Here is a 63,320-nt window from a genome sequence, read left to right as displayed (position 1 = left end):
GTTGATGTACACGTAATTCGGTTCATGTAATTTAATAATGGATTTTTTTTTCCCAATTAAACCATTTAATAGTTAATAAATTTTGACAATGGTAATATCCACTTACGACAATCTAAAAAATCCCAATTTACCCATTTAGATAACCAATGTTAATAGAGTGAATCAAATCCAAACAAAATCTAAGTAATATAAAAAAAGTACTATGTGATGTGACATTTTTCTATTAAAAAGAATAGTACGTACGGTTTTTTGATTTAAATAATAATTTCAGATTTGAAGTAAAAAAATGTCACATCACCATCTTGAAATAATAAGTACATGGTTTAAATGGTGAAATAAAAAATGTGATATGACATCCACTCATTTCAGTAGTCAATAATTTATTAACATTTCACTTGTCCAAATTTTAATAACAAAAATGTGATATTAGTATATTACAGCCCAACAAATATTAAATCTCCTTAAGTAATATACCTAGGTTTCGTGTTTGCATATAGTATCTTAATTAACTCAAATCAGGGAATCCCATGAGATCTCGCATGTCTTGAATTTGATTTGACGTTACACTGTGACATCTCTGACGTACGTTATTTAAAGCATATGAAATATTCCATTTAACGTCAGTGAGTACACTGTAGGACGTAGACAGAAAATTAAATATTGATAAGACAGCAATTGGTTTTTTTAGTGAGTATGCAGAAATTAAAATTAGAGGAAATTAATAGTCCATACTTGGGTAAGAAGATTACAATATTTGGACAATTTTGAAATAATTCCCAACAATATAAGAATGTGGACTATTAAGAATGGGTAGTAGTCCAAATTTAGTACAACTCGTAAATAGGAAATGGTTGAAAGCTTGTATTAAAATAAGTATTTTACGAATAAATATGTACGAAATTATAGTTTACATTTGACAACAACTTCTAATTATCTCATTAAATTCAAATATTGAGTAAACATAATTGCACCATACTGTATTTACGGTGTGACGTACTGTGCACAGATATTGATGTACTTTATTTTCAAACTTGAACTTATTGAGATATGGGAGATCCATCTTCTGCCGTACATTGAAATACGTCACAAATATATTTGCTAATTAATTTTTGGGAACCACATTACAATTTTTCACATATTTATTTAAACATTACAAATTTCCAATATTAAAAGTGAACACCCAACTACCATTACCATTAAGATGTTATGAATCCGTGTTGGTAAAATTAATATTAAATATTTTCATTTAAAACCTGATTTGACTAGACTGTACACCCTATCAATCAAGATGACTTTGTCAATGCATTGGAAAAAGACATTTGGAAAATCCAACCCAAATTGTGAAGTTGAGTTCAAATTTCAAATTAAATAATATTTAAAAATAATAATTAATAATTTCAAAGGTATTACTAATTACTTGATAGTAATTATATGTCATTATTTCACTAATTTTGTACCATTAATCCGTATAAGGTCACAACATTAGGGTGTACCATCTACTTTGAAAACCCTAGCTCATCCACTTATTTTATTTTGGAATTATTTTTTAAAATCTGACATTGCAAGTGTTGTTCGTAACTTATTGGAAATAGTGAAACTCAATGGCACATATTGAGTGAACATATTTCCATTCCAAATAAAATTTAAGTTTACGATTACAAAGACATACACAATAGAACAGAATTTGTACATAACTTAGTTGTATCCCAAAATAAATTAATTAGGATGTTTTTTACACTGAAAAATGTAGGTTGTATTGAGATATACTATAATATCAGTACTATTATCACATGATGCTTTATCTGACTCAAGACTTTAGTTTTCCACCCCGCGTGTCGATTTTCGTCCAGTGTTTGGCGCACCGACTGCTGTGTCAAATATGATTACACTCATCCGCCGATGGCCTTGTGGACTACGGGAGGTTGGGTAGGTTCGGTTGGGTGGGAGATTTGGCGGCGTCTCAAGTAGTTCCCTCCGCCTAATCCACCGGTCCGAACACTTCGTCAACATTACCCGAATATACATGTAGCGCGTACATAAAATTTCTAAGAATCAATTTGTAATAATATAATATTGAAAAAGTAGACAAAAATAGTTGAGTTATTACCCAGTTTATTATGAGATGATTGATTGAATTGTCTGAAATTTCCTTAATGCATATACAACACACGGTTGTATTGCATACCAATCCTTCGTTTACACATCTTCACTTCGGTGCAACAACAATACATAATTTATTTTTTTCATATATTATCCCTACACATATGTGTACAGGAAGGGAGTGAGTTCTCTAGGAAAGAGAACAATACTAAATTGAGGTGTGAAGGAGTAAGGACAGGTAGAGGGGTATATATAGTACTTGTGGATGTGATTGTGTTGTGTAGTCTTTTCAAAAATTAAAAAATAATAATTAATAGAAACTAGTACGGCTAAAGATGGGGTGATATGACACCAATACAAACCTGATTTTGTCAATGCATTGAAAACCGTTACTTCAACATACCCAACCAACTAATAAATTTTCCTTAGAAGACGTAATTTGAACCAACCTATTGACCGGTTTTGTTATGGTTTGGTTCAGTTTGTACGTGTAAGAAATTAGTACAATTTGTGAGAGAAAAAGTTGTTATTAGTTTGTATTTGAATTCTAATGTCCAATAATCAGTTGACATGTGTAGGATGTATTACCTTCTTTAATAAAATAAAAAATAGTTATTTAAATATACAAACCTTTGAAGTCAATATGAATGAAAATAATGTGTGTCATTTAAATATACATTTTGAATTTTCACTAGGTTAATATCAAAGAAACTTAATGTTAATAGAATCTCAAACAGTACATACGATGTGACATATAACTATGTAAAACTCAGCTAAGTACGTTTTTACAATAAAATAATAATTTCAACACTTAAAGTAAACAACAAATCCTTCAAAACCCTAAAAAACAATTTTAAATAAATGAGGAAGACCTTTTTTGTATTTTAAAATAATAAACATTTTAATAATATTTTCCCATCAATCCATATACGGTCAAATCAGTAGGTTGTACATGAGGAAGCAATTTGACCTAAGACTGTAAAAAACGCTGACATTCGCCTCCCGCATATCTTTTCTTCAAGAGTCTGGCGCACCGTTGTGTCAAATATAATAACACTCATTCCTCGGTCGCCTTGTGCACTCGGGAGGTTAAGGTTCGGTAGGATGACATATTTGGGTGGCCGTTTTGGAAGTAGTTCCCGCCACCCTAGTCCACCCATCCCAAACCTTCGTCAACATTTCCTGAATACACATGTACCACATACATAAAATTTTTAAGAAACAATTTGTAATAATATAATATTGAAATAAATAGACATAAAGAGTTGAGTTATTACCAAAATTTGTTATGAGATGATTTATTGAATTTTGAAATTCCCTTGATGCACCTACAACACACGGTTGCGGTGCATACCAATCCTTCGTTTGCACATCTTCACTTTGGTGCAACAACAATACATAATTTATTTTTTTAATATATTATACACACGTCTACATATAGGGAGTGAGTTCGTAGGGTAGAAAACACTACGAAATTGTGAAGGAGTAAGGAGAGGGAGAGGGGTATATATAGTACTTGTGGATGTGATTGTTGAGTGTAGTCTTCACAAAAATTTAAAAATAATAATTAATAATATAACCCTAGGTACGGCTACAAATAACCTAAAGCTATTTATTTGACTTTTTCAATCCCTTGAAAAACGTAGTATCAACAAACCCAACCCCCTACTAACTTTTCCTTGGAAGACGTAATTGGAACCAATATGCATGCTCGGTGACAACATTGAATTGGTTCACTGTGCTAAACAAAAATTATGTATTTAAATAAGGTAAATGTTGCTCCCATTGTTATCACATGTAGCAACAAATATCCTAATATTATGTCCAATTAAACATGTGTGGCCAAATGAATAAGAAATTAAATTAGGATGTTTACTAATAATGAAAACTCAATATTTATTTAAATACGATTTTAATATTTCATTAAAATATTATTCGTTGGAGTAAATATTGCAATATTTTTTGTAAGATTACATTAACGTATCAATCGTTGGAATCAAGATTACAATCAGTGGCGGAACCGATACCCTTAGTCTTAGGAGGGGCCTAAGTATGTTGATTTTTTTTAGCATAAGGATAAAGATTTTTTGTTCTTTTGTAGGACAAATATGAAGAATTTAGTACATTGAGAGCATAGGGTAAATTTATAGTATACCCCTTAAGGGGTTGTATTTGTTTTAGCATTCAGGACAACTTTTAGTGAACTATTTTTCCATAATTGCGTACATTACAATTATTGAAAATTTTTAGAAAATTTCGAATAGTATATAGTGTAAAAAATAAGGTTTAAATATTTAGTTGAATATACGACTGTTTTTTCTTATACGTGTGGTAAATAACTATTTGAGCTTTATTTTCGTATCGTAAACTATTAAAAATTTTTTGAAAATTTTATATATGGTCCTAAATAAGTACATCGTATGCGATTATGAAAAAAAAAAAAGACCAAAAATTTTTGGGTGATTCTACAATGCACCCCCTTAAAAGGGGTGCAGTAATGCACCCTTACCTATTTCGACATTGAGAATAAATTTGAAGTGTAATTTTTTTTCATATTCATATTCGTTTACGTTATAGTTAATTAAGATATTCTATAAAATTGTGACAAATTCGGAATAATTTACAATATAGAAAGTAGTGTTCAAACAATCTATTTCACACGCTTATAAAATAAAATAGTCACGTGTGCAACACACTTTTTGAATCCTATTTTTCGGCGTGTTAAAATTTTTCAAATTTCTTAAAATTTTACAGGATATCTTAAATAGAAATAACGTACACGACCATAAGAAAAAATTTGACTAGAAAATTATTTAGATTCTAAAACAAATATGGTGCATCAATATATTCATTTAAAAAGGAGTGGTGTATTGTAAAATTTTCCAAAACTTTTTTAGATGCCGAAATAGATAGCACGTCTACCAGAACGATATTGATACAATTCTAAACAAAATTGTTTTAGTATAAAAGCATAAATAATCATTGGCCCATTTATGAGCTTTTGAGTTTTGAAATAGTCAATTTTCTATCAAGAAATATATATTTAAAAAAAAAGCAATTAATATAGATATACATTTAAAAATCAAAATGTGAGGAGGGGCCATGGTCCCAGCAACATAGTACCGCCATTGATTACAATAATTTTTTGAATACTATATAAATATAGATATTTAATAACAAAGCTCGTATAATGTTATGAATACAATAGTACTTTAAGACAAGAAGTGACTCTAGTTGTTGACCGAGGTTTTCGGCAACTAATAAAATATGAATATAATAATGAGCTATAAGAAAGCGAGATGAAGACTTTTTACGTGGTTGGGGCGTTAATGAGCCTTAGTCCACGAGCCACTGATATTTATGGATGTTTTAATACAGCTCTTACACTTGGGAGAATGTTTCTCTCTTTAATACAAAGAATGTTCTTGGTGAGTTTTTTCTCCGTTTGCTCTTAAGCGACCAAGATTCTCCGACCCCATTAAATGAGCTTTGAGGGGGTATTTATAGTGTTTGAGTGGGGCAATCCCTAGAGTTGTACTTACACATGTGTCTGTAAGTATCCATAAAGTTGGGCATTTCCGATGAATATACCATGGGTGATGCATGGTGAAATCCCTAGGTGCTGTAGGGTTTTTATGGAGAATGTCCTTTTTTTCTTATGATTGACGTGACTCTTCGCAGAGTAGCCGTCGCTAGACTTAAATGATCATTACTGTAGAATAGTGAATCCGGTACGCTTCATGATGAACTGAGTACACACCCCAGTAACAGTGTGAGTGCTACGAAAGGTTGACTGCCGCTCATTACAACCCTAGCCCGAGAGGACGTTCAGTGAGTTGATCCTGAGGATAGTGACTCTGCTACGCAAATGCTAACCTGAGTACTTACTGTGACTCGCATTAACCAGAAAACACCGCCCGTAACAAAGGTGAGTGATGTGAAAGGTTGACTGCCGCTCGTTAGAACCCTAGCCCGAGAGGACGTTCAGTGAGTTGATCCTGAGGATAGTGACTCTGCTACACCAATGCTAACCTGAGTACTTACTGTGACTCGCATTAACCAGAAAACACCCCAGTAACAGTGTGAGTGCTACGAAAGGTTGACTGCCGCTCGTTAGAACCCTAGCCCGAGAGGACGTTCAGTGAGTTGATCCTGAGGATAGTGACTCTGCTACACCAATGCTAACCTGAGTACTTACTGTGACTCGCATTAACCGTAAAACACCCCAAGAATGTGTGAGTGCTACGAAAGGTTGACTGCCGCTCGTTAGAACCCTAGCCCGAGAGGACGTTCAGTGAGTTGATCCTGAGGATAGTGACTCTGCTACACCAATGCTAACCTGAGTACTTACTGTGACTCGCATTAACCGTAAAACACCCCGGAATAAAGGTGTGAGTGCTACGAAAGGTTGATCGCCGCTCGTTAGAACCCTAGCCCGAGAGGACGTTCAGTGAGTTGATCCTGAGGATAGTGACTCTGCTACACCAATGCTAACCTGAGTACTTACTGTGACTCGCATTAACCAAAAACACCGCCCGTAGCAAAGGTGAGTGCCGTGAAAGGTTGACTGCCGCTCATTAGAACCCTAGCCCGAGAGGACGTTCAGTGAGTTGATCCTGAGGATAGTGACTCTGCTACACCAATGCTAACCTGAGTACTTACTGTGACTCGCATTAACCTGTGTGTCAGAGATACTGATAGTAACAGGATGTTCATTGTTACCATAACGAACCCCCCGTGAAGAATTGTAAATTTGTAAAAAATATTCCAACATGTAATTTTCGGCTTCATGACAGAGATACTGATAGTAACAGGATGTTCACTGTAGACAACATTATTTTTTTATATATAATATTAAAAAAAACTACATAATTATAAAGAAATATTAATCAAGACTTTTATAAATGTATTTGTTTGTATTTTTATATCATTAAGTGTGGTAATAATATATTCGGGTGTTTGCAGTGTCGGTAGTGTAGTTTTTGACCCTTTTTTTTTTAACCAATCCATACATGCGGTTTTTCCAATTTCTCAAACCGCAGTCGCACCGCGAAACTAAAAATCGCGTAACTCGCACCGCGGAAAATGGTGCGATGCGGCATCGTTTTTTCCATTTGGACTATTACCAATAATTAAACTATCACAAATACAACAAAACTTGAGTAACAATTGTGAAAAATTAAATTTCAATCAACGTAAATTAAAATATTTAATGTTTACTAATATTGGCATCCCTACTAATATTATTTAATGGATTTAACAAATATTTAGTAATGTAATATGGGACGTACACTGTTCAATTGATGGACCTTGTCAATTCACACAACACTAAAATATTATTTTAAAAGAAAGGGAGGTTGAGACATGACATGATACGCTTCCCAACGAAACAATCAGCCATGCCCTATTATGTTGTACGAATTAGGTTTTGAAATTGGGGTTTATTTTGGCACCAAGATTGATAATGTTAGAAAACTTTTTAAAAAAATTCATTTTCCCACCACTAACTCATTTGGAACAGCCTATATATAAACAGGTGCCCCCTTTACTTGTGAGTGACACACATTATCTCCACCATAGTTAGAAAAAAAAAAAAAAATTTGTACACCTCACTCAGAAATTATAGTACATCGCACATGGTGGCTGGTGGTGGAGAAGACTCATGCGGGTTCGATGGGGGTGGTCCGCCTTGGAGAAATTCACTTCAGGGACACCCCCATTGCTACGGTGGTGATCTAGCTTATGTTTGGACTTCTAGTAGTAGAGCAAATCTGGTCGTCGCTTCTTCGGATCTCCACACTATGTAAGCGTTTTGTCTTTTTAGATTCAATAGTACTTCTCATTTATGTTTTCTGTACTTAGGCAGCCATGATAAACTAATAGTGGTTATTTTCAACTCAGGAGAACGATGAAAGTCGAGGATGTGATTACTTTTGTTGGATCGATAAATCACATGGTAAGAGAAGTACAGATGCTACACCTGGATTGCGAAACCAAATCAAGATTTTCGAAGAAGATAAGAAACGCAATGAGAATGTTATTAGAAAATTAATTTTTATCATTTTTATTTGCCTTCTCATCATTGTCCAACTTATATTGCGTTGAAGATATGGGTTGTCCCAAAATGCAAATGTTTTGTATGTCTTATGTTCTCAAAACTTGTTTAACTTAATTGTGTAGATCTTAATAGAACCGTGTGGATGATGACGAAAATTTCATTTGGTATGAAGTACCCACAACGTTCTCAAAATTTTATGTTTTCTACATTTCTAATTTCTGTAGCAAATTTCGTCAATGGGTTCAATGTGAAGTTGCAAAATTGTATATTATTCACATCTTCGTATTTGTTATGTGAAGTAGCGCAATGAGAATGTTCTATATTCCATATTTTTCCTCATTACTATGTTATGAAAAACCATATTTAAGGGGGCTATTGTTTATTTACATTTGGTTAGAGTAATGGTACATTTGGTTAGAGTAATGGGAGTTGATATGGTATGGTTTCAATCTTTTTTTTTTTAAATGTTCTCAAAACTCAGTTTAAAGTTGAATGACTACAAAGATTTGGTAACTAACATCAAACAATTAACAAGTGACCTTTGTCGTTATTTGTAATGTCATAGTACATGTGTTTTGAAAATACGGTTTAAGGAAAAATCGGTTTAAAGTTTAATGACTACAAAGATTTGGTAAGATTAGGCAAGTAACATGATTTCCTTCAAATAATTAAGAAGAAGTCACCTCTTCACCAAAAAAACAAATAAAGAAAATTAAGAAGTCACCTTTGTTTTCTGGTTAAATAATTTCTGTGAAGTACAGTCAACTACTTTCAAGTATGGGTACATTGTAAGAGTTGTTATGGTATGAGTACAAAGATTTGCTAAGTATGGTTTAATATATTGTCAAAACTAAAATAAACACAAGTCTGTCAACATAATAACCAGTTCCAAACGTGAACTAATAAAAACAGATGTCTAAATCCAAATGCTCCGAAATCCAAACTAAACAACACACAAATAACACAACCTATGCTCCCAAATCCAAACTACACAACACACTAATCACACGACCTATTAATAACACAACCTATTAATAACACAAGTGTTTTTCACACACTATTCACCATATGAAATCTTAGTCTTGGTAGACCGAAGCCTGGGGAGGCTCTTGACGGGGGAAACATGTTTGCATTGCGAGACTTCGCTGTACTGAACCGAGGATCGCGTGGAGACTTTGACGGACTACGCAAAGGGGCCGAGGACGATGCAAATGAGCTGCCTTGTGCAGCCCTACGATCTTCAACCACTTTGGTACGAATTTCATTTTGTTCATCAGTTATGATCCTCGCAGCGATTTCCAAACGTGCCTCAACCGGGTGAAACTGTGCCACAATACAGAAACAAAAACAAAAACTTAGAAAATGTAATTAACTCTAATCAACTTCACAGTAAAACACCGAATAAAATTTAAATTACACAACGTTAATCTCAATCAAACTTGCGTAGTACATTCTGAAATATTTAAAAAGTGGTATACCTCATCAACTACTTCTTCCTCATTGGCCACAGCGTCCATGTACTTCATGACGTATACTCCGCAATCTCGGTCATTGTCTTGTTGAGGAAGCCCGCGATCTTTCCTGTCAATTCTGAAATCCACGAAAGTCACATTCTTCGACCTATTCTCCTCAAACAAAAGGTCCAACGTCGACAACTGCAAAGGTATACAATTAGTTAGAGTCAAGTACACAATGAGTTATTCACATCAAACAATGAAACTTTGCAAGTTGACCATTTCTTTCGTAGCCTCCACACGATACTTCTCATTCATTGCGGTGTGTAGGGAGTCCATAAATGAGACAACCTTCGACTTCATATTTACTTCGGCACCAAACCAATGTGGTGCACCTTCTAGAGTCAACACCCCACAAACATCTACAATTGAATAGAGGAACAATAAAGTCAAAAATAAATTGAAATTACACACCATATAGATATTCGACACTACAATGACCAATATGCATCGCTAACATATCTCACTTTTCAAAATTACAATTAAGAACGACCATGTGTATATGATGAAGTACCTTGACGCATTTTTCGAAGTTGTCTTCGTAAAACAGTTTTGACCACTCCCGGTCTTTCGCAATCCTCTTCACATTAAACGAACCGAGAGTTTTTTGCTGCAAAAGCATTGTTCATCTTCTCAAGTAACATAAATTACAACCAAACTGAATTACAAAATTTAAAATAAGCTGTACAGCAAAGCAATTACCGAGATGCGAGTGGGCATGTACCAAACACGAGGTTGGTCAGGTAATCGACTATCACGTTCGTACTTGTTCATTAGTATAGAAAAACAGTCAATGATCTGCAACAAAATGAAATATGATTTACACATGTACAATAAATGATACATATTTAGTTAATACTTTGACACTTACGGATCCCTCAACTTCTCGCAATCGGCCGCAACGATGCCATGCACCTCCTATCCACTTCAAACTTTCGAAATTTCGCAAGCACATATATGATTCAATTGTAATCAATGTAACTGTTATTAAAAATTTCTACAAGTATATCATAATGAGAAATACGAAAATAACATTTACTTACCCCGGATCTAACGTGTTGCTAAAAATAAACTTGTAAAACCCATATTGGTTACGGGGATCGCTTCCTTCGTCTTGAATGGCCCGACAACAGTTCTGCCCGACTCAATGAATTGCTCGTACGCCTTATCGTTGAAGTCATCCTCAATTAAAGGCACATTCTCCGACTGTGACTTCTTTGATTTGACGGGGGCTTTGCCTTTATTCCAGAAAGATGCCACTTCGAGTATATCAAAGTCCTCATCGTCGAAGGTCTTATGTGCAGCACCTTCATCTTCAACAGATTTTGTAACAGATAGTGAAGGCGTACTTACGTAATCCACCACATTTTCGTCGGATAGACCAACAACATTAGTCTTCGAACGGACAGGGGACTTCAACGGGGACTCCTCCACGGCCTGGCTGCACTCCGCCTTCTTCCCCGTTTCCGCAGCAGCATCCTCCTCCAACTCTCGGTCAATACCACCTACACCTTCTCCTTTGTCCATAAATTTCAAAGAAAATGATCTCAACTGAGACTTTAACTCATTCGAGATGTACTCCTTCAACTCGTTGATAGAGCTGACAAAGTGGTCACTGCTCTTTCTTCCTTCCGAGTCCGAGTAGTAGTTGGGCAGTATTACGGGATTCGAAGTGAGCGTTATCTGTTAAACATAACAAATTTAATTTTTCAAACCCAAAATAATTAATATCAACTGAAATCACTTTACCACATTGTAACCAAAATTCGATGTACCTTGTCGCTGTTGGGACCCCCATTGTCTTTCACAAATTTGTAAGCGGACTTACATTGTTTACTACCCCAAAAATCAACGGGGAGCACTGTTCGGTCGACATATCCAAAGTTCCACTCCACGTGAGTCAAGTACACCAACTGTCACAAACAAACAATGTATTGGTAATACATTCGACTAATAAATGACAATATTATATTATAAACTGAATAAACACATTTACATAATTGAAAGATAACAAAATCAATGTACCTGGAGGAATAAGGTGCGGCCAGATACATTCTTCGTCGCCTTATTTCGAATCCGAAAATTGAGTTCATCGATACACGAACCCCGCAGTCGCCCAGTTCTTGTGGCGAATGTCCCTGGTAACCCTAAGGGAGTGCAAGTACCCCGAAGTGATATCGACCCCCGTTTTCGGCGCAAGGACTGTCCCTATGACCACCAAAGAAAATTTAATGAGAAATAGGCTGTCTGCCTCAACGCACTCCAACAAAGATTTCTCCAACATTGTCAAGGACACGGTGTACTCGACAACGTTCAATATCTCCTCCAGATATCGAGTGTCACTATCACCCTCGGTGACTACAGGATCCCCTCCGTCGTCCACCCCCATAACATCTCCGAACATCGCGGCAGATATGTGAATTTTCCTCCCATACAAATCCAGTATGCTAGTGGTTGGGTCAACATGTTTGATTAACCAACTCACTAGTCGGGTGTCAACGTATGGTGCATCCTCTCTGATGAATGATCCAAATCCAGCATTTTGGATCACATCTTTCTGCTCCAGGTTCAGGTTCTTGCAAATCCTCATTAAACGGTTGAAGGAGCATCGACCGTACACAGATGCTTCTTCACTATCAGGAGCACCCTCTTCCTCATCCACCTCCACTTTCTTCCCCTTCGCATCAGCTGCCTTTGGTTTCCTCCCCCTTGTTTGCCTGACCTTCTTAGCGGGATTAGGGTTAGGGTCATAGCTTCTCCACTCGTACTTCTCCTCGTCTAAGTGAAACCTTTATATTGCACATTTAATTTGTCGGTAGCCTTTAATATGAGGCAAACTTACATCAACTACAGAGTACATGGAAAGAATCGTAAAGTACGTCAAACAACCCTACGTCAATTACAGACAATTGATATAAAAAAATTAAGTAACGATCGACATCAAACCTCTTTCTCAGTTAATCCCTTCTCAGCTGCTCGAAGGGCTTTGTAGTTCGCATTGCTACATATGGACATAATTTCAATCAAATATATAATAAAATAAATGTCAACCATCAATCACACGAGTAAACAACTATCCATCATTCAAAACTTACAAGAAATTTCTCCAACCAACCGCATTATCGTTCGGCTCGGGGGTGACATCCTTCTTTACGGGTTCATTTCCCCCTTTCCTTTTGCGTTTCCCGCCCATGTATGATGAACCTAACCAAATTAAAGATAAACAAATTTAAACAATAAGGACTACATATTTCAACAAATACACTATATAAAAAAAAATTGACCAAAACACAATGAAAATCGTGCATTGTAATCACCCAAAATCACGGCAAATCAACTTAACCATTCTAAGCATTGGAAAAATTCAGATTTCAAACACACATTTCATGCTTCTTGCATGTTACACATTAAAGTACATTAAAATGATGTGAAACTCTTTTCAACTAAATGATTTCCAATACTCAAAATTTATACGACAACACTTCCACAACCAAAACAATGAACAAAACAACACTTAACTACTAACTCTCATAACCAAAAAGTGGTACAAACGAGTTGGTACAATTCGTGAGAACCAACAACATAAAGCACACACATGAATAGACAAAATTCCCCCAAACTTAACCAATCTAGGTACCTTGTACCTCTTAATTCATGATGAACAGCAGTACAAAGCCATTTGGAAAACATTTAATATCGAATTAACAAAACAATGCTTCACTACTAACTCGTCATAACCATTTCAATAACTTTTCCAATAATTGATATACACAAAAACAAAACTCGCCATAGTTTTTATCAATAGTGTATCTCATTAACTCATGAATCTTCCGTCTAAACCATCCAATTTTTCAAAATAAATTCATAACAATAGGAAAATACAAACTACAACTTCTAATTAAAGTACAAAAATCACTCACTACCCAACACATGACAGCCATCACCATTTCATTGTTTTCCTTTCTTTCAATTTTTTTTTTTGGTCAATAAAATTGATTTCCGAAAACAATTATTTTTCAGCAACCCTGTACATACCAATGTTTACATTGTTTTTCTTTCTTTCATTACATTCTTTCATTAAAATTGTTTCACTGCAAGGGTATAAATTAATCCAACACACTTTCACAATAAATCAACAAACAAAAAGGGTAAACACATGAATCGAATCAAAACTACTTCCTAGTATCGTGTAAAATTGGGGAACATAAAATGTACCTTCAATTTTACGCAACCCGTGAATCAAAACTTCTTGAATAAGCAGATTTAAGGCCTGTAAAACGGATTAAAACTACTCAATAAACCAAAAATGGAACAGAAAAAATAAATACGCAATGCAAATACACGGATTGAACACCACATCACAATTTTGACAAATACTTTACTATCCAACTTAACCCAAACTGAGAAACAAATTAAGTTTTCTTTTTCCATGAATGACAAATGCATTACTATCCAACTTAACCCAAACTGAGAAACAAATTAAGTTTTCTTGTTCTATCTGCATAACTTTGAAATTTCCACTTTTTTGACTATATATTTTACAACAAAAATTCCATTTTAATAAAAAAAATAACAATAATATGTAAAATATAACGAAGGAGAACACATACAACGTTTTACTGTAACAACAACTTTTTTTTTCTCGAAAAGCATTAACACCAACAAATTTCTATATAATTTTTTAGTACTTTATTGATTGAAAAATAAAAAATCACGAGGAATGGCAGTCAGGACCTCCTTCCTAACTAGTATCTAACATTATCTAAAGTAAATATCAAACAATATGCAAAAGAATGAGAAAATTACTTGTACAAACCCACCTCGTTCGGAGAAGGAGCCAGAGACAAACAAAACCAAGTGCACCAACTCTGAAAGTACTACAGTTTCCTCTCCCAAAGAAAATGTGAAGAACAAAAAAAAAATGGGAAGAAGAAGAAGAAAATTCGAAGAACAAGAAGAAAATGAGAAGAAGAAGAAGAAAATTTGAAGAAGAAAAAGAAAATAACAACTGCCCTAAAATAAACCTAACTCTTTATACCCACGAAGAAGAAGAAGGAAAGACTAATGTATTTTCAAAAATTGGTAACTGTCACGTACATCAAACGTCAATCGGTGTCAGTTTTTTTAAAAATTAATTAATTTAAAATACAAAAAACCAACCGGTTACCATTTTTCCCCCCCTAACTACCCCTACTTTAACCCCAGCCCTTAGATCAACCCCCAATTCAATCCAACGGCTACAGTACAATCAGGGATTGTATTCCCTATTTTGGCATAACGGGACCAAATCATGTCCCTATATATATATTATATAAAAGCTGTACTTGTATAAATATATGTCAATATATTTATTTGGGCTCCATGAATTTGTCAATATACACCAACACAGTGGTAACAGCTCTCGAAAACTGACTGGGGTCATATGTATACATATATATGTATTCTTATATAATACGTATATATAAATTTCTTATATATGATTATTACATATGTTTTATAATGTGAATATTGCATCTATACGCCATTGACTTGAAATATTTAATGGCACTAGCTGCTCATTACTCCATAATTGAGGAAGAGATTGATGTAGTTGTCCTTTTTAAGTGGATAATTATAATTTTTATTTTATGGTCTATATATATAGATTTCAAATGTTTTATAAATATATTTTCAAAATAATTTATTGAGCTGAATAAATCCAATCCGTTATAAGCTAGCTATTTTATTTTATAGAAAAAAAAAAGTGTGTGATCGTGTAAATAATGTATGATGTTTATATTAGACTTAGTTCTATAATAAAGTTCTGATAATTAGATAAATAATAGTGATTTTATATATAAAAAAAAAAACATTTGCACATACAATATTATTATAAATAACAACCCATTTGAAAAAAAAAAACTACAGTACTCATAATATACTCCTGCAAAAGGTACACCAACCATACAATTTTTCATTTTTTTTTTTTTTTAAAAAAAGGTATATGTTTACATTTATTTTCGTGTATTTTGGTAGATAAGATATTTACAATATATAATTTTGTGCTATACATATATATAAGGCAGAGACGTGGTCAAACTCTTATGTTCTTGTCTTTACTAAGACTATAATTAAGGATGCAGTGAGGAAAACCACATAACATTTTCCAGGCTTTAATGACTTATTTGTTTATATATAGAAAGAGTAATTAAATCGGATTTATCTTATATATTGTGTTCTAATGTAACATAGAATCTACGTTTACTTTTGTTTGGAATAATATGAACCACCAACTTGGTATTATTAATGTGTGAAACAAGTACTTATATTTTTAGATAGACAAATACTTATGTCCATTTTAATAATTAGACATATATAGTTTTGGAAAATGGTTAGGGAGAGTCGTAAAAAATGTCTGTACATAGAATTTTTTTTTTCTTCATTATGTGTTACTTTCATATTTAATATTAATATTTAATTAATTCCTTTTATTTTATTTTTTTTAATAATATTGTGATATCAATATAAGGAAAATTACTTGTTCTCAGAAAAAAAAAAAATTACTAATGAAATATATGATACATCCCTAATAACTCTAAAAATTTTTTTTTTTTTAAAAAAACAAAATAATAATAGTGCATTGTACGTAATTTATCCTCTCTAAAAAACTTTAAATAAAATTTTTAATAATAAATAAAAAAAATTACAATGCACGATTACATTAAATATCTTACTGCTTGCACCGAGATAGTTTATCTTCTCGTTGAAACTAATGTCTGACAAGAAAAATTTATTATAAAATTGTGTTCTTTCTAAGCTCCAATCGTTAATTATCTAATAAAAGAGAAAATATTTTAACTTCATCAGTGGAAGTCACTAAACAAACAAAGTCTGTCACCAAGTCTTTTTATTTTTTATTTTTTTGATAAAAATTCTCACACCAAAATCTCTAAAAAAAGATATCTATAATACTTCTCCTTATTAGGGTAATTTTATTTTTTTGGAAGTTATTATTATTTTGTTTTTTTTTTATTTATTTTTTTTAATGTTAATAGGGGTGTATCATATATTTAATTAATAACTTTATTTATTTATTTATTTATTGAGAACAAGTAACTTTTCTTATATGTACAGATATTTTTTTATGACTCTAGTTAAGTATTTTCTTATAGTTTTATACAATGAGAATTATATTTGTACCTTATAAAATTATGACTACACTCTAATATTGAAAAAAAAAATTAATCAAAATTAATTTTTAAACACCACTTTTTAATATTTTTTTCACATTATTTTGTCTTAAATTTAATAATTATTTTAAAATTGGTTATTATATTCAAAAAAAAATTAATAATTATTTTTATTCTATTTGAATATCTTTTAAAAAAGTTATTTGTAATTATATTTATTTTTTTGATAAATTTTCATATAATTTTTTATTTCAATTTTTTGTCTTAATTAAGTTATATCTTATTTTTATTTTATATGTATGACTTTTAAGAATATAAGAAGGTAGAAAAAATTAGGAAAAACTAGTGTAAATTAAAGATATAAACTTTTTTATATAAAATAAAGAAGATTAAATGAGGTGCTTTTATAAAAATATGGAGTGAAAATAAACTCCTTTTAATTATATAAACTTAAAATCTATGTTAATTAAATAATTAAAAAATTGTAGCGAAAGTCTTTAAAAAATTTACTTTATGTAGATTATAGTCCCTAATTTTGAGAAATAGCGGCAGTTAATAGTCTCCAATGTCACGTTTTTTGTAGTATTGTTAGTTCTAATTTTAACTGATTCGTTTACTTATTTAAAATTACCACGTGTTGAAGTATTATTGGTCTAAAATATAGTTTTAATTTTAAAAAAATAAATTATTTAAATTTACTTTTTCTTTCCTCTCTCTCTCTCTCTCTTCTTTTCTTCTTTGTTCTTCTTCATCTCCACCCCGAACCCATCTCCATCTCCACCCCGAACCTGACTCTCCACTCCCAACCTCCCCCATCTTGCTAACCAGCCACCAAACTATATAAAAAAATAGAATCTTTCTTCTTTATTGTACACATTTTCATAATATTTTATCTCCATAGAAAAATAGAGGAACCAAAAGAACCCCATGTCAGGGATTTGGTGGTTCTTCACCATAATTACCTGCATTAAGCTACTTCTGATCTTATATATCCTACCACAGCAAAGACTTTGAGGTCCATTGCCATTGACTTGCTATCACAAATTCTCCACCAATTTCAAAGCCCTCTTGCTGAAAAAATGGCCTCTGATTTACTTTTTTTAAAAGAAATATATATATGTATGGTAACTGCAGAGACATTGAGGAAGGCAGAGATATGTCTGAGCATGGATGGAGTAGAGGAAACGGGGATGAGTTGGGCTTGGGTGGCGGTGGCTGTTGATTAAAATCTTCAATATGGGCTCATATATATTGGTATAATAATATTTGAAGTTTGACCCAAATAAAGTGATCATTTTATTGAGTATTAAAGTGTCATTGACTAAATGTGTAGATATTTCTAATTTATCAAGGGGCTAAATAGAAATATTTAAAATTAATAACCTAGCTATGAGGTCATATATAGGTAGTGAGATCTCCAAGAAACAAGAATCACTCGATTCTCATCTTTCCCCATCAAGAGAGAAAACTATAGAACACTAAGTTTTGTATTCTTAGAAGATCATTACCCCAAATCACCACAAAGATCATCTCTATTAGATAGATTAAGATCATCACTATCTATAGATTAAGGTACGCTTCCACTATTTAAGTTTTTTTTTAAAATCAACAAATGTATTCTTTAGATCTATAGTTATACACTTATAATAATATGTAATATGTTTATCTATGAAATTGAATCTTGCTATTGCATATTTTATGAGTGAAGAATTCTAACGGCAGCATCTTGGGCGTGGTCGACGGAAGAAGAGAGGGCGATTTATGATATTGAGCAACTGAGAGAGACGACGGAGCTTTGGTTGCAGGCCAAAGGAGAGAGGGATGAGACGTAAGGTGGAGAGAGAATCGCTGGGCTTGGGCACAATCGAGAATGGCTGAGGTGGAATTGGTGGCTCAGGGCAGTTTTCGACGAAGCATGTGGATATGTTTAAGATTGAGATGGTGCGACTGAGAGATTGAGAGGGTGGGTGGTGAGTTTTGATGGCTGGTTGACAAGATGGGGTTGGGAGTGGGAGGTCAGGTTAGGGTGAATCAATGTTGGGGTGGAGATGAAGAAGACGAAGAAGAAGAACAAAGAAGAAAAGAAAAAAAAAAAAAGAGAAAAAAGAAAAAAAATTATTTTTAAATAAATTATTTTTATTTTTTAAATTAAAATAATAATTTGGACTAATAATGCTTCAACATGTGATAATTTTAAATAAGTAAATAGATCAATTAAAATTATGATTAAGGGATCTACAAAAAGTGTGACTTTAAGAATTATTGCTATTAGTTCTCAAAATTAGAGACTAATTTGCATTAAAATAATTTTTTTGAGGATTTTTATCACAAATTTCTCTTTAAATAAATAAAGCATATCATGATCATTCGATAGAATTAGAATCAAATTCTAGTTTTTAATCATTGTTTGTAATTACCTTTAATGTTGTAGATGTACATATATATCTATTCTATATAAAGTGTGCCTATATAACTAAATTCTTGGTTTATGAGAAATTCATGGGTGTGACTTTTTATTTATATTTAATAAAATAATAAAATATTATTTATATATAATAAAATAAAAATAAAGTTAATTATTTTAAATAAATAAAAATTCATAATAAAAATCTAATTTCTAAATTTTTTCTATTACTACATTATTTTGAATTTAATTAACAACAATAAAATATATGTACGTATATTTTTCATTTTTTAATATAAATTTTCTATATACATATATATTTATACAAAAAAAAATAGAGATAAAAAATAGTAGTGAAGAGATCCAAAAAATTTCACATAAGCTTCAAACACACTCTAAAAAAAGTATCATTTATAATTCTATGTGTAACTAATTTATTTGTTTATTTGGATGATTTTAGTCTATATATCTCAAATTATACTTTTTAATTTTTATAATTCGGTTATAGCAAGTAAGAATATTTAGGTTGATGTAATCATAACAGTATATATATAGTTTTAGTTGAGCATGAATTGTCCATTTGATTTTGTTTTAAGTTTAGATTTTACAATTGTATTTGAATACTTAGCTATATATATGTAGATCTTGAGTTTATCGGGTTAATTTGTTAAAAATATATGTTTACCGATTTGCTCAAAACAAATATACATAAATACATATATTTTGTTGAATCTATCATGGAGTGCTATGAGATTGATGAGAGGCTTCAAGAGAAGAATGTTATTAAGATAAATTTGGAGAGCATTGCTTTGTTATAATATTGTTTGGAAGCTATCATATTTCTTGTTTTTTATATTCTTTCTTTCATACGCGTCCAGTTATATGCCTGCTACCCTTATTCTTTATAATTTTATTATTACCGACTCGAGTTAAGTGTCCATAGTAAGTGTGTAGCATTATTATTTTTTAAATATATATTTCAAGCTAATCTCCATTCTCCTCTTCTCTTTCTGTAAATTTTAAATTTGACTTTTCACTATTGATTTTCAAATAACCCCACACACTAATTAAAATTAGTTTTTAAATCATTTTAAATTATATGATTATTTATTGAATCTTTCTCAATTAAATTATAGAACACCTAACATAAAACTAAATATACGTGCCTTGTACGTAACTTTCTTCTAGTATATATATATATATTTTTTATTTCTTTCAAAAAGAAAAGGAGAAAGGAAAAGACAAAAGTCTCATAAGTGAAATTTATTAATAAGTTGGTTCGAGTTTACTTAAAGAGAAAAAATAGTTAACATCTAATTATGAGTAGTATACAGGAAAATTAAAGTTTAAAGCTGTAAAACTATAAGATTCGTTAGGTAAATTGAGGTCTCGTTCTTATGACCTTTTGTTTTTGAATTAGCAAAAAGTTATTATTATTATTTTAATGGAATTGGCAAAAAGTTGAGTAGCATGGAAGTTAAACAAATAATTTATAAATGTGGTGTATATATTTATTAAATTAAATTTTAATAGTGATATATAATGCGGTTTAAATTTGACACATATTAAAAATTGTACTAATTTTGATACAAAATATAACATGAGTTATTTTTTTCTTAAACAACAAACTTCATTAAAACTAGACAAAGAAAATCAATTTATAGTAGCAACAAACTGTGCTAATTTCCTTTCCAACAGAGGACGAGCAACATTATGGGATGCAGTCCAAGCCGCCGAATTATGAGCCACCGAGTTAACAGAACGGAGCAGCCAAAAAACACTACTATTAACCGTAGACAATTAAACAGATGTAAAAAGGTAAAAGTGAGCTGCCAAACATAAATAGGAGACTTTTTATTTACTCTTTTCTATACCACAATAAATATTACTTTTTTATTTATTTTATTATGTATTTTATTATGTATATTTTTATAATTTTAAAATAAATTTTGAAAATAATTTTTAAATAATAATATTTAGTGTACCAATATAAATGTGTCATATGTATAAGAGTATGCACATAAGCAGTCTATGATGTCAGTTAATCGAATGACACCTTAAATTTGCTACTGATTCAGTAATTTGGAAGGTTTTACCGTCGAAATTTAAATTTAGAAGGTTAAATACAAGTGAAACGATAATTAAGAGGGTTTAGCTGTCAAAAACTCTTAAATTTTTATTGAAAGTATATGAAAATCATATCAATATATAAATAAAAAATAAAAAGTATATTTTTATATTTTTCAATAATAATATTAGGTGTATTAATATAAACGTGTTGCGTGTATAATAGCGTACATATAAATTATCTATGTTGGCAGTTAACTGTGAAAAATAAATAACACCTTAAATTTGTAGACAGTTAAGCAGTTTAGAGAGTTTTACTGTCAAAATTTAAGCTTAGAGGGTTAAGTACAAGTAGAGTGATGGTTGAGAGTGTTTAACCGCAAAAAACTTAAAATTTAATGTATTTGTTGAGCTAAATATAACATTGACTTATTTTTTGACCTAAATTTAGCACAAATTCAGTACAAAAATTTGCACCATTCATTGGAGATGGTCTAAGAGGCACCTTAAGGTGTCAAGCACCACAAGACATAGCATATCACTATTGGTATATATTTTGTTATATTAGGTCCTACACATTTTAATTTAATAAATGATATGAGAAACTGCTAACCAATTATAAGGTGTCATATCAATGTAGTATTGAACGTCTTAGAGAAATTCTAAAAGACACTCATGATGTTTAGTGTTCTTGGATAATATAATATTACTATTAATATAACTCAATATTAGAATCCACTTATTTTATTTTAATAAAAATTATTAAAACAGGTAACTAATATATACCATCATTGGTCACCACCTAATAGTGGTGCTATATATGTTTGACAAACGACATCAAAACAAGCATGATTTTGCCTGTTTTTTTTTTTTTTTTTTTTTTGGACCAAAATCATATCCGACTACATCTAATAATAATAATAATAATAATAATAATAATAATAATAATAATAAGCATCACAAACCTATATATTCAAATTAAATAAACTTATAAGATAATTAATATCATGTTCCGAACATGCACTCCATTCTACATTATTTATTTTTATTAAAAAAAAATAGAGAGATAAGCTTAAGTTATTAATCAGTCTAATAAAAATAATTAATTAATAATAATAGTGTTAAAGCTCGTTAATTGATTATTAATTTCCAAAGATTAGTAATGCTCGTCTTTCACGGCCATGTTTAATGCAACCAAATTGACTAGATTCTATGTTATTATCTACTACTCTCTCTCCTTTGACATTCTTTGCAAATTAATATATTTTTTTTTTTGAAAAGCAATCGATGATCTTCTTATAAATCGTTTAATATTTTTATACTTGTTTCATGTGCAGCATGATACCCTAAATATTCACTTCAACCATATATATCATTAATTTTGAATCATTTTATCACAAAGAGTTATTTTTTTTCGGATCTTAAATTTCTTTTGCATTATGCATATCAAATCTCACGCGATAAGTTTTTTTCTTACACATTGAATAGGTATCAAACAAGTACCCGTAAATAGTATGAGCATGACTTACCATGACAAAAATTATGAGGTCTATTTCAAAACCGAGTGCACAAATAAACTATCCAAAAAAAAAAAAAAAAAGAACAAATAACCTATCTCTTAAAAATAGGTACGTTTAATATTTATATGTTTCTTCCATGCATATGGGGCACCATACTTAAGGTTGGAGATCCAATCTAATTCAATATTTTTTTCTAATTCGATTCAGTCTAATTACTAATTAGATTGGAGTGATTTTTTTACTTAAATGTTTCTTACACACTTAATTTTTAATAAATATAAAGAAAAATACATAAAAACTAAATATCACCCTAAAACAATAACATTGCTAAGTAATAAAATTGAGCAAAACATCATAAAAATAAATATGCAAAATAATCAAATGTTTCAAATTCAACAAAAAAAAAAAAACAACTATACATATAATTAAAATATATATTTGTTATTTATTTTTTTTATATTTTTATTATATATAAATAAATTTCAAATAATTTTTTTAATATATATAAATATAAAGAGAAATACCTCATATATTATATTTTTTTAACTTTTTCTTTTTCGAATTTACGGTTTGGGTTTTTTCAAGTAGTTTCTCCGGTAGTTTCTATAAAAGTTGCTATATGGATTTTGGTTGCAATTTAGCTTGCTCCGTTAATTATAATAGGAGTTTCTACATAGAATTCCGTAAAAATACAAAAAAAAAAAAAAAAAAAAAAAAACACTATTTTGAAGTATCAAAATGAAAAAACTCCTAAATATAATTGATTGGATCTATTTTTAAGTATATTTTCAGATTGACATCTAATAACAATTCAATTCAATCTAATTGTAATTAAATATTTTTTAATTGGATAGAATTAGATATGTACCTTCAATTTGATTAAATTGAATATTACTAAATTGAATTAGATATGTATATTCAATTAGATTAAATTGAATATTACTCATAACCCAATAAAAGATTGTTGAGTTTAAGTTAATTTTAGAGTTAGAGAGAGAATATAGATATATTTTTTTAGGAAGAATATAGATACTTTAAATAGTTATATTAGAGTAGCTTTAAGAAGATTGCTTAGTAATTTTTCCCCCGAACTTTGACATGTACTAAATTATGCTCCCTGAACTTTTTTGGCCGTTAAAAATTCCCCCTGAACTATTAAGATTGTTAAATTTAAGGACTTTTATCTAATTTTAGTAAAAAAATTCTAACATGGATGAAAGTTCAGGGGGCATGATTTAATATATATAAAAGTTTGAGGGGCATGATTTGGTAGATACCAAAGTCGGGGGAGCATGATTTAGTACCTGAAAGAGTAAAATTGAATGAATTTAGACAAAAGTCCTTAAATTTAACAATCTCAATAGTTCAGGGGGAATTTTTAACGGCTAAAAAAATTTAGGAGGCATGATTTGGTATATGTCAAAGTTCGGGGGGAAAATTACTAATATGTAGTGCATGGGTTGTGCAACGAAGCTGCATTTCTTGCAACATTTTGAGATTTTATTTACAGTGCATGGCATATATCATATATGTACTCTAGTCACTACATATATATATTTTTTATAATTTAATTAATATTTATATATTTATATTATTGGATTTATAAAATTAAAAATTGTTTTTTGGAAAATTTTATAATGCACATTTTTAAATTTAATGTACGAATTTACTCCTATTTGTTTCGGCACCCAACAAACTTTTTTAGTCTATTTTTTTTATATAGTAGTGTATATTATAGTTATTTAAGATATCCTGTAAAATTTTGAAAAATTTAATATGTCAAAAACAATGCACTTATTTAAAAGTGGCGCATGGATATATTCCTACTTGTTTCGGCATTCGAAAGACTTGTTTAATCTTTTTTTTTATGGTCGTGTACTTTATAATTATATAAGACATCTTACAAAATTTTGAAAAATTTAAAAAAATTAACATGTCGAAATGAAAATTTAAATTTTCTGTCACGTGACTCTTATTTAGAGAGATGCATTGTAAAAGCACCTTATAATATTTTTTTGTATAAATTTAAATGTGAATACCATAAATTATTTTTATTTTCAATTATGATTTAAGTAAAAATTAATTATATTTTTTTATTTTATTAAAAATTAATATAAAAATAAAGAATATTTTTTTTAATGCAATTTTTAGTGTTGTAGTTTGAGTGAAAATATTTTTTGATGTCAAATTTAGTGATAGTATAACACTGAATTTTGTATATCCTTAGAGATACTCTTGTAGATCATTTTAAAAAAAAAATAATAAAAAAAATAATTTCAAAAATCATTGAGTAACATTATTCACCAATAATCTTTACAAGAACATTCTCCATCCTTAAAGTGATGGAATCGAACTCGATCCCTTACCACTATTTCTCGATTAAATGCTTTTGAAACAAACTTAGTAAATGAGTGGCAATCTCTACAAACTCTCAGATTCTTTGTTATTCTCAAGCATGTCCCAACTGGAGTTCTTGAGATCCCAAAAGCAATAGCTAGTTTCTCACTGTGATATGAACCATTTCCCCAACAGTACCCTTCTCCACTAAAACCTTTTAAACTCACCAAAGACATTGAATCTTCTTCCACATAACCAAGCAAGGTCACTTCTTGGATTACTTCTCTCAACTTCATGTAGATTTCATTAGTATCTGGATGTGATATGTCGTTTACAACAAATTTATGAACTTGATCATTAATTTCCATCCAGCTCCAACCAGGTGTGGTCTTTATTCCTTGGCTTTTTATCATTTTTCTCATTGTGGAAACCCCATCTGCATTGTTCACTTCACCATAGATTGTAGCTAAAAGAACACAATCCCCTGCATTTGAGGCCCTAAGCTGTACTAGATTCCTCATGGCGATTTCTCCTATTTCAACGTTTTTATGAATCTTGCAAGAACCAAGCAAAGTTCGCCAGAGGACTGGATCGTTCTGAGATGGGCAACTGTTTATTATATCCAGCGCTAGTTTGAGTTTTCCAGCTCGGCCTAGCAGATCAACCATGCAGCCATAATGCTTAATTTCGGGTTTGATGTTGTACTTTGAGAGCATCAAGTTGAAAAACTTGACACCCTCTTGAACTAAACCTTGGTGACTACATCCACATAACAAACCAAGAAATGTAATGGAGTTTGGGTTGACTCCCTCCATTACCATTTTCCTAAAGAACTCGATTGCTTCCAACCCTCGACCATGGACGCCATAGCCAACCACAATTGAGTTCCAAGTAAAAATATCTCGCTTCTTCATACCATCAAAGACAGAAAGAGCAGCTTCCAAATTTCCACATTTAGCATACATATCTATAAGAGCATTTCCCACATAAATATTTCTATTCAAAAATCCACTTTCACGAGCCAATCTGTGCATTTCGATTCCAAGATTCAAAGCACCAACATGTGCACAAGACGAAAGCAAGCCAACGAGTGTGAACCCATCAACACCCACATTCTCAATTCTCATAAGATCATAAGTTTTCAACGCCTCACAGTGAAACCCCGCTTGAGCGTAGCAAGAAATCATAGAATTCCAAGTCACCAAATCTCTCGCAGGCATTTCATCAAACACCTTCCGCGCATTCTCAATCGAACCATTCCCAGCATAAGACCTCATCAAATTCGTGCAAACAACAAAATCCCTATCGTACCCAGACCGGATTACAGTACCGTGAACCTCTTTCCGTTTGCTATCGGCCAAGGGAATGATCACTCGCTCGCAAGCTCTGAGGACGAACGAGAACGTGTACGTATCTGGACGAGACCCAGTGGGGATTGAAACCATTTGGTTGTAGAAAAATATGGATTGGATAGGAGATGAACTGCGGGAAAAACCCCTGATGATGGAATTCCAATGATCGATTTGGGGGTTGTGAATTTGATAGAAGAGAAGACGAGCATAGAGTAAGGAACCGGAGACAGAGACAGCACAGAAGTTGAGGAGCTTGGTGGAAATGGCGGGGTGATTGAGAAGGCCAGCTGTGATAACGCAAGCATGGATTTTGCGAAGCTTTTTGAGGGTGTTGCATCCTTGAAGGAGATTTAGTATGGTTTTCGTTTTGGTGTTTGAAGTTTCGGCAGGAGCCTCCAATGGTGGAGATTCCTGTGATAAAAACATGGAACAACACTATAAAATTACACAAATAAGTATATTTCTATGGACTTGTTTACGTTACTTAATCGAAATAAGAGTAATTTAAGTTACAAAAATATTTTTTATTTTTTTCTTAAATGAAAAAATATTCATTAAAGAAGAATTTCAGAGTACAAAAGAGTAAGAAGCTCCATTGGAGCAATATGTACTAGAATGGTACATAGTACGATCATAAAATAATTGAGAGCCCCTAGCAACTTAGCAGCTACTCAATTTATAGATAACTTGATAAAAAGTAATGAGAAAATAACGGCATAAGTACCAAAGTTTTATATTTATATGACTTAAGTACCTAATTTTTTTTTAGTGGCAAAAGTACACAATGTTCACTTTTGTTAGTATTTGTTAGTACCCAATTCAATTCTGTCAATTTATATACACGCGTACAACTCAGATTAATTCACTTATTTACTAAGATGTAAAATGATGAGATAAAAATAAAAGGCATATTAGTAAATGGGTAAATTAATATGAGTTGTACACGTGTACAAAAATTGACAGAATTGAATTGGGTGCTAACAAATACTAATAGAAGTGAACATTGTGTACTTTTGCCACTAAAAAAAAAGATTGGGTACTTATCATATAAATATGAAACTTTGGGTACTTATGCCGCTATTTTCCTAAAAATAATTGAACATTACAAAAGAGATAATAAACTTGACATTCTTTAACTAAAAGCCCAAAACCAGATTAGATGTGATCAACTATCAATTTCGATGACTACATGTTGCCAAATTAGAAGACATGAGAAGAGAACAAAAAGAGGAAATTACACTTTATACCTTTTTTATATTGTCCTTTTTTATTTTTACCCTGTTTTTTAAAGTCTATCATTTTTACTTCTTTTTTTAAATATTGTACCAATTTTGCCCCTGTCACTTCAAGATACTCTCCATGTGACTCTCTTATATCAGGGTATTTTGGGTACAATACATATAAAAAGAGGTATGTTTCAAATAAATATAAAATTAGAGCCAAATTTAGTTAAAGAGACATTTTTTAACTTACCCCGAACAAAAATACTTTTTACTTTATAATTTTGTTTGTAAGGGATTTACCGATATACCCATATTTATTTTGGTATTTGAAATAATTTTTTAAAGAGTATATTGTAAAAATATATAAAAGATATATATTTTTTTTAAAAAAAAATAATTTATAGCCCAATTGTTAACAAATGCAAGAGAACTTCTAAATATAAAACTAACAAAACAATAATTGAAACATGTCAGCAAGTTTAAAATTCGACAAATAAATGAAAGCTATCAATCAGTCGAGACTCTCTTGTGGTGTTTGGTTACTAAGTGAAAATAGAATGAGAATAGGAATAGGAACAAAAATAAGAATAGAATGGAATGAAATTTTTATTCTTTTGTTTGGTAAAGGCTATAGAATCAACAATGGAATAAGAATTATTATGTTTGGTATTGTATGGAATGGAATAGAACATTTATTATTTTGACCAAATTACCCTTTATTTTTCAAAAATGATATTTGTTTTATTAAATTACCATTATTTTATAAATTATAAAAATAAATAATATTTTTAGCAAACAAATATATATTTTTTTTTTTTTGAAATTAAACTCTTATTAACAAGAACCAGAGTTTAATACAAATCAATAAACAAGATGAAAAATTCTCAATCTAAACTAATTCACCATCCACCCTAAGTGCATGCACAACTAATTCATGAGAAACAGACATGAACTAGGGATGCCTTAGGAAAACTGGAAAGTAAACTAGCAAAAAAATTAAAAAACCTAGATCATTACAACATAAAGAGCGTTTTTGAACCGTAGAAACCAAAGCTAAACAATCAAACTCCACATAACTAAAAGGAAGAGCAACGAGTGAAACTAATCCACAGCACTACCACTAAGGCTAATGCTCCTGCTTGACTGACTAAGAAGTAACCAATAAGTTTAGATCTTCTGCAATGTGTGAATTTCCACCTTTGAAGTAAAGATAAACAACCTACAAAACACCAAAAAAAAAAAAAAGAGGTGAGCATTTAACTTATAAATATGCACGTCTCTTAGTATTCGTCACTGCGATAAGGTTTATTTGGATGCAAACAAATATATTTATCACGTGATAAATATGCACATTCTTAAATCTAATTATTAAAAAGTAAAATAATAAAATTACATATAAATATCTAATAATTAGTATCAACACAAATTTCATCTATTTAATTTAATCATCACACATCTATTATATATCTATATAATTATAATTATGTTCAAAGTGTTAATATAATTACATAACTTTAACATTAACAATATAATGGTAACATCCAAAAGAGTAATAAGTGGTAAAACCTCCAAAATATTTCAAAAGGTTATCAATGCACACCTTAATTATAATGATGCCTAAAAAAAATAATTACATAATAAGGCACCATTTTTTTGTAAAATATTTACATTTTTACGTTCAAAGAATGTTTTTTTACATTTTTACGGTTTTCCAAAAAATAACACGAAAACAACATGAAATCAACAAGAAAACAACATAAAAGTAACATCAAAATAACAACAAAAAATAACATACATATAACAAAAAATTAACAAATGAACAAAATTTCAATATAAAAAAACCGTATTTTATGTAACTAAAATAAAAAAAATCGTAAAAATATTTAAAATTCTGTGAAACTGTATTTTTATTGTTTTTTTTATTGTTTATGTGCATTTGTGAAATTAACCCAAAAAAAAAAAACCAAAATTCTTCCCATGTATAAAGTGAGAATAACTTAGAAAATCCTAGTATTTTTCTCATCTTTTTCATTGTTTCTTACTGAAATACGACATATGTGAGCCATTAAAGAAAAAAATAACAGAAATTATATTATTGTTCAAAACACATTCTCAAATAATTTATGTATATATATATAGATAAATATTTATATATTTATATCCTCAAACACAATCCTTATGAGAGTATAAAAAAAGTAGTAGATAACCCATCAAACATATTGTATAAAAAAGAAATTTTCTTTCTAATACAAGGAAGAACAATAAATTGCATAAAAAAAATACCTTTCAATAGTATTTGAGCTGATCCTACAGAAATATTTGGTTAGAAGCTCTCATAATCTGAAAAAAAAAAAAAATACATTATTATTAGAACAACAATCACAATCACCGGTCTAGAAACACATATATATATATATATGGAACACTTTTTAATGGGTAATACTACATACGATATTTAAGAAGAAGAAGGAAGAAGAAGAAATGCTCTGTTAAAGGAAAAAAAAAAAAAAGAAGAAAGGATGAGAAAGTACCGTTGGAACTTCTTGGAGAAGAATTGATAGGGCAAAATGGACTTTTGTTGGTAAGGAATTAGCTTTCTACTGATTTTATAATGGAAAAGGAAATCCCTAGTTTAGGTGATTTATAATTCCATTGGAATGGGCTTTCAAGCTTTAATAAAAAAACCAAACACTTATTGGGCCCTCCTAAGGAATGACAAGTCCATTCCATTGTCCATTCAAGTGAACCAAACACAACTTTAATACGAGAAAATGACAAAATCATGACAACCCAAACATCTAGCCCACTCTAGCGCCATTTCAGTAGTCACCATTTTAGCATTGAGAGGGGAAACGACCTTACTAACTTTAGCTCTCAAATACTAGGTTAGCTGCAAGTCGTCCACCACTAACATAGCGTAACCCGACCTCCCTTAAAGGTTAGGGTTGTTCATTGAATCACATGCAATATTTTTAGACCTATCCAGATCAAATACAATTATACATTGGATGTTGGATTTCTCCAATCGATCCAATCCAATACTGTAGGCTCAATCGAACCGATCCAAAAAATCATTGGATTGAATGGGTTCCATCCAATGGATGAATCCCTGTATTGGATCGAATCCAATACTTTTGATCTAATATTTTTTAGACCGAATTGGATCCATCCAATATTTTTAATCCAATATTAATTGAATTGATTGGGTCAATCTAATCCAATCCAATAATAAATATTGATTTTTTACCTAAACGGTTAATATATTAGTTCAAAATATTACAACCCAATATAAATCCAACCTAAATTTTAATATAAGTCCAACATAAAAACATAAAAACTAATTAGAATAGAAAGAAATATGATTAAAAAAAACAAGGTGATTATCATATAATTAAAGGAAACCCACTTAGAAACAAGGAATATGATACATTTACATATATCTATAATACATAAAACTAAAGAAAACACTTAACTTTGACACTAATTCATTACTTATATATATGCAATTTGACCAAAAATATGAATATTTTATTAAAAATATATATGTTTTGAAAAAAAAATAAAAATATGAAAAATCTATTAAAGATAAAGTGTTGCTATTTTCGAAAAATTACTTTATATACTAATTTTTGACCTTTTTTTTTTTTTTTAATTTACAATTTGAGTTGTTCTAATAGTTTCTCCAATAATTTTTATGTGAGTTACTAAATATATTTGGTTTATGATTTAATTTATTTTGTTAATTTAATTGTTATAAATTTTTTATGTAAAATTCTGTAAAAATATATATAAAAAAAAATTGCTTTAAAGTAAAAATAAAAAAACCCTTAAAAGATCTCATTGGTTCAGGTGCAAGAATCCGTGTGGGGAATGGCTTGCGTATTGGGATAACATCGGACCCTTGGCTACCAGATCCCCATCACCCGTATGTTACTTCTTCCCATCCTTCTTCGGCTGGTAATTTTGTGTCTAGTTTGATGCAAGTGGATCATCATAAATGGGATGAGGAGATTGTTTCAGACCTATTCAATGACAGGAATAGAGATCTTATATTAGGGATCCCGCTTTCAAATTCTGCAAGTGCTGACTGTTGGAGTTGGAGTCGTGAGTCCTCTAGGTTTTATACAGTCAAGAGTGCATATCGATGGTTGCAGCAGATGATCAAATACAGGCAGCTTTTTGGAAGACATTTTGGCAAGTCTGAGTGCCTCCTAAAGTTCTTCATTTTGGTTGGAAAGCCATCACCGATTGTTTACCAACTCGGGTTCAGCTTCACACAAAGCATATCTTTGTAAACACCGTGTATCCTGTGTGCAATGGTACAGAGGAATCAATTATGCATATCCTTGTCCATTGTCCGTTCGCACGTTTGTGCTGGAATAGGTCTGCTGTCAATTATGTTGCAGCAGCTACAGCTGGATTTAAGGACTGGTTTGCTGCTGTTGCGAGCGGCGGCACTGCTAGTTCAACTCCTGAGAATTTAATGGTCGCGTTGCAGATTTGGAATGCACGAAATGAGGTGTTGTGGCAAGGCAAGACAAGGTCAACAACGGATGTTGTTCTAACAGCAAAATCGCATCTTAATCAATGGTTGTGTGCTCAAAAAAATCGGTTGGGACCGATTCTTATTAAGAACGTGCAAGTTTTGGAAACAGAGCATTGGACTAAACATGTGCCTAGTATGGTTAAGGTAAATGTTGATGGGGCTATCTTTGAGTCGGCTAGTTTGTATGGGGCGGGGTTCATTGCTAGAGACAGTCATGGTCAGATTGTAGAAGCAGTCTCAATGAGCAGGTTCAGGCAAGTCTCTCCTGAAGTTGCTGAAGCTTATGGGATCAAAGAAGCGTTGAGTTGGATAAAAGGTAAAAATTGGAAGCAAGTTGTTCTCGAATCTGACTGTTTGGTGGCGGTTCAAGGAGTACATAGCAGTGTGCAATTATCTTCAATATTTGGTCTGCTACTATGGGAGTGTAAGCAACTCTTAAATGAGTTGGAAAATATTTCTTTAAGTTTTGTTAAACGTTCTACTAATAAAGTTGGGCATTTTCTTGTGCGCAGTTTTTGTTATTTGTCAGTTCGTGTGTTTCATGCGGATGATTCTCTTTTGAAGTTATTAAACATTGTAATGGCTGATTCTTTATTCTAATAAAAAAATGCCCAACTTTATTAGCAAAACGTTTAACACACGAACAATGTTTAATAACTTTATTCATAAAAATGCCCATTCCTTATTCATGTGTTTCATGCCATTTTTTATTCATTAAAAAAAAAAAAAAAAGAACCCTTAAAAATACACACATTTTGAAAATTTTGCCTCAAAAATCTAAAAATAAAAATTTCCCTTTTAACAATCCAAGAACACATTTTTCCTACTCAATTTTTTTTTTGGCTTAACTCTACTCAATCATCTTTTAATACATAAATAGAATACTTTTTAGATCTGATTAGTTAAGAGGCATCGAAAGAAAAACTACTTCGAATTCTTTTAGCTGTAATGTCATTTTAATATTATAATTTTCCTACTATTTTTCAGTTGAATGGTCATTTCTTCAAAAAGTCACAGAAAGGCCATTATATTAGACAACTAAAAGAAATTATCAACTTTCTTTTTACTTATTAAATTCTATTCCAATTTCTTTATATTCTTATTTTCACTCCTACGTTTTTATTACTTCCAACCAAACATACCTTAGTTCCCACTTATAACAATTAAAAAAAAGGCTATGGAATTAAATTACTGTTTCTTTAAACGAAAGCTAAGCAGAAAGTTTCATGTTAGAAGAAGAAAACCTAAATATTACATCAATCAACTTCCATTATGAGCTCAACAAAATCCAAAGCATGCATGGATCTCATAAGCTGTTACAAGATGTAATCTTCCTGCAAAAAAAGTGCAAGAGAAAATGTTGGTATTTCGAGTAAAAGCAATCGACATTCCAAAATGTTCCATGTCACACATTAGTTCCCAACATTCGTGGAAATTAAGAAAGACAACATGAACTGATTTTTAGTTGGCTCTACAATTAGTTAATACCTGATTACAATAAAGTTGGGCTCTATGTTCTGATGCCAAATAAACTATTTCTTCTTTTTACTACCACCCGCTTTTGCTTTCTTGTTACTGCCAGCTTTAGCAGCAGTGTTCACAGGTGTTTCCTGTAAGAAATTAGGCATAATAAGTTGAAAGTTAAGAATTGACAGATTCAGCAGATGCAGAGTTTGCTGCAAACAAGGAAACCCAAGGAGATACAAGAAATCAGAGACTGTTGCTGTTACGCTATAACAGAATCAAAATTATTTGACAAAAGAGGCTTATTGATGTGGTTCGCCATTAGTTTTAATATGGTGATAAAGTTATTTCTGCTAAATACTCACCACATTCTTGAGCTCGAAGGGCTAGAGTTATAAGCGAGATTTCACATCATCCCATTACTTAAAGTACGGTATGAAAATAAAGAAAAAAAAGTCAAATTGTGATAAAAATGGGACAACGACACCACCATTTTGTGCTAAATATATATTATACTGCAAGGGAATTCAGTAAAGAGTGGCTTTGAAGGTCACCAGGATTTCAACTTCAACGGACAAAGCAAACACCTTTGGATAATGGGATAGAGTGCCTGAAACCCAGATCTAATATTGGCAGGCTCAAACCGCCAATGATCTTGGTCCCGAATGAATTAGATGCTTTCAAAGAGAACACCTTATGCTTCAAGGCTGGTTTAGGAGGTCTAAGCACACATTTGCTTCCCTGTTATCCAATGTAGTGACAAATTATGGTAATCGGTCAGGGTGAGACTTCTAGAACATTTACGGAAAAAGGGACCCTTCCATAATGATTTTCACATGGAAGCTTAAAAGTTATAAGACCTTTCACCTTTTCTTAGTCCTCAAAAATAGGGTATAGAACATTCATATTTCATGAAAAACTAGGCAAAAGCTCAAACAAATGTTTTCCTTGAAAAGACTAGCAAAGAGAACAAAATACTTCATAATGAAATTAGATAGTAGCAAATTTTGCATATTAGCGATTAGAGCAAAAACAGTGAATAAAAATTCTCAATAGCTGGGCGTATCACCCCACCTAAGGAGGGGGAGGGAGAGAAAGAGAGGCAGGCAAATAATCGAGATATAAAACAAGATCAAATCTGCAGTATTTAGGTCATATCTTAAAGGTATGAGCCAGCTATGTCTAGTAGCATGATAACAACGTGAAACAGAAATGCTAATGTAAAGCATTAAAAACATAAGATTCTTAATCAGAATATACCTTCCGCTTAATTGGTACGGCTGAATTAGCAACTGGCTTGAAAAATGATTCCAATCTGTGAAAGGAAACGCAATGCATCACAATACTGTATAGAAGGACCTTATGGACATATTTTTTATATCATACGAGCATCACGTACCTGCCCTGTGATGATTTGTTCTTCGCCACTTTAATTTTTTCTATTGCCTAAAATAATTAGAAGAGAAACAGAATAAATACAAAATTAACTTTTCTAAATAAAAGTAATAATATAATATGAATAAGTAGAATGCACACCTTTGTCACCCTGTCACTGTTGAATCCATTTTCATTTACCAAAAAGGCAATCAACCCCTGTAAAAACAAGATGACAACTTAAAACTAATTTAATTACAATTAAAAAAGTTGATACACAACATTTATGTACAGCACATATAGACATGAAACCATACATACATACACTCCCAGCAGAAACACGTTAATATTTATTAACATATATGATACACACCCAAAAGAAAAGTAAAAAAAAAATGTACAAATTACTTCTTCATCTGGAGCAGTCCACTTAATCTCAGGTTCTTCTTCATTACTATAGACGTTCGGCTCTTTAAAAAGCTGCCTAGCCTCTTGATATGGCCAATTATCTGGTATTTGGTACCTGAATAAGTAATAAAATTAATTGCTGAACGGGAACAGTGATGAGACTAAATATAAAGTACACCGCTCTACAAACTAAGAAGGAATGTTCTCCATCTGCTGTTAAGTCAAAAAAATAAAAAATAAAAAAAGAAAGAACTCTCAGTAAGCTTGCAAAATTGTATATTTCTTTCACATGTATATTTTGCAATTGTCAATGATTAGCAGAATGGTAACAAACCTGCATATGCCAACTTGCTAAACCATTTCTATAGAATAATATTCTAAGATACAAGTATTGTCATTTTTATTACTAATCGCTTTGATAACAATAATTATATTCAAAAAGATAAAACAAAATAATGATTTTAAGTCCAAGCATCATAATCAAGTAAACCACCTCTCTCTGTTTAGGTTCTCCAGTATATTCTCTATGGAGCCATGTTGACGGATGAGCTTCAATGCAGTCAGTCCTCCGATACCTGTATCATATATATTTCTGGGTATTCAAAACTTGATGCATCATATAAGAAAACAAACTTCATAGTGAAGCTTCGTGCTAAAAGAAAACACAATATAAATAAATATCTAATAAACAAGAAAGCTAGCACCCGACGGTAATGTGTGTGGGAGACACATTTGTGGGACTAAATTACCTCGAATGTTCTCACAATAATCACATCCAGAAAGAATGCACAGATCAATGAACTGATCCATGGTAAGATTTAGCTCCTCCAAAATCTAGAAAAAGATCATAATCAGAATATTTTATGGTCAGAATATGCAACAACCCTTAGAATATATTATGGTGTTAAAGAAGCACCTTTGCAACTTCAAATTCCATGACTGGGATTTTTCTTGAGCTGGGATCCATCAAATGGCGTAGAAATCTAGGAGCTCCAAATGTTAGAGAATCCATATCTTCAGAAGCCACACCATAAACCTAAAATTAAACACACAAAAAAAATTAATATTGATGTATTACTCATCATTGACACATTCACGCAGAGCAAAGCATAATTAGTTTTATCAACGAAACCACATAGACACCAGTACTAATGTAAACAAGTTTTAAACAATCAAACAAAACCAGTATATCATCCCTCAAATAGGATGAATGGATTTGTCAAATTGAAATTCTTATACAATGATGTCAAAATATATAGGTTCTGCAGTTGCTATATGCCTTGATATTTTTTTTCCTTCATTACATTAAATGTAGTACAAAAAATAATTAAGAAGATAGAAGATTTTCTTGCCTTCCCTGATTTGCAAAGTGCAGCACACTGTGCTTCTGCTTCTGAAGGAGCCTATGAAAACCAAACCATTTCCCTTATAAGCAAGGCAGTATTTGTATATCCTATATACTTAAAGGTCGCATCAGCCAAATTTTACTCCAAAATGAACTAATGTTACCTCAATAACAGGAACACCCATGAGCTTTAATAGCCTTTTGCAGTCATCATTGTGCTGCTTTGTAACCTGCCAAATATAAGAGCACTTCAGATTAAATACATACACAACAGACAATACATGTACGGATCAAGTTAAATGTGTAGCAGTTGATAAATAAGCAACAGAAGTAAACAACCCACCTTCACAGTCCGTTTGCTGAATTTCTCAATGTCTTCCTTATTGCCAGACTACAAGGACAAGAAAAAATGACTGCGTTGTTTACCATAATTTTAAAGTAGAAAAGAAACCCAAGTAAAGTATTAGAACATAAAGTAAACATGGAAGTACGTACCTCCATGGCAGCCGCCAAATCCTCAGTAGCATCTGCCCTCTTTGAGTACCTGTGTCATAATCAAGTTGTAAGAAAAACACTAGGAGAGAAAGAAAAAGTTTTTCAATTCACTTTTCTTTTCTTGTTTATGCTGGGTGTTACAGTTTGATTAGTAAAAAGTGGTAAAAAAAAAAGGCGAGCTTGATGGTACTGGGAAGTAGTACCGTTTTGCCAGTTCTTGCTTTTTCATCTCTGGAGGTTTCCCGTCAAAAACATAACTGAATTAAAATATTAACAAATTAGTTCAAAACTCATCAATCAGCCAATGCATTATGACACAAACACAGCATATAGACTTACACTGGCTTGATTCCGGCCTCAAGAAGCCTAATTGTTCTCGCAAACATACCTTGCAAATGACTGCAAAACGCCAAGGAAAACAAAAACCATGTCTTTACATATTTATTCATTATGCCAAAACAACATTACACAACTCAAGAAAGTTCAATAACAAAGTATTGGCTTTTTAGCAAAATTTCATTCAAAATAGCAAAAGTTGCTTAAGTGAAGAGTTTGTCAAACCTAGTAACTTCACCAGCTTCATTGGTCAACATCTCAGCCCCACTTCTTCCCACAACAATCTACCAGAATTAAAAGAAACCCGCATCAAAATAAAGCTAAAAAGATAAAACAAAACAGAACATGCATAAATACGAAGAGAAGAATGTGCATACAAGAAATTGATATATGCTCATGCTCGCATCCACAGCGATCTTGCGGCCAAAATAGCTTTCGAATTTTTGCTCTTTCATGGACTTGGGTGCATTGTCCGCCAAAAGCTTCGTTAAACCCTAAAAGGCCCAAGAATAAAAAAGAAAGACAGAATCTAAGAATCGGAGTATGAACCAAAATGAGAAAGTGATATCAGAAATGAAGTACCTTAATACCCATTATTGATATAGGTCGGAGAAGAGGATGGTCTGTAGAATTTGGAGGTTAGGGATGAGTATGACGCTGTTTCCCGCCTTTTTGTAGAAACCCGCCCTCTCACTTAGCAGTGATGTGCCTCTTATATAGTGTTGGATCGCACGTGTATTATGTCCATAACCTCAATTAGGTTCTCTTTAGTTAAGATGCCTTTCACACATTTTCCTTTTGCTTCCAAATATTATCAACACACTTAAAAGACTTTTTGTTTTGAGATTATTTCATAAAAATATAAAAATGATAATTTTTTTTACATTTTTATGCATATGCTGTATTTTTCTTACAGATTTTATTTTTTATTTTTACAAGAAGTGTTGTTTTTTTAAGTTGTTTTCAAAAAAAATATTTTAATGTTGTTGCTACAAGAAAATAAGGTGATTTGTTTTTAAAACAATACAAAATGTTATTTTTCTATTATTTCAAAACAATATTATTTTTGAAAAAAAAATAGTAAAAACTTGTAAAAATATAAAAAAAATTATTTTTAAGTGTATTGTATAAATTTCTCTTTTCTTTATCCTTTATGTAACTTAAAAATTGTTGTCTTGTTCTAAATAGTAAATTCTAGATAATGTTGCTTGATATATGGCACTCCTACTAATGAGTAATTTTTTTTCTTTTGAAAATAATGAGTTTAATTTACACATTAGAACATTATTTTATCATATAATCTAACTATAAACGATTTTTACTAAAGTAATTTGCGGTATAAATACTTAAATTTAAATTTCGATTGTTAATAAATACCTAAGTTTAAATATACTAGCAAGAGTATATATTGACTTGGCAATTAACGGTCATGTACCTACTGAAGTTCCAAAAATATAACTTAGGTATTATTATCGTCAAATATTAAACTTAGATATTTATCTATAAACAATAGTTAAACTTAAATATTTACACTATAAATTACTCTTTTTATTAATAAATATTAATTCTTTGAAAATAAAAACAAAAATAAGAGTTATTTGTGTATACAACAAAATGATGCATGCAAAAAATTAGGTGAGAAAATAGATTTGAGAAATATTAAAAGGTACCAATAGTTTGGCCGATTACATTATTATGTGTCAATATCACTATTAATTTAACTAAGTATCAACTCTCATATAGTTTAATATAATAATTTTCGCAAAGTATCGCAAGGTAACATGTCTAGAGGTGCTAGATACCACTAATAATAGTGTCTAGCACCCAATAGTAATGCTCAATAAATTTTTGAGGCGATTGAAAATGATATGATCTTTATAAATTAGAATTGAGGAAATTAAGTATAATTGAAAAAGAATTGAATCTCATTGATACACCATTTTTTTGGTGAATGGTATATATATTTTTTGCTTTATGGTATATCATTTTTTTAGTATAATACTTCATTTCTATTTATAATATACTTTTATTGGTGTGAGATATAATGTTATTAGTATGCTATATATATTAATTGTTGTTGTTATATATATACTTTTATTATATGGTATATATTTTTTTTTGTATGGTATAAAAATTTTATTGTATATAATATATTATTTATTTTAGATTATGTTTAGTTTTTATTTTATTATATATAAAAGTGATATATATATTGTGAGTGTAGTATAATTATTTTAATGGTGATATATAATTTTGTTAGTATAGTATATACATTTTTTTAATAATATTATTTTGTTTTTAATTGTTGTAAATATATATTTTTTGTTGTATATATTATATATATAATTTACTTATGATATTTAGTTTTTATTTTCTCATGTTTAATGACTATAAATTTTTGATATAGTATACATATTTTAATGGTGGTACATATAATTTTGTTAGCATTGTATATACTTTTTAAGTATTAATATACTAATTTTATTTTAGTTTTTTTTATAAGTACTAATTTTATTTTAATTATAAATTTTTTGTGGTATGTAATTTTATTACTATAATATATTAATTTTATATACTACGATATATCAAATATTATGATATACACAATATATATATTTAACGATATAAAATATTTATACGTTATAATTATAATAAATTAATATGAAATGCTAATAAGTTTATATAATATAATTTTAGAAAATTTCATTATCCATCTATTTGTGCCATTTTCCACGCCCTTTTTAAATTGATTTCCATTTATTTAAGATCCAACACAACATTGTTTTGAATATTTTGCCAAATTCAAACCATACACATCAAAACACGAAGAGAAAAATCTAAAGTATATGTTGATCTCAATTATACTTCTTACATGTTTATTGATCTATAAATTGGTTGTTATCTCATTCTGGGATGATTGTTTGTATGCATATTACCAAATTGCAAAGAAACAACATGATGAGATATAATTTGTGAAAACATACGAGAACAGAACAAGATCTTAATTTTTGTATGTTTAAAACAGTATAGTTTGAGTTGCCAAATGGTTGTTCTTACGTAGTTTTATCTTGTAGGCACTGAAACGACACCTTAAATAATTTTGATTCTGGAATCATCAGCCCATAAATCTAGCCTAATAGACCGATAAGGATTTCACACATGTAAAAAAGCATGCTTCATTGAAAGGTCAATGTACAAATGTTAATAAGTACAAGATATGGTTGAAGTAGAACCACTTTAGTAATAGACTAATGCCCATATGGTTCACAATTCACATACATCAGAATAACTCCTTTATTACATAGACGTATAATTTGTCAATTCAATAATGCCAGACCCTTGCTTGACTTGCATTAGACTAACTATAGAGAACTCTTTTGAAATTTATGCTCAACATGATTTTACACAACATAGTTTGAAAGTATAGGTTTTCTTCAAGCATCTCAGAAATCAGTGACAGAATCAGCATACCTTTGTGTGAAGAATCCTAGTGCTCTTCTAATCACGTTTTAATCTCCTTGGACATCAGCTCAGCAGCAAATTTCTGGATCTTGTAGATGTTTTTAGGTATTAAGGAATATTCAAATATATATTTATAAATAAAAATAGAAGCCATTATCAACATTAGAAGTGAAGTGAGGCTGAAGGATATCTTCTCTTCATAGAGAGGATGGTTCAGCATGAGTAAATTATTGTTGTTTACAACTGCTCCCACTAGTATTTCTTTGGCTTCATCGTGTTTCTTTTTCAGCATATTGCAAATCTGTAGAGGATTGGGGTTATAAAAGGGACATTTGACTAGGTGCAAGAAAAGCTACAAATATTAGTGATAATATTTGTAATACAAGCAGTAATGCTCGGCAGGACTGATAATACTGAAGCTCACATTTCTAGCTGAATTTACTAACATTTTTTCCAATACCATAAATCTGAGATCTGACTCTCAGGATTAGTAGACTTTTATATTACAAACAGTTAAAACTAAAGAAACAAGAACCTAACATGTTGTGAACTTGTAATGTCCATTTATTTTTCAACAGCCAGAGTGTTTATTTGATTCCATCACAGGCATACAATTTCAAGTATTAATTTAGTTATAGTTTTAGCAGTATGTCATGGTATGATATCTAATAAAGGTCAAAAACCACATTTTCATGAAAAATTGACTGGGTAATTTACTCACTTCTTCAAGCTCCTTTGACAATGCTTCTGCCTTTTCAACAGTTCCATCATTTTCAGTAACAGATGAAATTTCAAGTTCCATCACGTTAACCTTTGGAGAACTTTCATACGCAGGGGCTGGACTATTGTAGGGACTGCCCCTAGGCTTACTCTTTACCTGGTTCTCATGAAAGTTAGCCTAGAAAAGTTGCAAAAGACACTTGTCAATAGTTTTGGTTTATCATGGATCAGGCTTCATAGTTCAAAATCTTTTCTGCATCCAATATTGTAGCATGCTAACTAGTGCATAATCTCATTAAGTTTGTTGAGCTGATACCTTATCTTCATCAACTCTTCTTACAGATTCTTTGACATCAATTCTTTTCAAAGGTTCCTTCAAATTTCTGCACATGTTTAAGCATAAAAGCATTTGTTATCTCAATGGCCAACATACTTACAAAAATTGTATTGTCAGCAGTTAAACAAAAAAAACCTGCTTCCACCAAATGACTCAGAAGGAAATTTCAGAGGCTTTAGGATCTTCCCTGAATCAGATATTGAATTCTTTTCTGCAGGAGAAAACTGTAATAGTATGCTACGTCAAGCTTTTTTTTTTTTTCTGTGCATATAAAATAAAATCATCATTACTGATCAATCATTCCGTCAAAGTTTTTGATACAATACCTTTTCTTCAACAACTCGCTTCAACGGTTCCTTAATATCTCTGCAGAATTTGGCCAAAATGTCTTGAGTGAGTCATCTAAAGACATTGCAGTTAATAATAGACATGTCTCAAGACAATGAAAGACCTGCTTTCAATCAGTGATGTGGACGGTCGTTTTAAAGCCTTCAGAGATGCTAAATCTGAATGTGATAACTGCAACATGGTTTCCGTATATAATGGATTAAGTACATTAACAATAAAGTTTTAAGAAATTAAATGTTGCCAAAGCTATAGTACAGTCATAATAAATTTTATTATGTGTAAAGGCTTAAAAAGACAAACCTCCAATGATTTCCGCTTCAAAGATAAATTCAGTGGCAATTTCTTCTCAGTGCTGATAGCAGGAGATGCAGTATCCGATGCTGTGTTGGCAGTGTTACCTTGCACTTGCACATTTTTCTCTGGATTCTGAAGAGAAATAATATCTTTCGGAGGTAGAGAATTTGATAAAACTTGGTTTGCTCCAGTCGTCCAATATCTAGATATATGTGGTCATTCAGAATTTTTTTACAAAATTTCCTCATAGGAAGGCACCGAAGAAGATGAAAAATTTCAAAGCATCATACTTGGAAACTTTCATGGTAGAGAGATCAGGCAACTTCCTGACAGCCTTCACTGGACAAAGTGTAGTTTCTTCAGCTGATTTGATCTTTCGGTTCGGGTCTCGAAGAGCCTCCATGTTTGAGAAAAATGCTTTAGAATTAAGAGGTATCTGATTACTAGATCTAATTTGCTTCTCGGATGAACTAGAAGGACAATCTCGGAGGCTGCAAGGATTCGTCACTCATAAAGTTCAAATCAAAAATTAAATTACACCATACATAGCCAAGATCATGAATAGAACAATTAAATCGAAGCAATATTCACACAATGAAAATGAATGTGTCGAAAGTTGATTTCCTGAGACATGTGGTAGAACATGTAAACAAAATTTTCCTTGCAGTGCAAACAGAGCTATAAATTTGTTTATAAAATTTCTTTTCACAAATATCATGAAAAGAAATGTTGAAGTATGATACAGACACGTCCATAGAAAAGACAGTAATGCAGCTAAAATATTACGCTCAAACTTATGGTCCTGCACAATCTTTTGAATCTAAAACGTGCCTATGGACTGAAGAAGTGAAACTATGAACTACAGCTAATGAAAAGTAAAAAGAAAATCAAAAGTCAAATACCATACCCTAAAGTATTTTGACCTTTACCCATCTTATCACTTGCCGGCAAGACGGGTTCAACTTTTGTAGCTTCATCGTCAGGCAGCTGTGATTTTCCAACTAGTTTGCTTCCATTTGGTAAACCATTAGAAATAAAGCTATCTCTGTTGAAACAATTTCAACAAGGGATAACTATTTGAGCAGAAAAGTGGTTATACTGTATCAAGTGTAAATTCACGTAGTCTTGAGGGATTCTGAGTTCAAAGTACATTAGAATAAGAGTCTATGCTAAAAAATGAAAATTGACGGTTAATTTGCCTCACCTGATATCAGTAAGATTCATATCACTCTTTGCACCCTCCTGCAATGCATCTTTGCCTTTAGTAAATTCTCTAGCACCTAACAGAGGATTTCCACAAAGCTCTTTTCCAATTCGTGCACTATTAGAATTTAAACCCTCCCTGAAAAGATTGTACAAAAATAAGTGAATATAAACACCAAATATTGGACTTATTACACAGCCCCACTTAGTTGATTATAATTTCTGAACCTATATATGATAAGGACAAAGTCTTAAAGGAAACAAATTTTAACAAACTTAAATGAATGGCAAACTATATATGCAGTTCCATTTATCTGAGAAGGTGGACAGCTTCATTTTCAGTTGTAACAGTCACTTTATCACCCACAGGTTTACTTTAGTAAACAAAGTAAAAGGACATGCTATGAGTCTGGATATTACAGGCAATGCACAGAACACAGCTTTTGAGCACACTCAGAATGTAGTGAACAGTTGTATATCACTAAAAATGACCACATTTCAAAAGAAGTTAAACATCATATTTATAAACATAAGAAGATAGTCATGGAGCAAATAAATCTGAAAATATTCCACAAGTCTCATCCTTATTGAAAACCATCCAACTAAAAGAAGATTGGAGAACATATGACTATCATAATTTAATTTTAGAGCTGAATAATCAATGACTGATTGCAACTACCAAAAGCAAGAGGATTGACCTGGAAGGAAGAGCTATAGGAAGTTCTGTTGACAAATTTTGCTTTTCCTTGTTGTCTTTGACATCAGGTTGATCCTTACTTGAGACAAAGCTGGTCAAGTTTTCCTCACATTTTTCATCAGCTTCAGATGACACAGTACAGTCCACAGTTTCTTTTGATTTCTTACTATCTGATGTATTTGTCTCACCATTATTACTTTCTAAAGTAGTGTTTTCAAGTGACAGTGAATCCTTCAAGGGTAAATTTTCATCAGAAGATAACACACCAACCGTCACTTTTTCATTTACATCCTTTTGATTTAAGGTTGTTGGTAATCCTGAGCTCTGTTCATAACTTTCATTCTGCCCTTCACAAAGAGCATACCTATTTGAATTGACGTCTTCTAAACATTGACTAGAAAAATCAATAATGGCCTTCTCAGAGTACAGTTTTGACGAAATTTCTTTCTCAGTAGCTATTACTTTTTCTGGAGAAGGTTCAGCACAATGTGATAAAATAGCAGCCTCAGAGATCACATGTTTTGCAGAGCCATCTTTTATGGAAGTAAGATGTGATGATTCAGCTAACGAACTTTCAACCTTTGAAGTGTGAACATCCTCAAATGGCTGTACTTTTGTGGCGACGGTGTCAAAAGCTTTAACGCCTTCGCTAAGTTGACTTTTGGATCCCCGACTTTCATCTCCATCTAATGAACTTCTCTTTTTTCCATCATGACTCTGGTGAGAAGCCTTTTCTTCTTTCATTAACGATGAGTCAAAATTGAAAGAATCTAGCCTACAATCAACAAAAAACAATAAGTGATGTATTTCAGTAACAGTTATATTGTTTGTACAAGTGCAATAGTGCTTATGGAATCTACACAAGAAGAAGGTCTTTACTTACTCATTAAAGTCAAATGAGAAATCAAACTGTTTTTTCTTCCCTTTCTGATTCCCATTAGAAGATTCTTGTTCAGATTTCTCCTTTGTCTTTACAGCTTTGGTGGATGGGGCTGAGAAATCAAAGTCTTCCATGTCCACTTTAAAAGATGATAATTTGTTAAAATCACCATCCAGATTGAAATCCATGTCCCTGAATAGAAGAACAAAAGAAAAATTACCTTCAAATGGTAACTAGAAAGTAGAAACTGCTCAAAGTAAGTTCGAATTGAAGGAACTAATTGATTTTGTATTTGGTCTTTCATTCTCAAAAGAATTTCTAGTTTTCCACACAGAAAACAAAACATCAACATGCACACCAAGAATAAGCATAAAAGTGACTAACATATTCAAATGCAACTGCGATTAGAAAAAACTTCCAAATGTGAGAATGAGTTATAGAAAAGAAAGAAATAAAAGCAACAATAAATTATTATGATATCCATACAGTTTATCGAAATCAAATGCCTTCTTCTTGCCATTGGAAACCGTACTAAAGTTAAAATCCATTGTATCGTCTTCAGTAACTGACATGGTCTTCCAGGAGTTGAGAAATTCATTTCCAATATCATCATCTGTATCAAGAGAAATATAGGATTCATCATAGCATACAATCAAGAGATCTTCCAGCAAAAAATCCTACTGTAAAATTCCCCTAAATCTGATCATTTAAGCTGCAAATACATTGACTAAACACATAATGATCTTATATCATTCCAATAGTAAAAATTTGAACGATGCAAAGAAAGAAACAATCGAATTATATTTCAAAAAACACTACAATAAATAGTCAAAACTGGTCGAAAGAAAGGGAAGTAAAGAGAATACCTAGCAGTGACTTTTTCTTTTCAGCATTTACAGATGAAGTTTCCTTCTGCGGTTCGGCCATCTATAAAAGTAGCTATTGCATTAAAACAGAACGAATTATTGGAAAGACCGATTAGACAAACAAAAAAACACTGGAAGACGAGACAGATTTCACGATAGAATACTTCAATCAAACGAGCTCTAATCTGTGAATTTAGCAAAATTCAAAGCTTAACACGCCAAATAATGTATGTCTGTGGTGAAGTTTGCGCAAAATGTACTAACAAAAATTGATTAAGATTAATCACAAATGCAAATGCAAACGCATGATTGATATCTACCAATTCGCCGCGAGAAATGAAGAAAATAAACGGTAAAAGAATAATATAAACCTACAGTCCAGCATTTACAAAGATATGGAGTAAAATGGAGCTTGCTTACCTATTCTGCAACTGGAGAGAATTGGAAAATAAAGGAAAAGGAGTGTTTGGCATGTAAGAAAAATGTGAGTAGAATTGAATTTTCAGCCCGTGTGAGTGTTGGAGACTAAAGTTTCATTACTTTCATCAATATTTCCCGCCAAGTGAAAATCTGAATTTACCGTATACATTCCACTCATGGCATCTTTACTAATAAGTAATGAGAATTATTAGTAAGGTAATCATTCTCTTATATTTGTTTACTTGCATTATTAAAATTAGAAAAGGGAGAAGTTGATTAAATAAGGCAGAAAAGAAAGGAAGAACTTCTCCCACTAATTTCTTAAGGAATGGCATTAAGGGTAATAGATTTTTATTATTTTTATTTTATTTTTTAATATTAAATATATAATGACAATTTTGTCCTTTAAAATATGTCTTGCAAAATAACTACCATATAATATAGTTTAACTCAAAAGGGCAATTTAGTCAATTTAAACATTCCGATTGCGTTTTCTAATAAAGTAAACAAGATAAATCACAACTATTTCATTTCTAAAAAATTTTAGTAAACAACATATTACAAATATTGATTCCGATTATATTTTATTTATTCCGTTACATTTCTCTACTAATTTATTCCGATTCTGATTACTGCATAGTAAACGTGACATCAAATCAAACAATCTTGGGTTGAAAAGAAGCTATGGTAATAATTCTCTCAACATCAATTGGCAGAAAAAATTAGTTGAGTCCGATCTTCCATTCACTCTTTTTTTTTTCAAAGATTAAAGAATGGCATGTTTACTTTGTTGGAAAGGGAATGAGGTGTAATTGAGGGAGTGTTACTTATTGAATTGTTTACTTTCACTTAGTAGGATAAAAATATGGGAGAACTTCTTCTCCCAAAGTAATGACATTAAAGGTAAAAAATATTTTTTAGTATATATTTTTTAATTTTTTATATTGAAAAATTAAAAGACATATATACCCTCCAATTATGTATGAATTTAGTTTTATATATTTATGAGTTAATTTTAAAATAAAGAAATAAAAAATAAATATTTTCTGTGAAAGGTAATTTAGTCCATCTAAATTGTTTGATTACCTTTCTTAATCATTTAAATAAAACAAAATTTATCTAATTTTATTTCTAATCAATTTAGTGAACAACATAATAAAATATTAATTCTGTTTGTTTAATATTTTATTCCTTTTCATGTCACTAATTTTGTTATTCTGATTCTAACTACAATTTAGTAAACGTGCTATTAACGAAATAAAGAGTTGTCAAGCGAAAACAAAATCGCACAGATTTTAGAAGAAATGACTGGCTATGAATTCATTGAAAAAATTCTCATCAACATTGGCAATAAATTCTGAAATTGTGATATTGGTAAGACTCATATGGAGAACTTGGTGAATCAATTGTGGAAATTGTGAGTTAAGTGAATGAAAGATTGAAATTTGGTATTTTTGGTTTGATCCGTTTTTTTACACAAAAACATATTTCAGAATTTGATATTTGGTTTTCATGATTATAATTCGAAAACTAACAGACTATTATATAAATGTAAGAAAAAATTAACAATTTTGATTTATGATTTGGTTGGTTTAAGCCGACCAAATCGAGCTTCATCATTTTTTTTTTCAAAAAATAAATCTTTAAATTTGCTATAATTATTTGGAAACTAAGAATATAAAATAATATAAAAACTTTATTAATTAAACAAATTATATAAAACAATTTTTTTAAAATTTGCTCAAATTATTTATACTACTAGTATAATAATGAGTTATATTAAGAAACTCGTATTAATGAATATGTGTATATAATACATAAATACATCAAATTATAATAAAATAAAGCAATAAAAAAGTGAGACTTTGATTAAATGAAAAAAATAAGAAGTGAGACTAGTTTAATAAAATTGTATATTAAATACGTATAAAAATAATTATATTATATATGTATAGTATATAACATTCAATCGGTTCTCAGTTTAATCGGTCGGTTTGCCATTGACACTAAAATTGACCATGCAAAGATAATTTTTTTGATTTTCAGTTTTTTCGATATTGATTTTTTCAATATTCGAACAGTCAGTTTACTCAATTTTTTCAGTTTCTTACATTTTTTGCTCAGCCCTATTTATATCATAACAAATGATACATAAGAGTGTCATTGTGTTAGTTTTATGCTTGTTCATAGAGTAAGTTAGATAGTTAAATTCTGTTATAATTTCACTATTTACTTTTTGCTAACTAATCTCAGTATATAAGAGCTAATGACTCTCCTTTTGAGTGAGTTGTAATGAGAATCACTCTTATTGTTCTTTTTCAATATCTTTTTGTTTCTCTCAACATGGTATTAGACTATTCTTTTTCCTACATATCGTTCTCTTCTTCCCTATTCTTTCTTCAATCCAAAAATATTTATTTGATTATATAATTTTTCATTAAAAAATAAAGTGACACCTTATCCTGGTCGAACAACAGGTGGTTGTCCGGTGTGTGTGTAATACCCTGGAATTAAGAAATGAATTAGCAAAACCCTAATTAGATAATTATGAATAATTGAGGAATTATATTTATTATATAGTTCAATATATGTGAATTAATATGAATTTTAATATGTTAAGACCCTGTAAGTGAGCTAGGGGCATTTTAGTAATTATGACCCGAGAAGGGTAAAATGATAAAATTAATTTAATAACATGCTTAATGGAACTATATTATTATATACTATGACTGTGTTGTCTTTTTAGGTGTGTTCTGACAGGTTGGCGCAGTATAGTCACAACCGGGAATTTCGGGCCGAACCGGGTTCGGGCCCGAATTACAAATTGGATTGATTTAATTGGCATTTTATTTGTTAAGTGATAATCTGAAATTTATTTGGAAATAATTGGGTGTGAAATGACTAGAACACCCTTATGAGGGTGGATATGTATGCTTTGGCCTTAAGGGCATTTTTGCCTTTTAACTATTAATGATATACCTTAATTTTTGATTGAGTTTCAAGAGAAAAACAAAGAAAATTTTGACCTTTCTCTCTCTCAAACCCGATCCTCTCTCCCTCTCTTACCCTTTTTGATTTGCAATCTTGAATTTTGAAGAAAAGCTTGGGAGTTTTGGGGATTTTGAGACTTGATACTTGGAATTGCTTGAGTTGGCTTTGAGTTGGAAGTGAGGTAGATTCTTTACTGAATTTAATTGATTTGCTTGCTGAAAATTCTTTTGAGAAGAGCATGAGTTAGTTAGATAATCTTGTTTATGCATGTATAAGGATGTTGTAGCTAACTTTGATGAATTTGAGTATGCTTATGCTTGAACTTGGATGTGGTGATTAATTGAGCTATAGATGGGATTCTAGGGTTCCTCTTTACCTTAAATTCAAGTTGTTTGTGTTTAGTTGTTGCTGAAATTGTTTGGATAGGTTGAAGTTAAGCTCAAGCTTGAGAGCTTGAGGTTGTGATTTTGAGCATGATTTTTGAGTAATTGTACAATCTGAATTCTTGGTTTTATTATGGAATTTTGATGCATGAAATATATTAGTTGAGCATCTATTATTTGCTAGTGATCGTATTTGTTATATTGTGAGTTTAGATGTGAATTTGGGGTAAAAAGATTGAAGTTCTTGCTGAAAATTCGTGGAAAAGCTTGCTGGTTTCTGGGTTCTGCACCCAGATGCCGCGAAGCATGCCGCAACCCGCCCCTGTTGGTGGAACCTGGGTTTCGTCCCAGGTGACGTGGCATGGCTTGGGCATGTCGCGGCTCGCCCTCGTGATTTTTGGGCAGATTTGTGTCGAACTTTGAAAATTCATATCTGTTGATTCCAAACTCCGATTTGGGAGTTCTTTATATCGTTGGAAAGCTCGTTCCGAGCTCTGTATGATTATCTGAATTTTAAATTCCATGATTGACTTTTATGAGTATGGAATCAGGGGTTAACCCTAAGTGTGAAATATCCCAGATTTGTGTGACTAGGATTACCGGCACCTGATCAGGAGCACCCGGGAATTCAGAATCTCTATCTATTGCTGGACAACAGGTAAGACAGTGATTAGCACGTAGAGTATCCGCAGTGGCGCTTATATTGAGAATGATATGCATGAATGTTTAGTAACCGGGATTAGGGTTATTACCTTAATAGGAACGGTCTAATAGTCTAGGGTTATTACCCTAGTGATATATGTGTATAAATTCTATGCCATGTTAATTGAAATGAGATTTAGGGATTATGCGCTCAAGGCATAATCAGGTTGGACTCGGTAACCATAACCGAGATGAACCAATTCTAAGGCCTTAATGTATTTAGACGTATGAGAGCAACACGTGGGTCTACGCCATGTAGATTTAAATAGATGTGTGAGCGCAACACATGGGTCTACGCCACGTAGACATAAATGGGCATGTCAGTGTGATATGCAGGTCTGTGTCATACAGACATATGTGAATGGCATATTTGTTTAAATAGTATGATGAGCATATTATATTTATTATGATTTATACTGTCTTGTTGGGCTTGGCTCATGGGTGCTCTACTGTGCAGGAAAGGGTAAGGCATTAGCTGATCAGCCATGAGTTTCAGGAGCTGAGCGAAGAATGTACATGTTCGAGCCATATCAGACCAAGCGGGTTAAGGGTCTACCAGCGATGAACTTTTAAAATTCCATTTTGCCGCTTAGGTCGGCTAGAAAAGAAAAGACTTGTAATAAAGTTTGTAAATATATTTTTGGGATCCCAACTGTTTAGAAGTTTAAATGTATTGCAAGTCTTATTTTCACTCTGTTTAATATAAAAGTTTAAATTCTGCGCTATTTTGATTAGTAATCCCAATATAGGGGATTAGGTTTCATAATCATTTTTGGGTAGCGTACCTAATTATTTAGGGTGTTACAGTGTGAGTCCTCACCAATACGCACAAAATTGTAACCCTTAAGGCATAAACCTAAGTCGCGGACTATGTTGCTCTCTTTAAGACATTTCACGACTCTACTCGAAGTGTGCACGACAGTGTAACAACTACGACATCCCGAAGATAAAACATCTTCTGTATACGATTCGTTCTCCGCCGAACAGTATCACTTGATTACACCCCAAAAATTGTTCTAAGAAAAATTGTAAAAAAAAGAAATTCTTTCCCTGTGTTTTTAAAAGATGTATTCTTCTGTTATTATGATACGATTTATATAGAGAAGTCAATTCAAAGTAAATTGGTAATGTGATGGTGCGAGGAGTTGATTCATAGCAAAAAAAAAAAAAAGTGGGGGGAGGGGGACGGGAATGTGATCTTTTAAATGGGTAGTTTGTGTAAATTTCTTTGATATGGCACTTTTGTTTTAAATTATAGATTCAAACCTTTGCATTAGTAGTTAGCATAGGAGCTACCAGCGCAAGCATATACCATGACACAACAACGTATGACAGCCAGCCTAAGCATCCCTAATAAACATGTTCTGCGCTTTATAAGATATATATGATACACTATATTGGAGAACATTAACCCACATAGAATAAATGGTAGAGAATTGAGCCATATATAAGAACATGGGCTACTCCACTCATTGCCAATTGGTTTTGAGATGGAACCCCATGATTCTCAACATGGTATCAGAGCCATATCCCTTGCGATCATATCCGATCCGCACCTATACAGATAGAGATCCAGATGGTGCACGAACAAAAATAAGCGAGCAAATGGCATGGCCTGTGATAAGGTGATTCAAGATTAGTGAGCAAAAATAGCCACCATCTTGAGGGGGGATATTGGAGAACATTAACCCACATAGAATAAATGGTAGAGAATTGAGCCATATATAAGAACATGGGCTACTCCACTCATTGCCAATTGGTTTTGAGATGGAACCCCATGATTCTCAACACACTATAAGGACGTTTCTATCAAAAAATAATAAATAATTATATATGATACTGAAATAACCAAACAAAGCTTTGTTGATTTATCCGTCCTTGTTAATAAGAATATTCAGTAATAAATAATGTTGTTAAAAGTTATTCGATTTCTCATCTTAATCAAAAGGATTTATAAATTGTTTATATTTTTGTAGTGTCATTTTCACATCTAAAATGATTAGTTGCACATGGTTTTTATCAAATCAGCATTGCTTATTACTATTAAGCAAGCATTTTAAGGTGCCTAATAAAGCATTTTTGTGAGAATTCAGATTAATAATTAATATAAATAAAATTCCAATTACAGTGACTGCGCTCGCAGCACTATAAGGACAAATTAAGTGAAGAACAAGAAGGCGATAAATCTGGAGCAGCCAGGGACGTTGAAAACTAAGTCTAGCTAGCTCATGTAATATTGTCATCTGTATATGTGTATGAGCTATATATACCCACACATTTTCATCTCTATTTTCTACTCTACAAAATCTCACCACCACACCTTTTTTTCATCTCTTTAATTTGTCCAACTTATAATTTTTAATCATGGTAAGTGAATTCACAAACCCATATTTCTCTTCAATATAAATTATAATTTAATAACATACGTTTTGTCTTACACTCAGGGGGAAGTAGAGGAGGCTAATAAGACAGGTAGTGATGATAAAAAGTACGAGTCCCAAACCCAATCCCAAGTAAAAGGAGGATTCAATGCTTGCAAATTCATCTTCGGTACAGCAAATATAATTAAACTAATTAAGAGAATTAAGCAATAAATTATTTATATATAATTTTGTGTGTATATTTATACAGTGTTGGCAGCATTTGAGAACATGGGGTTCATTGCAAACATGGTGAGTTTGGTGATTTACTTCATTGGAGTGATGCATTTCGACAACGCAGGCGCTTCCAACACTCTTACCAATTTCATGGGAACCACTTTCTTGCTCTCCTTAGTTGGTGGCTTCATTTCAGACACTTACTTAAGCAGATTAACAACTTGTCTTATCTTTGGAGCACTAGAAATTCTGGTATTAATTTCACAAAACTTAGTAGTGATGATACTTTGGGGTTAATAATTTGGTACATAAATCTTGTTTATTTACAGGCTTTGATGCTTATGACGATTCAAGCAGGCACACACCATTTGCAGCCAGAAATAGGTAGTGGTGTGAAAGGTGGTGTATCAGTGTTGCTCTACGTGTCATTATACTTGTTAGCATTAGGCTCAGGGGGCGTTAGAGGGTCACTTACGCCATTAGGTGCTGACCAATTCGATAACCATAATCCAAAAGAGGCAAAGGCTCTTGCCACCTTTTTCAATTGGCTTTTGCTTAGTATAACACTTGGAGCAAGTATAGGGGTCACAGTCATTGTGTATTTGAACACTGAAAAAGGGTGGCAATGGGGATTTATGGCATCAACTCTGGCTACCTTTTTTGGGTTTATTGTCCTTGCTTTAGGCAAGCCATATTATCGACTTCGACCCCCAGGAGATAGTCCTCTTTTGAGTATCACAAAGGTCTCTCTTCTTCTTCTTCTTTTTATCTTAATGATATATATAAATACACAAAAATACATAGCTGAAAACTCTTTGTTTTTTTGTTTTAATTAATGTTATTGAATCACAGGTCATTGTTGTGTCAATTAAAAACAGAGGCTTGTCACTACCAGAGAGCTCAACTGAACTATATGAGATTAGTGAAAAAGATTCATTATCCACAAAAGAGAAACTTCCGCATACCAACCAATTCAGGTGACCATAATAATCAGTGCTATAGGCAAATTTTTGTAATTGAACCTAAAAAAATGCATATCACTGCACTTACATTTTCTAATTAAACAAATAGTTATAATTTTATTAGTAATATTGTATATTATAGTTATTAAAAACATGTTTCAAATTTTATCGAAATTTTAAATATGTTAATGTTACTAAAGTTAGGGTTCAAACTTGCATGCAAAGAATTAAATATAGAAATTTTACGTTTATATTTCTCCAATATTTTCAAATTTTTAAGCAATATATTTTTTTCATAAAAAATTAGAGATATATTTCCGAAATATGCATGGATCTCGATATCCAGTAGCAGAGAGAAGAGAGCGCATGTGGGATCATTTGCCTTTCTTAACTTTTTCTTCATATAAATTTTTAAGTATTTTATTTTATATTTTGACCTCATAAATAATTTTTCTTTTATTTATGTTCTTACATATTTTTTTATTTGTCACTATAAAATTTATATATTTTTTATTTTTATTTTTATAAAATTTATATATTGTATTAATGCTTCAAAAAAAAAAAAAAAAATTCCCCACCAAAATATTGGGCTGACTATTTAATATCCATAAATCCATGATTATTCTTTATTTGTTATAAAAAAAAAAGTATTTACCCTTAATAAATTTATAATATAAATTATATTGATATAAATATATATGTTTTAACATAAATGAAATTCAAACCCCAGGTGTCTAGACAAAGCAGCCATACTATTAAACATGTCAGATCCACAACCATGGAGAGTTTGCACCATAACACAAGTGGAAGAAGTCAAAATCCTAACAAGAATGCTACCCATTTTAGCCAGCACCATCCTAATGAACACTTGCTTAGCTCAACTACAAACATTCTCAGTAGAACAAGGAGCCTTATTCATGGACCGCCACATCGGCTCAAAAGAAATTCCAGCCCCATCAGTACCCGTAATCCCATTACTCTTCATGTCCATTCTCCTACCCATGTACGAGCTCATCTTCGTTCCTTTTGCTCGAAAAATCACAGGCATTCCTACAGGCATAACACAGCTCCAAAGGGTAGGAGTTGGGCTTGTGCTATCTGCAGTGTCCATGGCCGTAGCTGGGCTTGTTGAGATGAAGAGACGAAACCAAGCCCATAAGGACCCATTCAACCCAATAAGCATATTTTGGTTGTCGTTTCAGTATGGCATATTTGGAATAGCTGACATGTTTACTTTAGTTGGGTTACTTGAATTTTTCTATAAAGAAGCCCCAGCTAGTATGAAATCTCTTTCCACGTCGTTTACGTGGCTCACGTTGTCGTTTGGTTACTTCTTGAGTACCATATTTGTTAATGTTATAAATGCTGTGACAAAAAGAGTTACACCTAGTAAACAACAATGGTTATGTGGTTATGATCTTAACTCCAGCAAGTTACACTTCTTTTATTGGTTCTTGGCTATACTTAGTTGCCTTAATTTCTTCCTCTACCTTTGGGCTGCCGTTTGGTACAAGTACAAGCCAGAAAAAGAAGGTAATCAAACAACAACGTTTGGGACTAAAAATGATGATGATACCACTGAGCAACACAGCAGAGTGCCTATGCTTCCTATTGCTGCATCCTCTGCTTTGGAATAAACAGAAGAAAGTGATAAAGAGAAAGAAGCCATTAATTGATGAAGTGATCATTTCATGGTTTAGAAAATTAATTAATAAAACTAAATGTCTAATACACTATTGAGTGAGAGCTATAACTACATTTATATCTTTGTTTTTTTTAATAAGTTTGATTTGGGTTTTTGGTGTAGGAGGGATGGTTTGGTTTCTATATATTCACATGTAATAACTTTTTCTTTTCTTTTCTTATTTGGAAACATATTTGTTATAGCTTCCACTTTTGATTAATTGTCTTCTTTCTTACCCTTGCATATGGCTTTTGGTTTAAAGTGATGAGTATGCATGTGCTGTTAAAAGTCATTATTAAATCTAGAATATGGTAGAATGTTTTACAATATTCTAAAAAATTTGTAAGAGAAACAAAAAACACTCTAGAAAGTTTTAAAGAAAACTTAAAATCACTAGAACTAAGATTAGATAGTTCTAGAGTTGTTTAGAAAATAGTAAGAAGTAATTAAATAGTTAGTAAATTAGAAAAATTTAGAAATATTTAGATACATCCTTTGTAGCTTATAAATAGAAGTGAGGTGTGTGCTTAAGAAGCAAGTTTGAGCAAGAGAGTTCAAGTGTGAGAAAAAGAGTTTAAAGTGTGTGAGTTCTTAATAAGTGTCCAAAGACAAAGTGTCCCAAAAATGTGAGTTATACACAAGTGTGTAGTAAAAGTGTCTAGTGATAAAATAAAAGAGTATGAGTATTTAGTGTATTGTGGTCTAGTAAAAAAGTATTCAATTCTTGGTGTAATTACTTTTATAATAATAAAGTAATTATGTTTTTACGTGTTGTGGTGTCCAACATGTGCATCCAAAAAAAGACAGATCTAAGATCAAAATTTGGCACGGGTAAAATTTTATAAATTTAAAACCTACAAAATATGTCATTTCACAAAATATATATATATATATATATATAAAATACTAAATAGTAAATACAAGATATTAAAAACACAATTTTTTTTAATAATTTTCAAAAATATCACATTTTTTTTATAATAAAGACAGTTCATTAGTTTTGGGATAATTTCAAAAAAAAAATACAAAATAATACAGTTGTACAGAATTTTAAATATTTTTATAATTTATTATATTTTATTTATATAAAATACGGTCTTTTAATATATTTTTATGTTGCACTCTTGTTATTTTGCTGTTGAGTTTTTATTATTTGTATATTACTTTTTATGTTGTTTGTTACTGTTTTGATGTTGTTTGTCTGTTACTTTCATGTAGTTTTCTTATGTAAAAGAAAAATGGGCATTTTACAATTTTGTATACATTATTTTAATTAATTACAAAATATGTGCAAAAAAACTTATTATCATTTTCTCATACACTTTTATATATAATTAAAAACTTTTTTTCAATTTTTATTATAATATATATATGGTAATAATTATTGATTAGTATATATATGGTAATATTGGTTATGTTTATTTTTATGTTTATAATTATAATAAACATACTAATAATATAAAACATTTTATATATGTGTTTATTGGCTATGTTTATTTTTATGTTTACAATTATAATAAACATACTAATAAAATAAAATATTTTATATATGTCTTTATTTTATTTTCTATTAATTAAACATACTAATTTAATAAACAAAATAATAATATTCACATAAGTTTATTATATCACTCTACGTGTGTTATGTTTATTTTTTTAGTAATTTTTTAGAAAATAAATAATATATATATACATAAAAAATTGTTTATCTTTATCTTTTTCTTTGTTTATTAATTGTGTCGTGTTTATTTTTTTTAATTAAATAATTTTTGAAATTTATAAAGTTATGTTTGTTTATTTATTTTTTGATGTAAGAATTATACTTCAATAAAAAACTTGTTCACTAACTCATTAGAAAATAATCAATATATAAAAACAATAGAAAGAAAATATACTTATTTTAGTATAGTATAAATTGACTATGTATATTTTTATGTTTACAATTATAATAAACATACTAATAATATAAAATACTTTGTATATATATGTTTATTTTGTTTTCTATTTATTAAACATACTACTTTAATAAACAAAATAATAATATTCACATATGTTTATTATATCACTCTACGTGTCATGTTTATTTTTAGTAATTTTAAGTATTGATTTATATTTATATACATTAATGTTTATAATTTTAATATTGTATTTTATTAAAAAAAAATCTTATTAAATTATAATAATTCATACTAAAATAGATAATAAACATTTATCTTTTAATAAAAAAATATTTAACTTGTTTATTTTTATAAAACCGTTTAATTAATTTTACGAAATTGTTTATTTTGAGGTTTAATAAACATATTAAAAATGTATGGTTTCATGTAATAAGTTTTCAAAATGTATAAATTTTTAAAATAATTTTTTTTTGCACATTTTTTGTAATTATTTTATTTTTGTTGTACATTTATGAAAAAAGCCCAAGAAAAATTAACATAAAAAAGTGTACTTTTTTTTTATTTATAAAAATAACAGTTTATGTAATTTTCCTATTAGTTTTTTAGGAAATTATAAATTTTATGAGTTTTTATACTTTTGTGCAAAAATATGATATTTTTCAAAAAGATTATTTTTTGAGAAAATGGAAGAAAAGATTAAAAAAAATATAGAAAAATTAAGTAAGGTAACCATGTACCCATATAGTAACCAAAGAGGTAACCACTTATCATAAAAAGGATAACCAGTTACCTTATACTGTTTAATCTATATTTTTTTTAAAAAAAAATTCAATAAAATAACTTTTTTTGTTTTGAGAAAAATTATGGTGGCTTTTAGTAACACTTTTGTTTTTTAATTTTAAAAACAGAAAAATAAAAGTAGATTTTTTGTTTTTAAAATTCACATAAATTTGATTTTAAATTAAAAAAACAAAAAACAAAAAGTTTTACCGAACGTACGCTTTAATTTAAATTGCTAAATTTTTGATTAAAAAAACAAAAAACTACTTTTAAAATTATTACTGAACAGCCCCTGTATTTTTACAAACTTATACTTTAAAAAAAGGTAAGTTGAAAAATACCTCTTTTATTAATCAATTAATCAAATTTACCTCTAGTTTTATATTTATTTGAAACATACCTCTTTTTATATGTATTGTACCTAAAATACCGACATAAGAGAGTCATATGGAAAGTATCTTGAAGTGACAGGGGTAAAATTGGTACAATGTTTGAAAAAAGACGTAAAAATGATAGACTTTAAAAAAAAGGATAAAAATAAAGGAGAATAATATAAAAAGGGTATAGAGTGTAAGTTCTTCTTAAAAAACTATATAAAAACGAAAATTTTTAGACCCAAAACACTCTCAGTTCCGGTCTTGCCTTAAAAGCAGTTGGTTATATACACCCTCACGTCTAAGAACAAAGACTTTTGATGATGAACAAAATGCAAGAGGCTTAATTTGTCATTGTATTTAGAGCAAAGAAAGAATGCAACACCCACAATCAATCTTATTGGTCAACTACATAATAAAACGAAATTGTTTATACAATTTCACGACATATCTACGTAATTGGTTACTCGATTTGAAAAATAATTTGTATAAAAATTGGTTAACTACCTCTTTAAACTTTTGGTCAGAAAAAAAAATCTCTTCAAAGAGAAATTTATGAAATAATATGACCTTAATACACTGAAGGGGGGCGACATTCTTTATTAATTATGAGTTGAGATTTAGATGATTAAATGTAGTTCCTGCTATTATTTTTGTTCTGTGTTACTTATCTGTATCACTCAAAATAAAGTTTACTTATTTAACGATTAGAAAAGCAGTATAATTTTAACAAAATATTATAAGACGTCTTTTTTAATATTGTGGATATTGACTTATACAGAATAAATAGTAAAATATTGAGTTATATATAAGAACATGAACTATTTTACTTATTATTAATGAATAAATAATAAAATATTAAGTCATGTATAAAAATATGGGCTACTTGTTTCTTTTATAATTGTCTCTAAAAAGTGATGAATATGTATGTGGGTGGCAATGGCATATGTCAATGATGCATTTATCTTCTTAGTAATCATCATGGATTGGTGGGACACAAGACAAATAGTTATTAGAATTTATGAAGAATGGAATATTTTGTAGAAAGTATAGAAATAGTTTTGGAGCTTCATTAAACCTTTTTCTTTATTATTATTGATTTTTTTTTTGAGATAAAATAGTGACATTTTATTAGCAAACTGAATCAACCATTACAATGTTTAAAAGATCATCCAGAGCAGTACTCTCGGTGAACATACGAACTGAGTGAAAACAAGAACTGCGAGCCATATAATGGGCAGCCTTGTTAGCAGAACGTTTAACAAAATGAATCTGAACAGATTTTAAAGAATCAAGCAACTCTTTGCACTCTTGAATCACCACGCCAAAGGGAGAACGCAGAAGAACCGAAGAATGTACAACTTGAACAACCACAAGACAATCGGTTATCAGCTGTACATCATGCCACTGCTTGTCTTTGATCCAGCTAAGAGCCCCCTTGATGCCAATCGCCTCCACCACTGCAGCCTCTAAATAGCCCGGTTTACTACAAGAACGAGCTTCAAGAAGGTGGCCATGACAATTGCGAGCCACCAAACCAGTCCCATACCAACCTTCTGCCTCAAAGATAGCTTCGTCTACGTTGACCTTAATCTTATCAGTAACCGGTTTAGACCAATGCTCACTTCCTTCACTTTCACCCGAAGCCAAAAATAAAGGACCCTTCTTTTTCAATTGAGCATTTTTCCATTGATTAAGGTTGACTCTAGCAGACAAAATTACATCTGAAGCTGAAGTGCTCTTGCCTTTCCATGTGAACGCATTACGGGCATTCCAAATGGCCCAACAAATCATGACTGCTTCCTCTCTTACATCGGTACTAGAGGGCAAGACAAACGATTCGAACCAGTTTGAGAACTTACCACCCAACAAGAGAGCCGCACTTAAGGATGATCTATGCCAACAACTTTGAGCAAAAGAGCATTCTATCAACAAGTGCACAATCGATTCATCCTCAAAATTACACATGGGACATCGTAGATCAAGGGGGACATGTCTCGAGACCAGCTGAACCTTCGTGGGAAGAGTTTCAGAGAGAGAACACCACAAAAAATGAAGCACCTTTGGTGGGACATTGATGTTCCAAGCTATCTTCCACAGTTTCTTCTCATCAGCTGACAAAAGCAAACCATCTTCCTTGTGTAACAAGTTATAGGCATCTTTCACTTTATACACACCAGAAGAATTAAGAGACCAATACCAGAAGTCAGAAGGAGCTGAAGAAATAGGGTGCTTACAAATCAAATCTCTATCACGGATGTTAAACAAATCATTCAGCACTTACAATTCCCAGCTTCTACTATTGATTTAATCATACTAAATAAAACATATTTAATGCAAGACCCCCTTGCTTATGTGCTGATCTCCGTTCAGTTGACCGGTATGAACTCCCTTCAGGCTCAGCAGATTAACAGTCTTTCTTCAACATCTTGAAGATCCATGAATATCAATCTACAACAAAGAAGATAACAAAGTGTATTTTGCCCTAACAAAGCAAGAATCAAGTAATGATTCTATCAAAGGATTAGAGAGTCAGTTAGAAAACAGTTAAACCAGTTCATATATCACTAACTCAACTACTAAACTGACTCTACCAATAAAATCACTAAAGTCTGACGTGGCAAAATATGCAACAAAAAAATATTCACAGATGCAACTAAATAGGATATAGATGAACTATTCTATACCAAAAAATGAACAACCACATAATTTGCCACACGACAAAACATGACACTTACAAAAGATTTTGTGACTAAAGAGATGTAATGGCAGTGAAGGTTGAAATTGAATACAACCTGCTAGATACTATTACAATGATAATACTACATATATACGATTTTATAAGACGAATTATATGATTTTATGTTCTATGTTTTATGTTTTTTTACTGAGTCTGTTGACTCACATATATGATTCCATGTGTAGGTAATGCAAAGCAAAAATTGAGCAATAATACGTTTGGAGCTTATTAGTGATTGTACATATTGAGATGGTTAGGCTTGGAGGATTCAGTTCTTTAGGACGACATATGCTTATATATTTTGTAGTCACTAGATGACACCTTTTAGATTATAATGTATTTTGAAATATTTAAAATTATAATTACGCGATCTCAAAAATTGTATTTAGTATGTTTATTTAAGTAAAATTAATCTTATTTATACACTACTACAATATGGGCCTTTAGCTTCCCTTTTTTTTTAACCCATTTTATAAAAAGGGAAGCTAAAGGGTGTGAGAACACCCACCAGATTTGAAATTGACATTTAAAGGCGGTTTTTTGGTAAAAACTGTAGGTATATATATTAGTAAACCCTATCCCGTCGGTTGGAAATTAGGATTTTTTAAGGGTTTCTGGGAGACCCTATGCCGTCGGTTCCTAGCAAAGAACCGACGGCATAGGTGCACACTTTATTGACACGTGTGCACCTATGCCGTCGGTTCTTTGCTAGGAACCGACGGCATAGGGTCTCCCCTTAATAACCCTCTGCATCGTCTTCTTCTTCCTCACTTCTTCTTCCCCAGCCTACCCAGCCACTTACAGCAGAGAGAAACCCACGAAAAACCCACGAAAACCCTCGCCAACCACCTCTAAAAACCCACATATCTCTCTCATTTCTTCACCATTTCACCTCATTTTTGTCTTAAAAAATTCTATTTTCAATATCTAATCCCATACACTAAAAAAGTTTTGTTTTTTCACCTATTTACACTGTACCCGAACCTATTTTAAAAAAAGGTGGTGGTTTAACTCCGACCACCACTTTTAGCGGAGAAATCCTTCAATCTCAACGTTCATTAAGGTATAAATATGATTTCTGTTCATTTTATTAATGTACATTGGTATTATTTCGTTTTTGTAAATTTTTTTTAGGATTTTTTCATTTTATTAATATTATATTGTGTGTGCTATAGGTGGCCGGATTTTTGGTCGCAATTTGTCGCCGGATTGCGTTTATAAGGTAAATATTTATTTACTTGATATATAATATATATGTATATATTTTGTA

General features: G+C 31.1%; 6 protein-coding genes and 1 long non-coding RNA gene across 10 annotated transcripts; 2 read left to right on the top strand and 5 right to left on the bottom strand.

Moving 5' to 3' along the window:
* Positions 1-9,208: 9,208 nt before the first annotated feature.
* Positions 9,209-10,015, bottom strand: LOC133034348 (uncharacterized). Its single transcript, XM_061109415.1, has 3 exons — positions 9,892-10,015; positions 9,637-9,813; positions 9,209-9,481 (listed from the first exon to the last, which is right to left on the bottom strand). The coding sequence occupies exons 1-3, from the start codon at positions 9,973-9,975 to the stop codon at positions 9,209-9,211; spliced, it is 534 nt and encodes a 177-aa protein (XP_060965398.1). The 5' UTR covers positions 9,976-10,015.
* A 1,019-nt stretch (positions 10,016-11,034) lies between these two features.
* Positions 11,035-11,714, bottom strand: LOC133033986 (uncharacterized). Its single transcript, XR_009685974.1, has 3 exons — positions 11,698-11,714; positions 11,448-11,585; positions 11,035-11,355 (listed from the first exon to the last, which is right to left on the bottom strand). It is a non-coding gene; the product is annotated as an uncharacterized LOC133033986 (long non-coding RNA).
* A 13,392-nt stretch (positions 11,715-25,106) lies between these two features.
* LOC115718423 (pentatricopeptide repeat-containing protein At3g56550) lies at positions 25,107-27,131 on the bottom strand. Its single transcript, XM_030647198.2, has one exon. The coding sequence runs from the start codon at positions 26,945-26,947 to the stop codon at positions 25,133-25,135; it is 1,815 nt and encodes a 604-aa protein (XP_030503058.2). The 5' UTR covers positions 26,948-27,131; the 3' UTR covers positions 25,107-25,132.
* A 4,590-nt stretch (positions 27,132-31,721) lies between these two features.
* On the top strand, positions 31,722-32,890 carry LOC133034347 (uncharacterized). Its single transcript, XM_061109414.1, has 2 exons — positions 31,722-31,938; positions 32,070-32,890. The coding sequence occupies exons 1-2, from the start codon at positions 31,722-31,724 to the stop codon at positions 32,888-32,890; spliced, it is 1,038 nt and encodes a 345-aa protein (XP_060965397.1).
* A 563-nt stretch (positions 32,891-33,453) lies between these two features.
* LOC115720590 (flap endonuclease 1) lies at positions 33,454-38,480 on the bottom strand. 3 transcript variants are annotated; one of them, XR_004012269.2, is made up of 19 exons: positions 38,295-38,450; positions 38,090-38,206; positions 37,938-37,996; positions 37,716-37,775; positions 37,580-37,633; positions 37,377-37,425; positions 37,225-37,272; positions 37,046-37,111; positions 36,889-36,939; positions 36,453-36,572; positions 36,286-36,370; positions 36,030-36,111; positions 35,537-35,651; positions 35,291-35,347; positions 35,154-35,200; positions 35,015-35,069; positions 34,309-34,495; positions 33,779-33,900; positions 33,454-33,624 (listed from the first exon to the last, which is right to left on the bottom strand). XR_004012269.2 is itself a non-coding variant. In XM_030649738.2 (18 exons), the coding sequence occupies exons 1-17, from the start codon at positions 38,304-38,306 to the stop codon at positions 33,823-33,825; spliced, it is 1,155 nt and encodes a 384-aa protein (XP_030505598.2). In that variant the 5' UTR covers positions 38,307-38,480; the 3' UTR covers positions 33,454-33,624; positions 33,779-33,822. The 3 variants fall into 3 exon arrangements, 2 of the variants coding, with proteins under 2 accessions (XP_030505598.2, XP_060964838.1); XM_030649738.2 differs by lacking the exon at positions 34,309-34,495 and having other exon boundaries at positions 38,295-38,480; XM_061108855.1 differs by lacking the exons at positions 33,454-33,624; positions 33,779-33,900 and adding an exon at positions 33,982-34,176.
* A 2,383-nt stretch (positions 38,481-40,863) lies between these two features.
* LOC115718759 (uncharacterized protein At4g18490) lies at positions 40,864-47,670 on the bottom strand. 2 transcript variants are annotated; one of them, XM_061110597.1, is made up of 17 exons: positions 47,590-47,670; positions 46,940-47,112; positions 46,520-46,592; positions 46,140-46,266; positions 45,657-45,845; positions 44,775-45,548; positions 44,078-44,215; positions 43,781-43,918; positions 43,164-43,364; positions 42,880-43,075; positions 42,683-42,750; positions 42,558-42,597; positions 42,367-42,455; positions 42,211-42,277; positions 41,896-42,072; positions 41,365-41,475; positions 40,864-41,271 (listed from the first exon to the last, which is right to left on the bottom strand). In XM_061110597.1, the coding sequence occupies exons 3-17, from the start codon at positions 46,578-46,580 to the stop codon at positions 41,215-41,217; spliced, it is 2,433 nt and encodes an 810-aa protein (XP_060966580.1). In that variant the 5' UTR covers positions 46,581-46,592; positions 46,940-47,112; positions 47,590-47,670; the 3' UTR covers positions 40,864-41,214. The 2 variants fall into 2 exon arrangements, with proteins under 2 accessions (XP_060966580.1, XP_060966581.1); XM_061110598.1 differs by having other exon boundaries at positions 46,520-46,580.
* Positions 47,671-52,527: 4,857 nt separating this feature from the next.
* LOC115720916 (protein NRT1/ PTR FAMILY 4.5) lies at positions 52,528-56,462 on the top strand. Its single transcript, XM_061109413.1, has 6 exons — positions 52,528-52,632; positions 53,460-53,565; positions 53,647-53,864; positions 53,942-54,355; positions 54,465-54,589; positions 55,305-56,462. The coding sequence occupies exons 1-6, from the start codon at positions 52,528-52,530 to the stop codon at positions 56,209-56,211; spliced, it is 1,875 nt and encodes a 624-aa protein (XP_060965396.1). The 3' UTR covers positions 56,212-56,462.
* The last annotated feature ends 6,858 nt before the right edge of the window (positions 56,463-63,320 follow it).

This window comes from Cannabis sativa, chromosome 2 (genome assembly GCF_029168945.1).
Source record: "Cannabis sativa cultivar Pink pepper isolate KNU-18-1 chromosome 2, ASM2916894v1, whole genome shotgun sequence".
In the NCBI taxonomy this organism is placed as follows: Eukaryota; Viridiplantae; Streptophyta; class Magnoliopsida; order Rosales; family Cannabaceae; genus Cannabis; species Cannabis sativa.
This window is presented reverse-complemented; position numbering and strand designations above follow the sequence as displayed.

Bases quoted from the DNA above. Each gene is read 5' to 3' on its own strand.
- LOC133034348 (XM_061109415.1), bottom strand. From the start codon at position 9,975: ATGAAGTCGAAGGTTGTCTCATTTATGGACTCCCTACACACCGCAATG. The intron at 9,814-9,891 runs GTCAACTTGCAA...ATACCTTTGCAG, and splicing joins TGGAGGCTACGAAAGAAATG to TTGTCGACGTTGGACCTTTT. The intron at 9,482-9,636 runs GTATACCACTTT...ATTGTGGCACAG, and splicing joins AGGAAGAAGTAGTTGATGAG to TTTCACCCGGTTGAGGCACG.
- LOC115718423 (XM_030647198.2), bottom strand. From the start codon at position 26,947: ATGTTTTTATCACAGGAATCTCCACCATTGGAGGCTCCTGCCGAAACT.
- LOC133034347 (XM_061109414.1), top strand. From the start codon at position 31,722: ATGCAAGTGGATCATCATAAATGGGATGAGGAGATTGTTTCAGACCTA. The intron at 31,939-32,069 runs GCAAGTCTGAGT...GCAATGGTACAG, and splicing joins GCTTTTTGGAAGACATTTTG to AGGAATCAATTATGCATATC.
- LOC115720590 (XM_061108855.1), bottom strand. The intron at 37,273-37,376 runs GTACGTACTTCC...TTGTCCTTGTAG, and splicing joins ATTTGGCGGCTGCCATGGAG to TCTGGCAATAAGGAAGACAT. The intron at 37,112-37,224 runs GTGGGTTGTTTA...TATATTTGGCAG, and splicing joins TCAGCAAACGGACTGTGAAG to GTTACAAAGCAGCACAATGA.
- LOC115718759 (XM_061110597.1), bottom strand. From the start codon at position 46,580: ATGGCCGAACCGCAGAAGGAAACTTCATCTGTAAATGCTGAAAAGAAA. The intron at 46,267-46,519 runs GTATTCTCTTTA...CTCTTGATACAG, and splicing joins AAAGAAAAAGTCACTGCTAG to ATGATGATATTGGAAATGAA. The intron at 43,076-43,163 runs GTATGATGCTTT...ACATATATCTAG, and splicing joins TCTACCATGAAAGTTTCCAA to ATATTGGACGACTGGAGCAA.
- LOC115720916 (XM_061109413.1), top strand. From the start codon at position 52,528: ATGGTATCAGAGCCATATCCCTTGCGATCATATCCGATCCGCACCTAT. The intron at 53,566-53,646 runs GTACAGCAAATA...ATATTTATACAG, and splicing joins TGCTTGCAAATTCATCTTCG to TGTTGGCAGCATTTGAGAAC. The intron at 54,590-55,304 runs GTGACCATAATA...TTCAAACCCCAG, and splicing joins CCGCATACCAACCAATTCAG to GTGTCTAGACAAAGCAGCCA.